General features: G+C 46.4%; 1 protein-coding gene across 1 annotated transcript; it reads left to right on the top strand.

The window, feature by feature from the left end:
• Positions 1-20,036: 20,036 nt before the first annotated feature.
• On the top strand, positions 20,037-33,923 carry GHRHR (growth hormone releasing hormone receptor). Its single transcript, XM_007945379.1, has 13 exons — positions 20,037-20,093; positions 23,296-23,398; positions 23,540-23,647; positions 25,735-25,832; positions 27,533-27,630; positions 28,433-28,565; positions 30,242-30,395; positions 30,658-30,718; positions 31,279-31,348; positions 31,698-31,789; positions 32,394-32,523; positions 33,108-33,149; positions 33,798-33,923. Exons 1-13 carry the CDS (start codon positions 20,037-20,039, stop codon positions 33,921-33,923), a joined length of 1,272 nt encoding a protein of 423 aa, XP_007943570.1.
• Positions 33,924-71,683: the final 37,760 nt, after the last annotated feature.

Genomic DNA, 71,683 nt, shown 5'->3' with positions numbered 1-71,683 from the left:
GTCCTATCCAAACTCACAGGGCAAGTTTATATCAAGCTGAGACTTAGACCTGGGCTTTTGATCCTCTTCCCTTCTCCCTTCACACACACACACACACACACACACACACACGCACACACAAGGTTATATTCAAAACAAGGCCAACCACATTGGGAAATTGAGTGTCTGAGAATGTGGAAGGGGCCATGGGCAGGCTTGTGCCTCCACTGAGGCCTGGTGTCTGAGAGGCTCCGAGAGCCACCAGTCTTCTGGAAATCTTACTAGACCACACAGGCAGGTGTTGCTATGAGTGTGGACTGAACAGAAGAGAGATGTTTGGGAAAATCCTAACCCACTATCCACTAACACTGTTCCTGTTCTGGAGGGCTTGACTGATGGTCATAGGAGTTATCTCATTCCATAAGGGCCCAGCCAGTGTTGGGGATAGAGGCTAGGTTACTCCAGTGAAGTTCCCTCAGTTCTCACTGTGGGTTCTGGCCACCTATCCCAACCCTTGCTCATCTGCCCCTAACCCACCCCACCCTAACCCCATTCCAATGCTTCTAGAATCCTAGTGTCAAGAGGCAGGGTCTGAAGAAGAGGGTAGGAACTCATATTTCTTGAACATCTACTATGTGTGAGGAGCCTACTTGGGACTTTACATATATTCTCTTTAATCTTTTCAGTATCCTTGTAAAGAAAGATGATTGCCCCATTTATGGAGGATGCTGAGGACCCTAAAGATGAAATTATTGGCTCAAGGCCACATAGGAGGTTAGTGACAGGATAGGAGTTTGAACTTATTTCTACTTTGTTTCACAGCTCTTTTCTCTCTGTGGTGTTGGCCTACTGTGACCTGCACTAGCTTAGCTCTGGGCCAGTCTGGCAGCCAGGTTTCCTCTGCCCAGAGTGAGAGGGAGGAGGATAGTAGGAGAATGACCAGTTCAGAAGCTCCCAGCATCAGGAGAAGCTATGTTCATTCCAAGGTCAGCTGGATGTGGTGTCTTCTTGAGACACATTGGCATCACATGGCTCAAGTGCCTAAGCCTACTTCCCTGGTGCTGGTCTTACCTTACCCTCCACAGTGCTCTCCAAAGCCTGGCTACCCCTTCTCTGTGAGGAAAACGTGTGATGAACTTGCTCATCTGGCAGTTGTCCTTTCCTACCAGAAGTGTACGGGAAGGGAAGGGTCAATGCTGCACTTTAAGGAATAGTTATGCACTATATGATACCCAAGGAGTTCTGGTAGCATAGTGCCTGAGGCACTTGACTGCTAACCAGAAGGCTGATGGTTCAAACCCACCAGCCACTCCTCAGAAGGAAGGTTGGACAATCTACTTTCGTAGTGATACCACCTTGGAAACCCAAAGAGTGGTCCCTATGAGTCAGGTCCAACCGACGGCATGTAACAACAACAATATGATACCCACTCAGGTCTTGGGGTAATAGCTTTAAGGCTGGGACTACTCCACACTCTCTCTTGTCTTCCAGCCCCAGGACCATCCCTGTCTCTGTTTTGCTAATGTTCAGACGAGCCTAGTACAGAGAGAAGTTTTGGTAAATAACTGGGACTAAAATGGAGTTCCTTGGACCACAGAAGCTCTTTTCTATTTCATTCATCAAATTTAATGGAGAGAGTAAATTTCCTGAAAACTTCCATGTTTCCCTTGTCTCGGGCTTCTGAGCATTCCAGAGACTGCACATATGAGACCCTTTGGTGGCAAGGGTACATACATCACCCCTCTCAGACTGGGCCCTCTCTGAAACCAGACCACAGCTTGCTTACTCTATCAGACTCCTCTATGTCCCAACCCCAAGACCTGCATATGGGGTAGTTCAGCTGGCCTAGAAGAATTTAATTTGTGCTTGACCTAGAAGGAAGCAGAATGTAATCTAGTAGTCACTGAATCCTAGAATATTTGTCTCTCCATTAATCTCACAAGAGCAAAAATCTGTGGCTCCACAACTGTCCCACTTCTTCTGAGGCCTCCTAGGAACCCTGGCCCAGATTGCACAATTTTCTTTTTTCTTCTTTTTCTTTTTCTTTTTTTCAATTGTGATTTGGGTGAAAATTTACAGAGCAAATTTACTTTCCATACAGCAGTTAACATACACTTTGTCTCATGACGTAGGCTACAATTTACCACAATGCAACAACTCCCCTCCCACTTCCTCCCGATAGTTACCTCTTCCCTGTGTCCATCCGTCCATGCACTCCTGCCCCCTGAGCTGTCTCCCTGCAGATTGCACAATTTTCCAAAACATTTTTCAAACCATATTGGAGGGAGGATTAGCCAGGTCCTGGCAATGAATGTTCATATCAGGCTGAAGTTGAATGTTAGCCACACATATATATGATGTCAAGCATTGCATAAGTCAGTCTCAGGTTTTGAAAGTCCAGGAATCTAGAATCCTTGTAGATACATGTTTCCCTTTTGGTATCTCACTTTCTCCTCCAGGATCAAGAAGTTTCCTCTTTCCAGACCTTAGAGAGGTACTAAGAAGTCTTTAGGGAGGAGAATTGATCTTTGAAACTGTCCTAGAATCAGCCAACTGGTCAAAGACAGATGCAATGAAGCTTTGATGTGTCTCATAATTCTGGCCCTCATCCCAGCATCATGTTGCATCTCAAAAGCTCATGGTGGCTGAAGGGGCTCAAAAGAAAAGATATGGGTGCTTCAAGGAACCCAGAACAATTATCCATCTCAAATGATCATGTAGGCTCAAAGAAAGCCCAAGTAAATTGGTGTGGGTAGCTCAGGCAGCTTCTTGCCACTTGGGTCCAAGAACATGGTGTCTTTGAAGGGTTTCACTGATGCAGGGCTTCTCTTTTGGGTTCGTGGGCTGGTCCTCAGTGTTTCTAGAGCTAAAGCCAGAAGCTAATCTGGAAAAGCACTGGAGCAATTGGTGCCAGGGCCCCGCCCATGGTGTGGTTGGTGCACGTGGTGACCATTAGGATTTTTCCATCATTCCTGTAGGTCATACCTTCACTGCTCAGAGCCTCTCTCAAGGAGGGGGATAGTGATTAATGTTTTATGGATGAGTTGCTGGGCAAGACGCCTTGTTTTCTTTAGGTTTAGAATACAATGAGGACGATGTGTGGAATTTGTTGCTGAATGGGGGCCAAGGACAGGCTGTTTTAGGGGCTTAGGACCAAAAGGTGGGAATGTGTACTGTCTGTCCTTGGTGCAGAAAAGGGGGAACTTCTGTAGGCAGGACAGATAGGTGAGGCCCTTGCTTAGAGAACTGGTCTTCTCCAGCCTTCTAGGGGCAGTTAGTCCCCAGCAGCACCTCAGGCTCTAGGGTGCACTGAGGCCTACAGGGAAGGGTACCCAGCATTTTAATGTGCTCATCCTACTCAGAGGATTCTATTTCATCTCAATAAAGCCATATTCCCTGCATATAGAATGTTGCTTATTTTTCTGTTCTTTCTAGTGTAGTGATGGGGAACAGGGTGAGGACACAACCGACCTTCACTTAATGGGCAAGTATGGCTGTCTTGGTCCTTAAAATATTAAAATACTTCCATCTTCTCTGAGCCCTCCAAGCACTCCCCCCACCCTTGTGGTCTCCCCTGTGGCCTCTTCTGGTCCCTCTCCAGTCACCCCTGGACCTTCCCACAATCCAGCACTTAGGGGTTAGCCCCTGACACTCCAGGGGGCTCAAGGACCCTGCCCAGAACTACAGCTGTGGGGTAAGGTCTGATGGATTGGTGCCCTTGTCATACCAAGCTGTTACATATTTTGCACATCACTTCTTGGTGGGAAAGAAAGCATTCAATTCATATAAAGGTGGTGTCAATTCAGTAAGGTGCAAGCTAGAAAAAGTGTACGTATGTAGTTATTGGTGCTACTGCTGTTACTGCTCAATACTATGCATCCTCATAGGATGATAGGTTGAGGACTAGACCATTATGATCCATAGGGGTTTTGCTGGCCGATTTTTGGAAGTAGATTGTCAAGCCTTTCTTCCTAGTCCATCTTAATCTGGAACCTCCACTGAAACCTGTTAAGTATCATAACAACAAGCAAACCTCCACTGACAGGTGATAACAGTATATGAGGTGCATTGACCAAGAATTGAACCCAGGTCTTCTGAATGGAAGGCGAAAATTCTGCTACTGAACCACCACTGCCCCAATGTGTGTATATACGTGTGAGGGGTGACTTATTCCTGATGTACCTTACTTGGATTTGTATTCATATTTGTCCTAGAAATTTCCAAATGATTCTCACTTATAAGATCAGTCCTAGCCCTGGTTTTGCATAAACTCACTTGCCCAGGGACTCTCTTAACTCTTGCAGACTAGCCTAAAATGACCAATTTCTTCCACCTAGTCAAAGGCTACCCTAAAAGATGTCACCACAAGGTACTATACTTAGTTCACTTAAAGCCAGCCTGTCCTTCATGTTGAATATTGGCTTGAGAAGCGTGACCTGGCATGTAACACATTAAGAGGGAATGGCATACATTTTCCATAAGCTACTAAGAAAGCAAATAGATCTATAATTTGGAGTGAGACAAATATCACCAATTGGGAGAAGGAAAAAAGGGAGGGAGAGAGAGCTAGCTTCTCAGTGAATGAGTCCAATCCCAAAATATCAAACCCAAAGGATTAATAAATATAAAAAATTTTCAAAGATGGAAGTCATTAAACAATTTTAATGTGGCCAGTAGATCCTCTGGCACCTTAGATAGCTTGAGCGACCCCTCCTTGGGATTCCGAGGCAGTATCACTATGGAAGTAGATTGCCCCATCTTCCTTCCAAGGAGTGGCTGGTGGTTTTGAACTGCCAGCCTTCTGGTTAGCAGTCAAGTGCCTTAGGCACTAAGCTACCAGAGTTCCTGGTATAATATAATGCAATTTACATATATATATATATATATATATATATATATATATATATATATACACACACACACACACACACACACACACCTTATACCTTTAAGGACCACAAACAGAAAACCAAAAACACATCTATTAAATCAGTACAATTCATATTCCTCTTGTAAGTTTAAAGTTGCTGACTGGATGAGGTGTTCATGTCATGTGGGGTTGTTATATGTTCTGAGTAACACTTTGCAAGTGTGTGGTGGGGGGTGCATTAAATTCAGAGAGGGATGTCAAGCCCATAAGATAGAATTGCTTACACCGAATCTCTGTGTAAGATGATGTGTTGACTGAGGAGCCGACTGCAGGTTTTTCTGTACTGTTCCAAACCTTCAATACTGCTTGCCAGGAATGATGCCATCATCTCACAACTTTGGGGTTGTTTGTTTGGACTCCAAGGAAACCTTCCATAAATCTAGGTTGAGTCTTTGAACAATAAAAAACCAAACCAAACCCATTACTATAGAGTTGATTCCAACTCCTGGCAACCCTTCAGGACAGAGTGGAATGGTCTGGTAGGATTTCCAAGGCTGTGTGGTGTAGTGCCTAAGGCATTTAACTGCTAACCAGAAGGCTAGTGGTTCAAACCCACTAGCCACTCCTTGGAAGGAAGATTGCACAATCTACTTTTGTAATGATACTGCCTTGGAAACCAAAGGAGGGGTCGCTATGAGTTGAATCTGACTTCATGGCTGCGAGTTTGGTTTTTTGGTTTTAATCTTTACAGACACAGACTGCCACATCTTTCTTCTATGGTTGGTGGGTTTGAACTGTTGACCGTTTAGCTAGCAGCTGAATGCTTAATAACTGCTCCGTCAGGGCTCCTCTCTTCAAACAATATGAGGGCACTTTACCAAGACCTGATCACAGAGTGGGCAGAGTTGGAGGATGTCAGTCTTGATCAGCCAATCTGGGCAAAACCAGTCTCTGGGACCAAAGTGGGGGTCTCGGTTCCATCACATTTCGGCCAAGAATACCAATGTCCACCATCAATTGCCTTTGCCAGACCTGGTGTCTAAACTCATGTCCCCTTGTTTGGATTGGTTATATGTGTGTGTGTGTGTGTGTGTATTTGGGTGGTCGGAATTTGTTTTCAATGATAAATGTATAAGACATTTTATATTTGATAAGAGTGGCAGTGTTTCCCTATTTTAATTGATTATGCATCCTTAGCTGACATTTCTTGTGAAGATGACTTCCATGTTTAAGGAGGTGTGGATGGAGTTGGTGATGTCACTGACTGAGAACAAGCAGAGGAAACTTGGAGACTCTGGAGTCCAGTTTCTGAGGCAGCCTTTTCCACTCCTCCACAGCCACAGGGCGTGACTCTTAATTCCAACAGACCACCAGGCATTGCCTACTGCCAAGTATGTAGTGTAATCTGAAACAAGCCTTCATGGTTTCCTTTTCTAGCATTTTGCCTCTCTGTGCATTCACCTCCATTTCTGGGTCTCAGCTGCAAAGACACGGACACATGGCATTTCTCGGTCCTCCTCACCCCTGTATCTTTTTGTCTCCTGCTTCACTTTACCCCCTTCTTCTATCTACTCCCCTGCAGACCTGAAGAGGTGCCTCTGCTCCACACCCTGTGAGAGGATTCCTGGGCCCTGAGGTGAGATGATCCGTTAAACTGTTCCTGAACTTCCCCAGAGGTGTTGATGTGCCTGGATCATGATGGATGGCCTAGTAGCACCTTCCATCCGAGACGAACTCCAAGAATTTCTGTTGCTGCCAGTGACCTCCTGGGCTGGGTGGAGCAGTTGCATCTGCCTCCAGGAATGTGGAACCTAAAGACTCCAAGGACAGGAATCCTTCCATGGGCCACCGGTAGAAGATTCCCAGCTCCCTGTCCATTTCCCTTCTTTTCCTTAATTGTGATGCCACCTCGGGCAGCCCTGGGGGAGATTTTCTGGATGAAGAAATCCTAGAGAGTTAGACATGAAATGGAGGTTAGCAGCCATAGGGATTTACTTAAACATGCCTTCTACTTGCTTGGCCCAGGACTGAGTGAATGGGCTCAGATAGCTCCCCTGCCCACTGTGTTGTTGTTGTTGTTATGTGCCATCGAGTCGTCTCCGACTCATAGTGACCCCTCCTTGGGTTTCCGAGGCAGTATCACCACAGAAGTAGATTGCTCGGCTTTCCTTCTGAGAAGTGGCTGGTGGGTTTGAACTGCCAACCTTCTGGTTAACAGTCAAGTGCCTTAGGCACTATGCCATCAGAGCCCACTGTGGTCCTCCCCAAATGAGAACGCCATCTCCTCAGGCTGTTAATAGGTTTTCATAGCAAGGTGGCCAGTGATGAGGTCAGTTTAGAAACCATATCACACTCTTGCAGATTCACCATTCAAGTTATATAGTAGAGGTTCTGACACATCCTGCAACCAAAAAACAAACCTTACTTTATTCAAGCCAGTGATCATTAAACTTATTTGCCCATAAAACCCACCTTCGGAACTAAGTCTTATTAGCTCTTCAGAGAAATGGTTTCCTATAAAACACATGTTGGAAATGTAGACCTGGGCATTGTCTCTGAGGGACCCTCAGATTTTCAGATTCTGCTATTTAAAACCTTAGGGTAGCTTAGTTTATCAAAACCTCTCTTGAGGGCAGGTGTGAGGGAAGAGGAGGATGGAGAGAGAGGTTCAGAGTTTAGAGTGAGGGCTGTGAAGGCAGGTGAGATAGGGAGGCAGGTAAGAGGGTTTGTGTGTGTGTGTGTGTGTGTGTGTGCAAGGAACTCTGGTGCGGTGGCTAAAGCATTTGGCTGCTAACCAAAATATCAGTGGTTCAAACCCATCAGTTGCTTCATGGGAGAAAGATGAGGTAGTCTGCTTCTGTAAAGATTTATAGCCTTGAAAACCCTATGAGGTCTCTATGAGTTGAAATCGACTCGTCAGTGGGTTTGGTTTGAATTTGGGTGCATGTGTGCATGATAGAGAAAGAGCGAGTGAGAGAATAAAAACAGGGATTTGGGGTGGGGTGGGTATGTGTAATTTCAGAGATGGAGGCACAAGCCCCTCCTCCTGGGAGTGACTAGTTCTCTGGGCCCATCACTGATTAATCCCTGCCCTGCCCTTCTCTGCCATGCTGGGGCGCTTGTCTGGGAGCCAGCAGCAGGTACACGGGTGCTCCCAGAAAAGGGCCCCCAGGAAGAACCTCCATGAATCATTGACTGTCCTTCCTTTGTGCTGGAGCCAGCTGGGGTGGGGCTGGTGTCTGCACCTAGCTCCTGGGGCTGGGGGCAAAGGTGGTGTATGCTGGGGGTGGGGCCGGGGGGCAGAGTTCCCAATAAGTAAGGTTAGCACAGGTTTACTTGTGCTTACTTACTAATCTGTTTTTCATCACATTTCATGTGAAACTGTTCACTACAGATTAGTAAATATGCAAAAGTAAGCCCCTGCTTACCTTGCTTATTGGGTAATCCAATACCTGGGAGGGCCCCAAGGTTGGCCAGAGCCTGTTCCCCGTGCTTCCTGAGACAGGCTCATGAAGGGTCATGGGTATGGGCCGCAGTGTGACGAGTCCCTTGCAGGAGCAGGACAATGCTGGTGCATGTGGAAGGAACCCTCTTTAGGAGTTGGGGCCCAGAGTTCTCCATCTATCTCTGCCACTAACTTACTGGTAGGACTTTGGATGAAGTCCTCCTCCTCTCTGGGCCTCAGTTTCCCCATATGGACAATGAGAATCAACCTGAGAGTTCTAAAAGACCCTCCCAGGTCTAGGATTCTGCCCCAAAGACTTTCTCAAACTCATGCCTAGGAGCCTCTCTTGGTGTGTTGGCCTTGGGGTGGTGGTGGTGGGTCTTCCCATCCAAGTCCAAGCTCATATTTGTGCAGCTCTGTCTCAATACCCACAAACCCCATACTTGCTCAGCTCACTTGGGGGAGGTGCACTCATAGGGATGAGGTATTCAGGCATGTCCTTGGGAACTCTAAGATGCCTGGGCCACCTGACACCCTCTAGGGCCCCTGCTGTCAGTCCAACTCTGAAAGGTACAGGACTCCACTGAGGTTGAGAGGCTGATGCACTGGTTGCCATATACCTCCCATCTTGTCTCTGCCCCTTGCCATCTTGCTGTGCAATGCTTGGCAGCCTCCCTACATCTCCTTTGATTTGCCCAGAAAAAGTACTTGGCAGGGCAGCTGGTACTGCATCACTGTGAGAACTCTGATGGTGGCAGGGCTCTGGGTCTCCATCACTCCCTCTCTCTGCCCTGGCTGCAGAGCCACAACCCAGCACTAACAGGCTTGGCCTTCATTCCACATGCCCTGGGGCTTATCCTGTGGAAACACCATCCAGACGCCTTGGCCCAACTCTTTGGGAAGCCGCCAGAGAGGCCCCTTTACAGGGATTAGCACTTCCAGGGGACCATTTCCAAAGCTCTGTCCACGTGCCTGTGTCACCTCTACCCTCCTCCTGCTAGACACTAATCCCTGTGGATCCTGCAGTGCAGGCTCTGGGCTTACTGGCTGAGAAGGGAGTCAGGAAGAGGTAGTGAGGTGCCTTAATGGGTGGGGCTGGGAGTCAAGGCTGCCTGCCTGTCTTTGGTGTCCTGGGGGTGTCTGCATGTGGGGGCTGCAGACACCTGGGGGATGATGATAGTAGGAAGCTGATAATGGCTGGAAGTGATAGGGGGCTTACCAAAGACCCCACACCTACATCACCCATTGTAGAGCTAGAAAACTGAGGCTAGAGGGAAGGGACCTGCCCTAAGCAGCTTAGTCATTGAGTTTGGTCAAAAGCTTTTTTGGCTGCCTTTAACCTCTTTTGGCCTTCATCTCTGGATGCCTTTTCCTGTGGTTATTTCTTGCCTGTCCCCATGGGGCAGCCTTAGTCCATCTCTGCAAAAGCTTTTATAGCCCCCCAGAACAGCTCAGATCACAGAAGTTTCCCAGATAAAAGTGCCATACTCTCTTCATTCCAAGTTTCATCACAGTCCCTTTCTGTTTGTCTGCTCCTATACCACCCACCACAAAGTCTCAGGGACCCAATGACAGAGGCGAGGAAAGCATTTGATGAACAAAGGAGATGAAATGAGAAAAGAGGAGAAGACAGGACAGGAGAGAGGTGTCCACAGGAGCCAGGTACTGCAGGCTGGGCCTAGAGGGGAAGCCAGGGTGCAGTTTCCCTAGGCGATAAGCACAGGCTCCATGGTGTAGATAGAGAAGTGGGGAGCAGGGACCGAGAAGCAGCTGGGGTGGGGTTGGCCTGGAGGTCCTTTGAGTGCCTTACTAGGCTCCAGGCTCATGGTCCTTATGAGTTTTGAGATGGAGTCTAGATCTTGAAGCTTGCGGACCCTGGGTTGGGATCAGAAGGGAGGGTAGAGACCCCAGAGTGGTCAGGAAGGGGCAAGAATGATCCCAATTACAACATTCTTGCCCCATGTCTGGTACTATATAGGAATGTCATACATATTACCTTGTTTGATACTCATAAATGAACTGAAGCTAGGAATTCACTCATTCCTTCACCTGAGAAATATTTCTCGAGCTTCTACCACGTGCTAAGCATTGTTCTAAGATCTGAGTATTGAACAAGACAGACAATGCTTACATTTTATAGACGAAGAAAGTACAGATCAGAGAGATTAGGCAACCAGCTGAAGGCTGCACAGTTAGAGAGGGACAGAACTAAGATTCAGAGCCAAAGCTTCCATAATCCAGGGCCATATTATTTCCATTTCCCTATAATGGTTGGGCAAGTAGGATGGTAGAGTGGAGAGAATTTCAAATTGACATGCTGTGTAAGTGAAGTCAACTCACTTCCCCTCTCTGGGCCTAAATTCCTTTAGATGACCTCAGGGGCCTTGGCCAAGAAGTCTAGAATTGCTCCTGGGAGCAACAACAATAATTAACACTCTAAACGGAAACAGATGATGATTGTGCATAGGGAGCCATTGAAAGTTACTAAGCTGGGGAGGGATACACTAGAGCATCCCTGAAGTCAGCTTGCACCCAGGCGCCTCCCAATTCCCCAGGGCCTCTGGTCCTCCAGTTATCAGGGGAAGCAGCTGAAGCTTTGGACAAACATCAGGGCCAGGCAGGGACATGGAGACATATGGTTTACAAATAAGGGGGCTGAGTGAGGCAGGGCTGGGTGGGGAGGGCCAATATTGAGCTGGGGGGAGAAGCAGGAGGAGATTTCAAAGGACATTCATCCCCCTTGCACTCAACACCCCTTGCCACACCAAGGGGAAGCTCTTCCTGAGATCAGAGCCGCTTACTTTCACCCCTTGTGCCCAGCCCCAACCTCAGCGACTCTGGGAAGGAGTTCCAAAGAGCAAGAGATCTGGCGTCCCACCTCCAGGTCCTCCCAGTGGGGACTGGGCTACTGCTTCCCCGAAGTCTTCCTGCGAAGTCCAGACACTTGATCACTGCAGCAGGCCACCCCAATTGCAAAGGAAAGTACTAGACCATCAGTGCTGGTCACCCGGTGGAAACAGGGTAGACCATGAGGGAGGGCAGCTAGGGAGGAAGGGAGCCCTCCTGGCTTTGACAAAGGGTAGGATTTGGAGATGGGGAGGGAGGGGAGAAAAAGGAGAGGGGAAGAGGAGACAGGATTGGAAAGGAGAGGAAGGAAGAGGACTTTATATGGGGAAGGGGAAACCAAAGCAGGTTATCCATCCTTAGTTTCCTCTCCATGTTAGGCGCTGCCTTCCTTGTCAGACCTGCGGCAGCCTCTTTCATGTCTCTCCCAGTGGACTTTATTTATTTACATTACATTACAAGGAAAAGTATTTGTTCCTTATAAAATAATACATGTAGATGGTGGAGTGGATTAGAGCATGGGCTCTGGAATCAGGTTGCCTTGGTTAGAAGTTGGGTCTGATACCAGCTGTGTGATCTGTGGACAAAACAAGTGGACAAATCACTTGTGCCTCAGTTTCCCCATCTAGAAAATGTGGACCCACATCTCAGGGCTGTTGTGAGGATTAACTGAGTTCATGTATGTGGAGTGGCTATTATAGGGTCTGGCACACAGTGAGCTCTACATAAGTATTAATTGTTATAGATGCAAATAATAAAATTTCATAATATAAGAAACATCTATGAACTCACCCCTCAACCCAAGAACTAGGGCATGTCCATAATTTGCATCTAGCTATGTGGACCTTGGAGCTTTGGTGGCACAGTGGTTAAAACATTCACCTGCTAAACGAAAGGTCAGTCACTTGAACCCACCAACTGCTCGGTAGGAGAAAGGTGAAGCAGTCTGTTTCTATATAGATTTATAGCCTTGGAAATACTATGGGGTGAATTCTACTCTGTCCTATAGGGTTGCTATGAGTTGGAATCGACTTGTTAGCAGTGTATTTGTTTTTTTTGGTTTGTGTGCACCTCTGCTATTCCTTCCCTTCCAGCCCCTTAGAGGTACTCACTACTCTGAATTTTGTCTTTATAATTCCTTTGCTTTAATAGAAAGGATTTTTTATCATGCATGGGTATATAACTAATCAACATATTTTTAGCTTTCTTTATTTTTGAGCTTTATAAAAATGGTAGCATATTATATGCAATCTTCTTGGGCTTTCCTTCAGTCTTAAGTTTCTGAGATTCACCTATGTTGTTGCAAGTAGCAGTAATTTTTTAATTTTAACTGCTGAGAACTATTCCATTGTGGGTAACTGACCACCCTTGATTTCTCCCCAGCCACTCTTGCTCTCTCCTAACCACTCATCACACTGCAGCCAGGGGGAACTCTGGGAAGCACAAATCCAATGGCATTATCACCCCAGTCTCAGAGACTCTGACCCTCACTCCTGCCCCTACCAGTGCTCCTCAGCTCCCAAGCTCTGAGTGACCAGCTCTGTCCCACCACGGACCCAAGGCCATCCTTTCCCATCTGGACACTTCCCTGAGTTGGAAGGGGTGGCTGGCTAGGAAGGCACAGGCCTGGTTCTTAGTCCTGGCAATGTGTCTGCTGTGTGACCCTGAGTGAGTCTCCTGCTCTCGCTAGGCCTCCGTTTCCCCATTGGTGAGGTGAGTGGGCTCCAGCCCACTTTAGTGGGTAAACTCTCCTGAGCAATGGTGCAGTCCTTCTCCCTAGGATGGTGCTGGTATTCTCTGGAGTGTTTAGGAGTGAGGACAGTACACACATGGGGTGCAGCCCTACTCAGTTGGGTCCTGCAATGATGTTCCCATAGTGCTCTTGGTTCTTCTCACCTGTACCTTCAACACCAAAATGAGGCCTTTACCATTTTGAACTAAAGTGAATAACAGCATGCATCTTGGGCCATGGACGGCACCAGGGGCGGGGAACCTGGAGGCCTGGGGTCCCTGTCCCAGCTCAGAGAACAATCTCTCATGCAACCTTGGGCACCTTGATTTCTCTTTCTGCAGAATATTCATGCTGGGCACATGTGAGGAAGAACTGGCTCTGTATTCCTCACAGATACCCCTCACCAGGACTGGCCTGAGAAAGCTTGCTCCAGGGGAAGAGGGCAAAGTCTTCAGCCGTGTTCAAAGTTTATGAAGAAATTAGTGATCCAAGTGCAAAGCAAAGCACCTTCTTCAGTTGGAGGAAAACAAAGTGTCACATTGTTCTCAGGTTGCCTGGCTGAAGGCCAGAGTTCCTCCCACACCCTTGCCTGCCCACACCTCAGTCCGCCCTTGCCACCCCTCACCCCTACTCAGCACATGTTCTGGAGGTGCTATCTGGGAGGGTCACTGGGAGGAGAGGATGCATCCAAGGAGTGACACAGGCCAGGAGGTGTGGTGGAACAGCCTTGAGTGGAAGAGGCAGGCCTGAAAGTAAGGCATTCTCTACCTCAGTTCCATAATTTCTGTTCAGCAAAAAAGTACTTTGGAACCGGGAGAGTGACCTAACAGCCTTAATCAGTCAGACTTATTTGTCATTCTGAGACAAAAGAAATCTAAGCATCACTATTAGGGTATCACAAGGGTCCCCAGTCCTCATCCTGACCCTGGCCAGACTAAGCCCTGACCCAGTCATAGACTGATATAACCCAGGTCCCACACAAAGCCCTGAACTTGACCTCAGTCTAAGCCACCACACTGGACTGTTGGAGACTTGAAATAGACCCCGTATAGAGCTCTGATGTAGGACAGAGCTGGAGCCCTGATCCTGGGCACCAGACAGAGCCCTGACCCAGGTCCCAGTCAGAGCACTGACCCCTGGTCTATACTGCTTTATGTCTCCCATCAGCCTCCCAGAGCTGGGTGTCAGGTGGTGTGAGGATGAGGGAAAGGCTCCTGCAGAGCTCAGCTAAGGGAGTTCTTCTCTCAGAGGGCTGAGAAGGGGGGTTCTGTCTGTAGGGCATCTGGGTTCCATTCTGAGGTCACACTCAATCCCAGGGCCTGTCCAAGAACCTCTGATTCATTCTTCTCTAGACTGTTCCCTGCCCTGTAGGGAAGGGCAAGGAAAGAGGCTAAAACTCAGCCAAGGATAGGGGTCGCTCTGGCCTTGGCCTGATTACCTCTGCCTCTAGCTCAACCCAGCCAGTCACATCTAGGCCAAATATTCGGACGCAGCTGTTTCCCAAAGCCTATCCTTCAGCTCTGATGACCCCAGACCTGCTCTGGGTGTAGCTTAAACCTGGCATGTCTGGAACAGCCCTGAGACAGGGCCTTCAGGCTTTCATCAAGAAGAGGCAGCAGTTGCTCACTATCGCCACCAGGGAGCATCAGACAGCCAGGAAGGACAAAGCTCTGGGGTTCTGAGCTGTAGTTCTTGATGCCCACTGGCAGGCAAAGCTCTCTCAGAGGAGCAGCTGCCTCTGCCCTCAAGGAGCCCACTTGCTTGTGGGGCAGACAGACTGGACACCTTTATCTCCAGTAACTGCTGGGTGACAGGGAAAAACCATGAGTTGCCACTATAATATTTTAATTTTAATTATACAAGTAGTGCATGAATAATTTGTTTTTCACATGGAATATTGGCATTAAAGTTAACTTTCCATTAAACTATTACCCCTATCTCATCCTCTGTCTCTTCCTCTTTCCTCAATTTTTATGATTTTGATGTGGGATCTTCTAGACATAAAAAAATACTCTCTGGTGGCATAGTGCCTAAGGCATTTGACTGCTCACCAGAAGGCTGGTGGTTCAAACCCACCAACCATTCCTTGGAAGGAAGGTTGGACAATCTATCTCCATAGAGATACTGCCTTGGAAATCCAAGGAGGGGTTTCTATGAGTCAGATCCGACTCAATGGCAGTGAGTTTGGGTTTTTTTTTACACAAATATAGATTAAAATAAAATAAAATAAATTGTACAACTTGCATATCTATCTATCTATCTATCTATCTATCTATCTATCTATCTATGTATCTATTTAAAATCAGCTTTACTGGGAATCATTTGCATGTAATGATTAAGTTTAAGTGTGCAATTGGATGAATTTTTACATGCTCAGCTGCTAAAAGAAAGGTTCAAGTCCACCCAGAGGCACCTTGGAAGAAAGGCCTGGTGATCTACTTCCCAAAATTCAGCCATTGAAAATCCTATGGAGCACAGTTCTACTCTGACACACATGGGTTCTCCGTGAGTCAGAGGTGACTCGACGGCGTCTGAGTTAGTAATGCACCCACCATGGCCATTATATAGAACGTTTCTGTCATTCCCCAAAAGTTCTCTCTTACTGCTTTGCAGTTAATTCACAACCCTCACTCTTGGGCCCTGACAACCCTGGATCTACTTTCCTTTGCTATAGTTTCCTATCTAGAATTTCATATAAATGTATTCATATGGTGTGGAATTTTTTTAGTCTGACTTCCTTCATGTAGCAAAATGCTTTTTGAGACTCATCCATGTTGTTGTATGTGTTAGTAGTTTATTCATTTTTATTAATAAGTAATATTTCATTGTTTGAGGAGTTCTGGTGGTACAGTGATTAAGTGCTTGGCTGCTAATTGTAAGGGTAGTAGTTTGAACCCACGAGCTGCTCCATGGGAAATAGATGTGGCAGTCTGCTTCTGTAAAGATTTATAGTCTTGGAGACCCTGTGGGGCAGTTCTACTCTGTCCTATGGGGTCACTGTGAGTCAGAATGGTATTGAATTTTGAGGGTTTTTTTTTAATGTAAAGGTTCACTCTTTGAGCTACAGAGTCCTGTGGGTTCTGACACGTGTGTAATGCCATGTGTCCACCACTACAGCATCATACAGAATAGTTTCACTGCTCCAAAATGCCCTGTGCTCCCCATCCCTCCCCACTCCCACTGAACTTCTGCCAACCACTGATCTTTTCATTGTTGCTATAATTTTGCTGTTTCAAGAATGTTCTATAGTTGAAATCATACTCATCTCTATTTTTTCAAATGGGGAAGCTGAGACTCAAAACAGTTAAGTAATTTGCCTGAGATCATATAGCTAGCAAGTCATGAAGGCTGAAGTTGAACCCCGAATACATCTAGAGAGCTAGGGATGGGAGTCTTGTGAACTTTAGCTTTTCCAAAAGAAAATGGACTTTGAGATAGAGTAGAGGACATCAACATTTAGATTAGAATTTCTCAAGCTTGGTGCTATTTACATTTTGGACCAGATAACTCTTTATCCAGTTATATATGTCTCTGTGTGTGTGTGTGTGTGAGAGAGAGAGAGGACCATTCTATACATTGTAGAATTTAGCAGCATCCCTGACCTCTACCTACTACATACCAGGAGAACTTGCCACTCTCCTCAGCCTTCCTTCTCTTGGTCTTGACAATGAAAAATGTCTCCATATATTGTTGAAGTTCCCCCGCAGGGCAAAATTATCCCCAGTCAAGAACTTTGGGTAGTGCTAACTATTACTCAATATAACTATCAATATCAGTTATTAATCATCATTAGTGGTAATGACATTGATACTCATTATCCATTGTGATTTATATAATATGTATCCTTGGGCTCTTGTCTTTTTGCAGCTGAGGATCAGAAGGTTCAACAGTTCCCTTTACACTAACCTTCTCAGTCTTCTGCTTTTCCAGCTCAGGAGTCCTCCTTCTGCCAGCCAGTCGAGGTGCTTGGCTTCATCCTGAAAACATGCAGAGCTGGTTACATGTGCTGCCTGCCTTGTTTTTGTAGCAAACACATGGAGCTACCTGGGCAAGGGTACAGAGTCAGGGGCTGGGGGCAGCTCTTCTTTTCAAAATATTTTCCTTTAACATTTCTCTGGCAGTGAATAAAAACAGTGAAAGAAAGCCCTGCTGATGTAAAAGGATGTCTAGATCCAGATGTGCACCCTGCATCATTTATGATGCTCGTCAGGCTGTAAACAGGTCTGCTGTCACGAGCATCCAGCCCCACCACCTGTGAACGGAGGTGTGTACGCAGACACCAGGACTTCTCAGGCACAGGGATGATCCGAGACCTCAAATATACCTGTTTTCAAATTCCAAAATGTTTGCTAGACTGAGGGGGAACTTAGAACGCTGTTGGTAGCCAGGTCATTTGGGAGCCTGCATTTTAAAGTCTATAACTGTAATAAAAATGATCAGGCACTAAAAAGAAATGAAGTCCTGATACATGTTACAACATCATTGAACCTGGAGAGATTATAGTGAATGTAGTAAGTCCATTACAAAAGGATAAATATTGGCATGAATGCCCATGGAAGCAACAGTCAAGAAATGAGACAGAAGACTGAGAAGGACAGAAGCAGAAGACTGAGAAGCTTAGTGTAAAGGGAACGGTCAAACCTCCTGATCCTCAACTGCAATGTATTACACTGGGCAAATCTCCTGCAAAAGACCTCTTTAAAGTGTTGAAGAGCAAAGATGTCACCTTGAAGACTAAGGTGTGCCTAACCCAAGCCATGGTATTTTCAATCGCCTCATATGCATGTGAAAGCTAGACAATGAATAAGGAAGACTGAAGAAGAATTGATGCATTTGAGTTATGGTGTTGGTGAAGAATGCTGAAAGCACCATGGACTGCCAGAAGAACAAACAAATCTGTCTTGGAAGAATACGGCCAGAATGTTCCTTAGAAATGAGAATGGCCAGATTTCCTCTCATGTGCTTTGGTTATATTGTCAGAATGGCAGTCCCTGGAGAAGGATATCGTGCTTGGTGAAGTAGAGGGTCAGCGAAATTGGGGAAGATCCTCAGTGAGATGAATGGCACAGTGGCTGCCAGCATGGGCTCAAGCTTAACAAAGATTGCGAGGACGGTGCAAGACCAGGCAGTGTTTTGTTCTGTTGTCCATAGAAATGGGGTCCTGCTGCTCTTATTCTTGGCCAGCCTGTGCTGGTGTGATCTATCACGGCCTTTCTTCAGTTTATTCTTACCTTACAGTCCCCACCAGCTCTCCCCCTGCTCCTACCTTTGTCTGGTCTCCACAGCTCTGAGCTTTCTCCGGGGCTGAGCCAATCAACCAATTAACCTGAAGGCTCCCTGAAGGCAGACACCTGCCTCCTTCCTCTCCTCAGAGACCCTTTCATTTTGGGGGCAGTCTCTCCACTGTGTGAGGTTATTAGTGGTTCAATGGTGGGATTCTCACTTTCCACGTAGGAAACCTGGGTTTGATTCTCAGCCAATGCAGCTCATGTGCAGTCACTACCCCTCTGTCAGTGGAGGCTTGCAAGTTGCTATGATGCTGCACAACTTCCAGCAGAGCTTCCAGACTAAGATAGACAAGGAGGAAAAGCCTGGCGATCTACTCCCCAAAATTGTTGTTATCATTGTTGTCAGGAGCTCTTGAATTGGTTCCAACGGATAGTAAAACAGAACACAACGCTGCCCGGCCCTGCACCATCCTCACAATCCTTGCCATGCTTGAGCCCATTGTTGCAGCCACTGTGTCATCCATTTCCTTGGCCGTCTTCCCCTTTTTCGCTGATCCTCTACTTTACCAAGCATGTTATCCTTCTTCAGGAATTACTCCCTTCTGATAACATGACCAAAGTACAAGAGATAAAATCTGGTCATTCTGGCTTCTAAGGAGGATTTCTGTTGTACTTCCCTCAAGACAGATTTGTTCGTTCTTCTAGCAGTCCCAGGTACATTAAAAATTTCTTCACTATTACCACAATTCAAATGCATCGGTTCTTCTGTGCCTTTCTTTTTTTATTCATTGTCCAGCTCTCACATGCTTATGAGGCAACTGAAAATACCATGGTCAGGTGAACCTTAGTCTTCATAGTGACATCTTTGCTCTTTAGAAAAAGGCCTTTTGCAGTAGATTTACCCAATGCAAACATCTTTTGATTTCTTGACTGCAGCTTCTGTGGGCATTGATTGTATATCCAAGTACAATAACAATTGGATTGTTATTAGCCACTTTTGGCTAACCAAAAGTTTGAAGGTTCAAACCCACCAGCTGTTCTGTGGGAGAAAGATGAGGCAGTCTGCTTCTATAAAAGATTTACAGAAAAGATTGACTTTTCAATCTTTTCTCTGTTTATCATGATGTTGCTTATTGGTCCAGTTGTGAGGATTTTTGTTTTCTTTGTGTTGAAATTAAAAATCAGCCAGTAACAATGCTATGGATCATGATGGTTGGATCCTAAACTGATCATGCAGGTGATGCAGGAGTGGGCAGGGTATTGTGCCACTGCACATGGGGTCACCGTTAACTGGGGACCAACTCCATGGCAGCCAGCAACAGCAACAACATTGTGTAGACAAACAGGGGGTTGGGCTTAGAAGGAAAATGGTTAAGAATATTGACTGACTGGGGCAAGGAAAAGGAGTTCTGGTGGTGTAATTGTTAAAGTATTGGACTGCTAACCAAAACTTTGAAGGTTCAAACCCAAAGATGAGGCAGTCTGCGTCTGTACAAGTTTTACAGACTTGGAAACCCATAGGGCACTTCTACTCTGCCCATAGGGTCACGATGAGTCAGAATGCACTCAAAGGCAGTGGGTTTGGTTTTGGCTTTGGGGAAAGGAAGGTTTCTGTGGATGTCACCTCTCTGGTCCTTGCATCAGGACAAACACATAGACAGACTTGCAGATAGGGTGAAAGCGGGTGAAGGGTTCAGCCCCTCCTTGCTGGGCATCTGTTGTCCCAGTCCCAGGGCCAGGGTTGAGTTGGACAAGGTGCCCTGCAACCTGGTGAATATTCAGCCAGTTCTGTTCTCTCTGATGGCTCTTGACTATGCAATAGCCACATGAGAAGGGAGGCAGAGGGTGGCAGCAGCAGTTGCAGCAGCAGAGGACAGAAGGTGGCAGAGGAGAGAAGGCAAAGGCTCCCCTGCTGACGGAGTTGTGGCTGAGCCCACTATGCACAGGCAACCGTGGGCAACCTCTATCCTTTGCTTGCTGAGTCTCTTACCAACCGTGAGTAGCCGGCTCAGGCCATCCTGCCTCTCCCACTGAGCTCCTGAACTGGGAGCCTCATGACCAGATAGAGGCTCAGCTGGAGTCTGCCCAGCACAGGGGTCCCTACCATGCAAGCTCAGGCCCTGGCTAGAACTCCTGACACAGGGGCTTCCTCCTTCCCTCGACCAGGTAGTCTGTACCACTTCTGGGGAGTCTTTACCATAACAACGCCCTTTTTAGTGTTGAGCTGAGTGGTTCTCCTTGCTGTTCCCTTCAGAACCTGCCTGTGCCCTCTGGGGGTCACCCAGATCTGTCCTTCCCAAGGTGTACCTCAGAATTAGGGGGACAATGTCAGCCCCAACCTCTCACATCTCAAGCTTCCTCTTTCTCTCAGATTCCTATTGCCTTTGAGTCAAATCCAACTCATGGTGACCACATGTGTGTTTGAGGAGAACTGTGCTCCATAGGGTTTTCAGTGGCTGACTTTTTGGAAGTAGATCACCAGGCCTTTCTTCCAAGGCACCTCTGGGTACACTCAAACCTCCAACCTTTTGGTTAGCAGCTCCGTGTGTCACTATTTGAACCATTCAGGGACTCCCACTCTCAGCTGCTGTTGTTGTTGTTATGTGCCATCGGGTCGTCTCCACCTCATAGCGACCCCTCCTTGGGTTTCTGAGGCAGTATCACTACGGAAGTAGATTGCTCAATCTTCCTTCCGAGGAGTGGCTGGTGGGTTCGAACCACCAACCTTCTGGTTAGCATTCTAGTGCCTTAGGCACTACGCCACCAGAGCTCCCTACTCGCAGCTATGCATCTCTAATTCTTACACACACTCCCCTTCTGATAAGATTTCCAGGGCCCTCTGTCTTTCCATGACTTCAACACACTCTAATTCTGATGTTTCCTTCTAAAAGTATGTGACCAGAGCTGGCCCTGGGACCAAGTAGGACCCAAATAGTATTTGGAGAACCAGCTGCTCCACTCCAGCACCTGGGGGACTCTTTCTTTCACAATATGCCCTAAAGAAATTTTTTTTTTTTTTGGACCAGATATTTCTCTGAGGCCTAGAATGCTGGAAAATGTGTACCCAGACAGAGTCCTGCTGTATGTACTGTGACTATCCAGCATATTTTCCAGAATGTTCCATCCAGGATGTGGCAGCAGGGACAAGGAGGGGAGCCCCAAGGTACAGGGTGGGGCAGCCTCAGTTCCCAGGAGCTCCTTGGAGCCTCACGGACTGAGGTCTCCTTCTCCCGTGTTGCCTCAGCTCCACTGGCTTGCTGGGGGCGGGAGGACGGAGAGCTGACACCCTCAGCCCACTTGCTGTACCTGATCCCAGGGACACAGGCCTTGGTTTGAATCCTGGCTCCATGAAACTCTCTGTGTGGCCCAGGGCAAGTTCCTCACCCTTCCTGAGCTTCACTTGCTGCCTTGATACTGAGGAGAAGTACTACCAGCTCACAGGGTTGTTGTGCTTTGAGTGTGAGCTGGTTTAAGGCTCACACTCATTGTTCCCTGGGCATGGAGAACCTTGCATGGACCTTCTATGCCCTCTTCATCACCATGAGGGAAGCCTCATCCCTCTCAACTGTGTGCAGCCCGCACTAACAGCTTTCCGTTTAGAGGGGAACTGAGGCCCTCTGGTGGTTACTCAGTAGCAAAACACTGGTGCCTCCCAGTGTGGGCTCCACGAGGACAGGAGAGGCCAGTGTCCAGGAGATGGAGTCTGCCCTCAGGGCAGAGTGGGATTCAGTATGTGAGCTGGGGTGAGCCGGGAGCAGCATTACGGTCAATCCTGGAAAGGGTCACCTTTCTAGTCCCACCTCTGTCAACAGTGGGCACCTTTTAGCTGGCCCTGAGACTCCACATCTTGGGTTGCTACTTGGGTTTCCCTGTATTTTCCTCTTTCTCTGAGGAAGTGGGGGGGGGGGCTGTCTGTCCATCCTCTCGGTGGGAGGCTGCCCACCAATGCCGTAGCCACTCTGGCCTTAGTGGTTCCTCAGAAAGTCTCTGACATGTCCCAGAAGGGCCGGGGCTCACCTGATAGTGGACAAAGAGGAAGGGCAGGTGGAGACAGCAACTCTCTAAACATCCCAGGGGTACAATTAAGCTGCTGGGTAAGAATGTCCCCACGAGGCTTTTCTGCCACCCTACCTTCTTTCATTCCTATGTATCATATGTTGTGGGCAGATGAGATGGGGGCCCATGTAGGCCTGAGGTCACTGAGTCTATGTGGGGACCCAACAGCAGAGTATAAGAAACTCAGAACTTGGGTGGTGATTGGCATCTGCAGCCTGAGACCCCACAGGGCCATGCAGGAGATGGCAGAGCCATGAGCAGTTGAGCCCCAGCTGCAATTTGGGGAGTGGGTTCTGCAGGTCAGGGACTAGAGTGGCCCCCCCCTTCAGGGGCAGGGCTAGTAGGGGTGGCCCCACTTGCTGGGCTTTGTGTCTTCCTTTTCTCCTAGGCCACTGGTCTGCAGGAAGGTCTGTGGGTCCCTCCTGGATGGTCATCCACTGTCTACTGTCTCCACTCCAGTGTTCTAAGTCCCCACTTTGATTCTAGCCCCATTGTCATGTTCCTTGCATTCTTCACGGGGCTAGTATTTCAAACTAGACTGTTGTTAGTTGCTGTTGAGTCAGATCTGATTCATGGTGACCCCATGAATGACAGAATGAAACATTTGATGGCCCTGTGCCATCCTCATGATTATGGGTATGCTAGAGTCCATTGCTGTGGTCACTGTGTATTTTAATGTCTTCCAACATAGGACACTCATCTTCCCCCAGCGTATTAGACAATATTCTGTTCGAATCTACAGGTATTTAATTGGCTAATTTTTGGAAGTAGATCACCAGGCCTTTTTTCCTAGTCTGTCTTAGTCTGCAAACTCTGCTGAGGCTTGTCCAACATGGATGCCCTCACAGATTATTGGACATGGCAGCAGTTGCCGTAGTAGACGGGGAGCTCCAGAAAATTTTGAAGAATTCAATACACTTACTAATATTCCTAAGTTTCTATTCACTTATCTAGCCATCCATCTATCCACTTATCCAAACATCCATCCAACACATTTTATGAGCTGTGAGCCAGGCCATGTGATTAAGATTAGGGGCACAGAAAGAAATTGGACTTTGTCTCTGCACTCTGGTCATTTGGACAAGAAGGCATAAAAGGAGCACCCAATGGGCTTGGCTCATCCCATAACTCTTCCCTGCAGGTACTGGCCCTTGTGCCCCCAGAATGTGACTTCATCACACAGTTGAGAGAGGATGAGCAAGCATGTCTGCAAGCAGCAGAGAGGATGCCCAACACCACCCAGGGTATAGGGCTTGGGGAGGAAGTGGGGGCTGAAGGGTGGGAGGAAGCTTCTCTGATCCCTTGATCCCCTGCAGCCTCAGCTCAGAGTGCTGGGTGACCCTGCCCTGGGCTGAGTTGACACTGCATTGTCTCTCTCCATTTAGGCTGCTCTAGCACCTGGGATGGGCTGCTGTGCTGGCCGAAGGCAGGCTCTGGGGAGTGGGTCACGCTTCCCTGCCCAGATTTCTTCTCTCACTTCAGCTCAGAGCCAGGTAAGGGGTCCTGGGCATGGTGTGGGTTGGGGGCAGAGTAGGGAGGTGGCTTCATCTGGTCCAACATGGTGGACACATCTCTGACTTGGGAAGCTGACCATCTGGATTTAAATACCAATCTCTCCTCTTTTAGTGTGACCTTGGGCCAGTCAGTCAACCTTCCTACCCTCAGCTTCCTTACCTTTAAACCAGGGAGAATAAGAACATTGAACATCCACGACATGAGAATTAGTGGGTGGAGAGTGCAGGTATTGGGCCCAGTGCCCCGCTTGGGGCCAATGTTCTCCCAATATTAACAGAAGGGCTGGCTGCCAGGGTGGATGATGGCAGGGCCCCTCTGCCTGACCGCTCAGATGATACCAGCCGCCTAGGATGGATGCACTGCTCTGCCTCGCCTCCCTGGCCAGGTGTGTGTAGTGTTCAGCCCCATCAAGGGCCAAGGGCCTCCTTTCTTCACCCTGCCCTTAGGACCCCAGGGACTAGCCTCACTCCTTTCTGGTCCCCACTAACTCTTCTGCATTTTGTTTTCAAGGGAAGGATTTCAAGCTGGTGGCTCTGAGGCCACTAAGGCAAGGGTCCAGAGTGTGCTGCAGGCAGGACTCTCTCTCTGCTACCAAGAGGATCTGTGTGTGCACATGCTGCCAGGGTCACTCAATGGTATCCTGGGCAGAGAGGAGGCATCACAATCTGAGACTCTCTTTTTCCACTTTTTTTTTTTTTTTAACATTTTATTGTGATTTGGGTGAAAGTTTACAGAGTTCATTAGTTTCCCATTCAAAAATTTACACACATTTTATTTTGGGACAATAACTGCAACCTCCTCTATGTAACAGCACTTTCCCCTTCCTCAGAGCTTTCTCCTGAGTCCCACCATTTCTGTTCGTCTTTTTTCCCCGCGTCTTCCAGCCTTTTGAACTTTGTTTTTGGGCAAATGCTGCCCTTTTGGTCTTGTGTGGTTGATAATTCTGAGGACCACTTTTCTCACAGGTGTTACTGTTCACTTCTTTGGCTTACTTTTTGGCTAAAAGGTGATCTCTGGGAGTGAGTTCAGTTTTAGGACTGAAAGGTGCCTAAGGGCCATAATCTTTGGGTGTTCCACTAGTCTCTATCAGATTAGTAAGCCTGGTCTTTTTTATGATTTTGAATTTTGCTCTACATTTTTTCTCCCACTCTTCCCAGGACCTCCTATTATGATCCTGAGCAGAGTGGTCAGTAGTGGTAGCTGGGCACCGTCTAATTCTTCGGGGCTCAGGCTAGTGGAGGCTGTGGTTCATGCGGTCTTTGGACTAATTGTTTCCTTGATTCTTGGATTTTCTTCACTCTTCTTTGCTTGAGAAGAGAGAAGACAAATAGTTATATCTTAGATGGCCCCTCACAAGCTCTCAAGATTCCAGTTGCTACTCACCATTGTCTTTGTGAACTATGTTATATCAATTGACCTAGATGTCTCCTGAGACTGTGGTCCTAAGCCCTCAAGCCTAGTGAATCAGTTCCTCAAGGTGTTTGGTTATGGCTAAGAAGTTTGCATAACTTTTTCCCTTGTACGCTCTACTATATTATGTGGATATATTTGCAGCACATACAAATATGTATGTAGAAATATCCTCTGCCAGACCCATACATGCTTATGGATGGACTCCCACATGCCATCTCACACCTGTTCACTTTACATGTCTACCTCCGTATCCACTTGTAACTTATTGTTTGTGATGGCAGTGGGTTTGATTTGGTTTTATTACTGTTATTGCAGGACTGTGTATGTCATAGTATTTATATCGCTGTCTTTTACTCTTGCATACCTCCCAGTCTTCCTTTGCCTTAATCATGTTATGTTCACCTCCCTTTACTGTGTATTGCTTTTCCCTTCACCCAAATTAATACATATCTACTGTCTAGTTAGTGATTTTCCCTCCCTCCTCCTTCTATCCCTGGTAACTATAAATACTTTTCTTCTAGCATGCAAACCTTTTCTTGACTTTTTATAATAGATGTCTCACACAATATTTGTCCTTTTGTGATTGACTTATTTCACTCAGCATAATGTCTCCAAGTTCACCCGTACTGTGACAACTCTCCTTTCTTCCCAGGGGCTGTGAAGCGGGATTGCACCATTATGGGCTGGTCCGAGCCCTTCCCGCCTTACCCTGTGGCCTGCCCTGTGCCCCTGGAGCTATTGGCCGAGGAGGTAAGAGGTTCCTGGCTTCTTGGACCCTTCCTTGAGGGAGTTTGCATGGGTGGTGGGTGGACTGCGAACTGTGAGTGTCGCTATGCTCCCTGTAGACATCATCAGATTGGAATATTAATTACAGCAGTCTTCCAGCAGATGACAGTAAAGTGCCAGGAGTAGAGGGGCCCTTACTCTCATTTGCTCTAGGGTAACCCTGTGGGCCACTTACTGTTAGCTTGGAGATGGGGGAAGGCAGAGAACAGGTAGGAAATGTACTGGTCACCATCTTCTTGATGCACCCTTTCTGACTCCAGGCCTTTGTTGTGGGTTTTTTTTTTTTTTTTTTTTTCCCCACCCTGAGTAAGTTCCTTCCCCTCTCCGGTCACTGTGCATTGCTGTGGTTTGGGTTAAGTAGATGAAATTCAAGTCCAGAAGTACATCCAGAGATCCTCTAATTCCAGCTGGCACTTGTATGCCCATAATCTCATGTTTCTCTCCCCTCAGCCCCTAAAGGTAAGCATAGTCTGACCATTTTCCAGATGAAAGAACTGAGTCAGAAGGAGGCTGTTGTTGTTAGGTGCTGTCAAGTCAGCTCCACCCCAGAGTGATCGTATGTACAACAGAATGAAACGCTGCTCAGTCCCGCTCGCCAGCCTCACAATCCTTACTATGTTTGAGCCTATCATTGCAGCCACTGTGTCAACCCATCTCGTTGGGGGTCTTCCCCTTTTACACTGACCCTCTACTTTATCATGCATACTATCCTTCTCCAGGGATGGGTCCCTTCTGACAACATGATCAAAGTACATAAGATGAAGTCTGGCCATTCTCACTTCTAAGGAGAATTCTGGTTGCCTTAATTCCACAGGGGAACTGGGATGGGAGGCAGTGTCAGGCACTACTCCTTCCTTTAGGCTATATCCTCAGTTTCCTGTCTCTGAGGCCAGGATGGACTTCGATTGATCCACATAGGCAAGAAAGGCAAGAGTTTTCCTTGTCTGCCTGCCTGCTTCCCTGTGGCTGTCCCCAGCTGTTCCCTATATTTGAGGACGCTGTGTTCCCAAACCTGTGAGCAAAATGCATGTCAATAAACAAGCCCCATTTCCTCTCGAGCTTTTGTCATTTCCCAGAGACATGCATAGGTTTTTCTGCTGCCTCTCCTTGCCCCTAGAGCAGCAGTGAGCATGAACAGTGTTGGATTTTTTAAAACCACATCAAAGATACTGCTTCTAGGGCTAGCTGGCATCTGTTTCTCTCCCAACCCCACAGCACCTTCCTACACAATCACAACCTCTTGTTAAATTTACAGTCCTTGACAGGGTTGAAGTGCTCAGTAAACAAAGTAAGCCTGGGCTTACTTGTGCTTACTTACTAATCTGTAGTGAACAATTTCACGTGGGATGTGGTTAAAAACCTGTGAAACTGTTCAATATCTATTAGTAAGTAAGCACAGGAGGCCATACTTATTTTGCTTATCATGTAATCCCCCTGTGAGGAAGACAAAGCTTGGGTCCCCCTCCCCTGCCCTGCCCTGACCATGGGTCATGTGGAAGCCAGGCTGGAAACAAGAGCTTCAATGCATAGAGGGGTTTTCTGTGGTAAGGACTTCCCTGCCCCCAGGTGTCAAGTTGAAAATGCTTCATTTGCCTGAGCCCAGAGCCTCCCTTTTTTTCCAAAGGCCCAGGAGCTAAGATCTGTTCTGTTTCCACCCTCCCCAGAAATCTTACTTCTCCACGGTGAAGATCATCTATACCATGGGCCACAGCATCTCTGTGGTAACCCTCTTCGTGGCCGTCACCATCCTGGTTGCTCTCAGGTTTGCTATCCTCAGCACCTGCTCAAGAAACTTCAATGACTCCCTATCATCATCCAGAAGACCAAGTCTGATTCTCTGCTGGTTTCCCCAGATCTAGGCTCCCTGTCCATTTCTGGGTTCCCTCCCCTTCCCCCAGCATATAGATCCATCTTTTCACACACAAGAACTCATTCCCAAGTCCACACTTGCTCATGCTGTTTCTATTTCCTGGGAATGCCTGCCTCCTTCTTTCTCAATGTTTCTATATCTGTCAAAATTCAAAGCCCAAATCCATCTGCTTCTCAGAATACTCTGCCTCCTCTAGAGGCATGCAACAGCACATCTTGATGCTCCAATCCTCTGACCATCACCTCCTTTAAAGGCCCTCCCCCTAGTCTTCAAATCTGAACCCCTTACTCTGCCCCTGATCATAGCAAGTTGTGCTGTTCTCTGTCTTATGGAGGTGAGTCTTGTCTCTCTGATGGTCCAGGAGACTGCCACAGACCAGGCCCTTATTTTTACCTCTGAAGCTCCCTGATTCTGAGCTCCTGAAGACAAAGTCTGGTTTCTTCCTCAGTTCCCTCAATGAGACTGAGCTGTCCTGCAAAGCTAAAACTGAGGGCTCCAGTTCACTTCACTTCAAGTCAATTCAAGTCAACTCACTCAACTCAACTCAATTCACTCAACTCAACTCAACTCAACTCACTCAACTCAATTCACTTCCCAGCCCTGCTCAGCCCACTCAGCCAGACCCTTGTTGTAAACACACCAGAGCCCTTCTCCCACCTGGCCTCCTGTTTCTCATCTCCCCCACCCCCTCCAGGAGGCTCCACTGCCCCCGGAACTACATCCACACCCAGCTGTTTGCCACCTTCATCCTCAAGGCGGGAGCTGTGTTCCTGAAGGATGCTGCTCTCTTCCATGGCAACAACACTGACCACTGCAGCTTCTCCACTGTAACGGCCATGGTGGGGGGTGGGGTGGGGAGAAGAGGATGGATTAAAGACCTAGATGAGTCTGCCCAATACTGCCCTGTCTATTGGCTGACCCTGGGACTGTGTTATTGCCAGTTCCCAAAGAAGGAAACACCCAACTTAGTCAATCCTAAGTTACTGTGTCTAGACCACCATGCTAATCCATGCCACACTCCATAGTCAACTGTTCACTCCGTATTCTGTAGTCTACTTTCTGCTCTGCATTCTGCATTCCAGTCTAGACCTTGTTTCATTCCACAAGTTTTTTCATTTCATCCCTGTGTCTGTGGCTGGGGATGGGGATAGGGGTGGAGGACAGAGAGCTGGGTCCCTCCCTCAGGAAACACACAGGGCTCCTAGGGGACAAAATGCATACAAAAAGCAGAGAGCTAGGTGAGGACAGAGAAGGCTTCAGGGATGAGGTGGCTTTGGAGCTAGGTCTGCAGCAATGACAGGGAGATGGGGAGGGAGGACACATCACAGGGAGGGAGCAGTGTGAACAAACTCTAGAAGGTCAAAAGGCATACGGCATGTCTGAGAAAGTGACAAGTCAGTATGGGAAAGGGGGTTGGGGAGGATAAGAGAAGACTGGGGGAAAAAAAAAAAGGAAGTTAGGCTGGGCGTTGAAGCCCAGCACAAGGCACATGCTCTAAAAATGTTCTGGAAGTAGACAGATAAATGACTGAACATACCAACCAATGACCTTAATTAATGAATGAAAGAAGTAGCAATTATATCTATATTGAGCCTGTATTATGTGCCAGACATTGCCCTCAATACTTTCCACATATCATCCCCTTTCATCTTCAAAATGACCTGAAGAAGAAGGTCTGACTTGAATCCAGCGTTGTAGAGGACAGGCCTGGAGTGCAGAGAGCCTGGTCATAGGCAGGGTCACCCCAGTGTGAAGTGTGGTGCAGGGGCCAGATGGGGACCGTTTGTACTCAGAGCTTCCCTCTCAGAACTGCTGGGTTCACAGAGTGAAGCCATAGGTGAAGGCAGAGTCTACACGAAAGAACTTGAGGGACGGAGCTGTGCTTGATACAGTGCTCTTCCACATTCCCAGTTCTGGAGGTGGATTGGAGGCTCTGAGTGTTGCAAACCATTAACATGCTTGGCTGTTAACTGAGAGGTTGGTGGTTCGAATCCACCCAGAGAAGCCTTGGAAGAAAGGCTTTGGTGATTTACTTCTGAAAATCTGGCATTTGAAACCCTATGGAGCACAGTTCCACTGTGATACACCTGGGGTTGCCGTGAGTCTGAAGCAACTCGACAGCCATTGGTTTATTTATTTATGTATTGGTTTAGAGGGATAGACTTGAGCTCAGGAAGGATGGGGTGAAAGGGAAAGTAATAGCAACTCTTACGTGGAGTTGCCATTTACTCTTCATGACAAAGGTATGAGATAGGTGTCGTTTTTTCCTTCTGCGGATGGAAAGCTCTGCCATAGGGAGTGTCACACTGCTAATGAGTGTTGGGATTTGAATCTAGGTTGTTTGGATCCCAAATCCATGCTTCTATACACCACACTATACTACCGCACCCCTCTGAGGCTGCCCGAGGGGTGGAACCCTGGAGGTTCATGGTCTGAGTGAAGTATCTTGGGCGGGGGCCCAGTGGGTGTCTCGGCCCTGAAGCACCCAGGCCCCCACCCTCAGGCACTGTGCAAGGTCTCCGTCGCCACCTCCCATTTTGCCACCATGACCAACTTCAGTTGGCTACTAGCCGAAGCTGTCTACCTGACCTGTCTGTTGGCTTCCACATCACCCAGTGTGAAGTGCCCCTTCTGGTGGCTGGTTCTTGCTGGCTGGGGTGAGCACCAAGGGCTAAGTTTGGATGTAATGGGGGAGGCAGAGGGTGAGGAAGGCCAGGAGCTCATACAGAAGTACCTTCACCTCACTGATGATGACCCTGAGGCCCAGAGAGGGGAGGTGGCAGACCACAGTCACACTGCAGTGTTTTGGGGAGAGGATCAGGCCTCAGGCTTTTCCCTGGCATATGGGTGGGAGGAGGGTGGGCCTTGGCATCTTGGATGTAGACATCTCACTCAGTATCCCCTCTGTGGTCCCCACAGGGTTTCCTGCGCTCTTCACAGGCAGCTGGGTGGGCTGCAAGTGGGCCTTTGAGGACACTGCGTGAGTCTGACCTGGAGAGGGTCACATGGTGCATGGAGGGGACAACTGGAAACCTTTCCAAGTTGGGAAGAGGAGGAAGAGACCTGGATCCTACCCTCAGTGAATTCTCAGGCTGAGCCTGGAGTGGGAAGTGGGGAGATGAAGAGGGGCAGTTTTTGTAAACTGTGGCAAGAAAGGGGTGCTAAGGTTTTCAGAGCTGAGGGCATAGAGCTAGCAAAGGGTCTGGGTCATCAGTGGGGCCTTCAGGAAGAAGGCAAGTGTAGAGGCCAGCAAAGAAGCAGCAAACACAAGTCTTCATCGAGGTGGAAAGAAAAGGTAAGCCCAGCAAGAATAGGTGTCCCTTTGGAAGTGAGGTGGCTAATTGGCTGAGAGAGGAGATAAGGCTAACGGGGGTGGGGTGAGACCAGAAGGCTTGAGAGCTAGAGAGAGGAGAGACAACCTGGAGACCAGCAGGGACAGAGATGAGAGGAGGACAAGGCATGTGTTACCACCAAAAAGAGGACTTTGCATTACTGCATTCTGGCATCCCTGGCATCATTCCTGGCTTGTTCTTTCTCTAGGTGCTGGGATCTGGATGACAGCTCCCCCTACTGGTGGATCATCAAGGGGCCCATCATCCTCTCGGTTGGGGTCAGTCTCTGGGGCCACTGCCCTTCGTTTTATTCAATCAATCTTCCTGGTCCACCAAGGGGTCATCCACAGCAGGACACGAATCTGGGCTGGAAGTCTGGAAGCCCGGGTTCCAGCCCAGTTCTGCTTCTAATTCTCAGTGACACCCTCTTTGGGCCTTAATATCCCAGGCCCAGGTAAAACCAAGGCAGTGGTCTCAATCAGGGCCCAGCCTTCGCCAGATCAGAGTTTTGATGAGTGTGGTGCCTTGGTGGCTGGTCAGACACTACTGCAGTGAAAGACTGGGTGGGAGACTGGAGAGGTCATCCCCTGATAATTGTCCTCCATCTTCCTGCACCTCTATTTTCAGGTGAACTTTGGGCTTTTTCTCAATATTATTCGCATCCTGTTGAGGAAACTGGAACCGGCTCAGGGCAGCCTCCACACCCCATCTCAGTACTGGTACTGTGTGATGTGGTGCGGGGTATGTGTGTGTGTGTGTGTGTGTGTGTGTGTGTCTTGGGGTGGGGTTGGGGAAGAGCAGCTGGGGAAGTGGGAGCCTGTGTGATCTGTTTCATCTGGCAGATGTGCATAGCCCCATGCAGCTCCTTATATTTTCATATCTGGTCCTTGACCTCTAGGAGACCATAGTATGGGAAGGATGGAGACTTTGCACAGCCGGTTACCATGCCAAATAGGCTGATGAGGACTAGGACTGATTTCTGTGGCAGCCTGGTGTGTGTGTGTGTGTGTGTGTGTGTTGGGGGGAGAGCAAATTAGGGAAGTCTTCCTGGAAGGAGTGGTCTTTGAGTTGGACTTGGAAAGATGCATAAGACCTTGACTGGAATAAACTGGGCAACAGCATTTGGGATAGGAAACAGAGGGATCCAGGGCCGAGAATTAAGGAAACCCAGGGTGTGTATGTGGAAGATGGAGTTCACCAGGGTGGCTGGTGCATAGAGTGGAAAAGAAGAGGTGGTGGGAGGTGAGGGTGAGCAGGGGCCCACAGTAGGAGCGAACCATGAAGAATTTCTACTATGAGCCCAGGGCTTGTCCTCTTCTTCAGGCGTCTCTCCAAGTCAACCCTTCTTCTCATCCCTCTGTTTGGAATTCACTACATCATCTTTAATTTCCTACCTGACCACACCGGCTTGGGCGTCCGCCTGCCCCTTGAGCTTGGGCTGGGCTCCTTCCAGGTGAGGGGCCTCCACAGGCACTCCTTCCCTCAGAGTCCTGGGATAGGAAGGAGGTGCTGTTACTCAAGAAAGAGGTCTTGGTTGACTTTATGGTAGGGTGAGGGTTACTAGGTGATTAATTCTTCCATCTGTCCATCCATCCATCTATTCAACTATTCATCTGTCTGTCCATCTTCTAGCCATCTATTTCTCTATTCATTCAACTACCCATTCACTCATCTGCCCATCCATTCAATCATCCATCCAACCATCCATCCATCCATTCATCTATCTTTCTATCTATTAAATTTTTATCGAGCACCTATTATGTGCCAGGCTCTGTGCTCATTACTGAGAGATGCAGAAATGAAATGTCAGAGAAAATGAGGCCAATAGTAGATCCCTGGCAGGCTTTCTATGATGCTGACATGCGACAATATGTCAGGCACATTGTAAGTGATGGACACTTCTAAATTCCCTTTTTGTATAGGCCTGAATCAAGCCACAGCCTGCATGTGAGTGGGAGACAGGTTGTAGAAAGACTGCAGACAACTCGAAGGCAGGCCAAAGTGTTCTGATGGAGTTTATTCTCTTTTGCCCCATAGGGTTTCATCGTTGCCATCCTGTACTGCTTCCTCAACCAAGAGGTGTGTGACTTTCTAGGTTCTTCCTTACTCATTGAACCCTCCTTTCCCACCAGCCCTAAGGCCCCATCTCTCCTGACCTGTCTCTATAGAGCCAAGACCACACCACACCTTACCCTTGTGATCCATTGTGAAAAATCCTGAGCTCCTGGATCATGCTGAACCTGAATGCTTCTTGTAAACATTTTATCCATCCTCCCTCTGCAAAGGGCCACATTATACTGTTCATTCACCAGGGGGGTTGGAGGAGGCCTTTTAGGGATCAGGAGTTGCTGTCGTTGTTAGGTGTCGTTGAGTCGTCTCAACTCTGGTTTCCTGTGGCCAGAACTGGGATGGTGGAAGTGATTCAAAACAGCCTCAGAGAAATTATCTGGCCAGAAACTCAAGAAATCAACCCATAAATGTCTTAACTATGTCCAGACAAAGAAGGTAGAGAAAAGAGCAGAAAGGAATGACCAGAACTACTCACAGGAAGGAGGAAGTAGTATCCGCCAAAGGTGGTACTTAGTAGTGGCTGTGGCCAACCTTGGCTTCCTCTGCCCATGTCTCTGTTTCTCCTTTATGGTCTCTCCCTACATCCTCAGCCTCACTGGGGCTGAGTAGAGAAACAGCGGTGGGACCTTCCTGACATTCTCTCTCTTGTCCCTGGAGGTGAGGACTGAGATCTCACGAAGGTGGCATGGCCATGACCCTGAGCTTCTGCCAGCCCGGAGGACCCACACCAGGTGGCCGATGCCCACTGGCTCAGAGGTGAAGGTGCTGACATCCGCGTGCTAGGCTAGCCACATGCCACTACTGGAGTCCACACCTGCACTTGGGCAGCTATGGTGGGCCCACCTTTTTTCAGGGGATCGAGAAGGATCAGCACCACTTGAGAGCCCTCAGCACCCTGCACCACCAAGTTGCTGCCCAGCCCTGAGCAGAGGCAGCCTTGAGACATCATTCCTCCTCCTAAAGCCTGGGGCTATAGCCCAAGGCACAGGGGTGCCAGTAACTGTAACTGACAGACACCTGGTTGAGTAAATGAGCGCCTCCCTAACAGGAAGAGGCTTTTTGTCCTCTAATTGAACTTCAAGTGCAGAGAGTCAAGTCCACCGTATGCTTCAGTTCACATCACACCTGCATTGTTTGTGCAAGGACCCTCTCTGGTTTCATTTGAAAAAAGTTATTCTCTTTTAGCCCTACCCTTATTCTCTCCTCCCGCTGGCAACCATTCCAATGTGTTTAATGTGAATATTTGTGTTTGTGTGTGTTTTTGCAAAATATGTAGTGCCTTATGTGGCTATATAGGGAGATCTAATGATGCTGTGGTTAAAGTATTGGACTGCTAACCAAAAGGTCTGTAGTTCAAATCCATAAGCAGCTCCATGGGAGAAAGATGAGATGGGTTGCTTCTGTAAAGATTTATAGCCTATGGAGCAGTTCTACTCTGTCCTTTAGGATTGCTATGAGTTAGAATCAACTCAATGGCAGTGGATTTTTTTTTTGTGTGTGTGTGTGTGTGTGTGTGTGTATGTGTGTTTATATTTTCCATTTATATAAACAGTGTTGGTTATATGCCTCATCCTCTGTCGAATGTTTTTCCCTTGCCTCTCTGTTTTGACACAATCCCCATGTTGCCATGTGGCATCTGGTTCACTGTCACTGACTGTGACAAGGTACTGCATGGTGCCATCACCCACATCTTTCCCATCTGATCTCCCTCCCCCTCCTTCCACCACTGCTGCCATGACCATTCACATGCCTGACCCCTCTTGGACCTGCGGGGTCATTTCTCTGAGAAACCCACCCAGGATAGAAGTACGGTCACCAGTTCTGCTGCTGCTTAATTTGATAAGCAGTGCCAGCCTGTTCTCCAGAAAGACTGCAATATCTACACTCCCACCAGCAGCGCTCAAGCTTCCTCAGTCCTCCCAGCCCCACCAGCACTTGGCATTATCCAGCCTTTAAAAGTTTGCAAGTCTAATGGGTGTCAAGTGACATCTCATTGTTGTTTAAATTTACATTCCTTTCATAACTAATTAGCAAGAGCATTTCTGTATGTGTGCATTAGCCTTTTGGGTTTGCTCTTGGAAACTGCTTGGGTCTGTTTCTTCCCTTTTTCTCTCAGTAGATTCTTCACTTCTAGGTCCTGTTTTTATGTCCTCTTCATATGCACTGTCCTGTGCCCCTCACCTGCTGCCTGCTGCTTCCCACCCAAGTGAAGCTCCATTAATGAACTCCATCACCCTGGTCCATCCCTCCCCCCCCACTCTACTCTGTGGCAGGAGAGAAGAGAGTAAGACCTACATGCTGTCCTTGAGCAACTATTGGCAGATAGGGAAGGAGGGGGTTTGAGTGCAGAGAACAGACAGAAACGGACAATGTACAGATCAGAATTAAACCTTTCCCCATATTTGTCTGGAGTCCCTGGGTGGTGCAAATGGTTAACATGCCTGGCTGCCAGCTGATAAGTTGAAGCCACCCAGAGGTGCCTTGGAAGAAAGGCCTGGCAATCTACTTCTGAAAAATCAGCCATTGAAAATCCTACGGAGCACAGTTCTACTCTGATACACATGGAGTTGCCATGCATAGAGTCTACTCAACAGAAACCGGTTCTTCTCTGGTTCTTTCTCTGTCTATCCACAGTCCTGCATAACTCAGCTCCATTCTCTTGCCTACAAGAAGACTTCCTTCACTAAACCAGCCTTCCTTGACACTCTCTTTCCTCCCCTCCACCCAGAGAGTTTAAATCTTCTCTACAGCCGTGACCCATCCAGATTGATTACTAGGTACCATTTCTTTGTCCTATCCTTAACCTGGGTTCCTCCCCATCTCATGGCTCCCTGAGTGGCTTTCTTTTCTGCACAAAGAATTCAGTTGTCTCTTCTATGACCCTGGATAAAATCCCCTTCCATATGCACTGGGAAGAGAAGGAATCAGGCAACCCTCACCAAAGCTGGTGTATAAGGCTGCAGGCGTGTACCTGCTGGTGGAGCTGATAGAGTCCATATGGGTTCCAGAGGAAAGACACATAACCATCTAGACCCAAAGTCAAGTTGTTGGCCATGATGCTCAACTGCCCAGAAGAATGTCATGGCCAAATAAATGTGAAAGTGTGGAAAACCCATTATTCACTCTTTTCCTTTAGTTTCAGATCATAAAAGTAATTCATGCTCTGCACGGTATTTAAAAGTTACAAAAGCAAACCCAATGCATTGTCGTTGAATAGATTCCGACTCAGCCAACCCCTTGTATGCATAGCAGAACTGCTCTTGTGCTTCATAGGATATTCAATGACTGTGACCTTTTGGAAGCAGATGGCCTGGTCTATCTTCTGAGGCATTCTGGGTGGATTCGGACCCCCAACCTTTCAGCTAGTAGTTAAGCACAAACCATTTGTACCAGCCAGGTGCCTAATTCATACTCACTGCAGGGCTTTTGAGAGACATAGAAGAACTTAGAAAAATGGAGATCAGTCATAATCTTGTTTCCTAAATAAAGTCACTGTTTTTAAAAATGTGTTTCCTGATTCTTCCTCTGCATTTTTGAAACATGTTGAGACTATACACTATTTATAAATTTGTATATTGTTTTTTAGACTAAAAACTGTAGTCGGTGGTGGTGCCATTGAGTCAATTCTGACTCATAGCGACCCTGCGTATAACTGAATGAGACACTGGCTGGTCCTCCTCGGCATCCTCATAATCTTTGCTCTGCTTGAGCCCATCGTTGCAGCCACTGTGTCAGTCCATCTCATTGAGGATCTTCCCCTTTACCTCTGACCCTTCACTTTGTCAGGCACGAAATCCTTATCCAGGGACTCATCCCTTCTGACCTTATGACTGCTAGGCCAGAGCAAACTCAAGCCACCAACATTTCAGTTAGCAGCTTCCTCCAGGTGTCAGGCCCCGATGAGACAGCGTGATAAGACAACCGAGGTGACAACCCTCCCAGGCTAGAAAGCCCCACGTGATGACAAACTTCCTCCTGTGAAGCCCCCTCATGCTAATTAAGTGCAGACCCGTGCCAACAGCTAATTGGACCCTGCCATTTCTTTAGTGTCCCCAATTAAGTCCTCTCTGTGTCTATAAGAATCTATCCCCCCTGCCCCGGGGGTGCGACTTCTCTGGCCTTGATGCTAGGGCACGAGAGAACCTCGAGAACCTCGCCAGGGAGTGCTAATAAACTACTTCTCTGAAACAACTCCATGTCCTGGTGTCTTGGCAACTCTGCATTACAATGACCAAAGTCAGTGAGATGAAGTCTGGTCATTCTCACATCTAAGGAACATTCTGGCTGCACTTCCTCCAGGATAGATTTGTTCATTCTTCTGACAGTCGTGATATTTTCAGTATTCTTCACCAATACCACAATTTAAAGGTATCAACTCTTGGTACTTCTTTCTTATTCATTATCCAGCTTTCACAAGCATATGAGATGATTGAAAATACCAACAGCTTGGGTTGTTGTTGTTGTTGTTATGTGCCATCAAGTCAGCCCCACTCCTCCTTGGGTTTCCGAGGCAGTATCAATACGGAAGTAGATTGCCCCATCTTCCTTCCGAGGAGTGGCTGGTGGGTTTGAACCGCCAGCCTTCTGGTTAGCAGTCAAGTGCCTTAGCCACTATGCTACCAGAGCTTGGGTTAGGTACACCTTAGTCTTCAAAGTGACCTCTTTACTCTTAACACTTGAAAGAGTTTTTTTGTAGTATATGTACCCAGTGCAATATGGTGACTGATTTCTTGACTGCTGCTTCCATGGGTGTTGATAGTAGATTCAAGGAAAATGAAATCTTTGACAACTTCAGTCTTTTCTCCACTTATCATGATTTGCTCATGTACACGAAATACAATTGGCTTATAAGCTCATGAAGATACTCAACATCATTAGTCATTAGGAAAATTCAAAACCACAATAAGATACACCACTTCACATCTACTATGAGACAATAAAAAATACAGGCAACAATAAGTGATGGTGAGAATGTGGAGAGATTGGAATCCTCTACATCGTTGGAGGGAAAGTAAAGTGGTGAGGCTGCTTTGGCAAACAGTTTGTCAGTTCCTCCAAAAGCTAGGCATAAAGTTACCATACGACCCAACAATTCTACCCCTAGATACTGAGAGAGAATTGAAAAAAGAATTGAATTAAAGAAAATTAAAAATACATGTCTATGCAGAATTAGTACATGTATGTAAATCTATACAAAACTCTAAGCATTACACATAATAGCTAAGAAGTGAGAACAACTTAATGTCCACCAACTGATGAATGGATAAGCAAAATGTGGTATATCTACACAGTGGAATATTGTTCCACAATGAAGAGAAATGAAGTTCTCATCCATACTACAACATGGGTGGTGCTTGAAGACATTATGTAAAGTGAAAGGCCACATATTGCACAATTTCATTTATATGAAGCTTCCAGGTTTAGTAAATCACGGAACATAGTAGGTAAATAGACGGAACATAGATTAGAGGTTCTCAGGGAGTGAGGGTGAGGGAGAAATGGGGAGTGCTAATGGGGATGGGCTTCTTTTGGGGGTAGTAAAACATTCTAAAATTAGTTAGTGATGATGGTGGCAAAACTACAAATATGTAAAAATCACTGTATTATTTAACTTAAAAGGGTGAATTTTATGGTATGTGAATTACACCTCAATGAAGCAATTATTTATAAAAAGGTAAATGGATAGTTGTTGCAAAACCCTTGCAAACATTTTCTTCTGCTACATAAGCTCTGGGGGCATAGTGCCTAAGGCATTTGACTGCTAATCAGAAGGCTGGCGGTTCAAACCCACCAGCCACTCCCCGGAAGGAAGGTTGGGCAATCTACTTCTATAGTGATACTTCCTCAGAAACCCAAGGAGGGGTCGCTATGAGTCAGGTCCGACTCAATGGCAAATAACAACAACAACATGTAATATTCTTCATTTAACTAGTAATTTTAAACAAATCTTCTACTAGTGAATATTTAAGTTGCTACCAACTTAAATAAATAATCATGATGATAAATTTCCTTGTGAACAAACAATTCTTCAGGTATATCTCAAAAATATAATAATAATAAAAGCTCAAGAGAAACCCCTAGACCTATAATGCAATACATGTAGTCTGTCTTTTGATACCTATTGACAAATTGCCTCCTGGAAAAGTTAATCTAGTGTTTTCTTGCAAAGCAGGTGTGATGACTTCTCTGTGTCATTGTTGTCTCTATATATATATACATATATTTGCCAGCCTGATAGTTAAAGAATGGTCTCTTGTAGTTTTAATGTCCATTTTACCAGTTGGAGGTGGACTTAGTGGTGGTTGTTGCTAAGTGCCTATGGCGACCCTATATGAACAGAACAAGACACTACCTGGTCCTGCACCATCCTCACAATTTTTGCTGTGCTTGAGCCCATCATTGCAGCCACTGTGTAAGTACATCTCATTGAAGGTCTTCCTTTTTTGCACTGACCCTCTACTTTACCAACCATGATATTTTTCTGCAGGAACTGGTCCCTTCTGATCACATGACAAAGTAGGTGAGACAAAGTCTGGTTATTCTAATTTCTAAGGAGCATTCCAGCTGTACTTCTCCCAAGTCAGATCTGAATGAACAAACCTGACTTGGACTTAGTGGGCTCAGCTGTTAACCAAAAAAGGTTGGCAGTTCGAATCCACCCAGAGGTGACTCAGAAGAAAGGCCTGACAATTGGCTTCCAAAAGGTCACAGCCTGGAAAACCTTATGGAGCACATTTCTACTCAGGAGCACACGGGGTTGCTGTGAGTTGGAATCAATTCAATGACAATGGGTTTTGTTTTTCTGTCAGGAATGACAGGAGTAGAAACTTGCTTTGTGGATTGTCAATTTACATGTGGAAGTCTCATCCTTGCAACGTTCACTTTCAGCATCATAAAGCAACCCACACCAAACCCAGCCCACTCATTCACTGCCATTGAGTCATTTCTGACTCATAGTGACCCTACAGGACATAGTAGAACTGTCTCATAATGATCCCAAAGCTGTAAATCCTCATGGAAGCAAATAGCTCCATCTTTCTTCCATGAAGCGGCTGGTGGGTTTGAACTATTAACCTTTTGGTTAGCAGCTAAGCATTTTAGCCACTGTGCTACTAGGGATCCTTCTTAAAGCAACAGGAGACTCAAATTCCTTCTCCAGTCTTTTCCACTGTGGGGATCCAGGGACTCCAGGTGCAATGAAGTTTCCAGGGCACATCTCTTGACTGGGAGCTGGCTTGTGTGATTGTGGCAAATCCTTCTCTCAGACCCTCCTTCTAGATGTCACAGCAGGGAGTTGGTCTGCAGGTGATGGCTGAGGACTCTTCAGAAGGGTCATTGGATTGCAGAAAAGTGGGTTGAGATGAGCAGTGTTCATTTTGGCCACCAGGTGGCAGATAAACTGCAGCCAGACAGGGATCTCTGTTGCAGTCAACAGAACCCACTGCCTGGGGTGAGATGGGAATGTTGGAGATGAACACAGGATTTCCAAGGCCTGGCTTGGTGCACAATGAGCATAAGGGGTTGAGGGGGACAAAAGGGGCCTGGAAGTGGGGAAATAACAAGGCAACCCCAAGCCCCTCCAGATCCCAGTCTTTCTATTTTATTTTATTTTTATTGTGCTTTGGGTGAAAGTTTACAGAGCAAATTCATTTTCCATACATCAGTTCACATACACATTTTCTTGTGACATTGACTGCAATTTCCCCACAATGCAATAGCTCCCCTCCCACTTCCTCCCCATAGTTACCTCTTCCCTGTGTCCTTCCCTTCCATGCACTCCTGCCCCCTGAGCTGTCTTCCTGTGCATATACAGCCCTTCTATTCTCCCATGATTGATCTCTCCAAGGAGTGTATCTACCTAATGTAAATGTTCAGTTCAAATACCTGTCTTTTGTTTGGCTGGAAGCCAAAAGAGTAGATTCAATTCCAGACCTGAAGGGCAGCTAGGGGCCATAGACTCAAGGCTTCCGTCAGACTCTATCAGACCCAGACCCCAGTCTTGAGGAATAAGAAGCGAAGGGGCTTGAAGAGACAGGAGAGGAGGCTCTCATTAGAATCTCTATGCAGGATTCAGACCGGAAGAGAGGGGAGGTCCCTGAGCCCCTGGCTTTCTGCATGAAAAGCAGAATTTTCCATCATTCACTCCTATATCTTCCTTCCAGTCAGCATCCCCTCAGGACCTGAAAGGAGAGTTTCCTAAAGGGAAGGAAGAAACGTGACTTCTCTCCTGCTGTGGCCAGCTTGTGGGGAAGGAAGGATACAACTAAGGGAATAATTTCCTGTCTTCAGGGAGCTCCAGGAACATTGGGAAGAACCCTTGGGATAAGCCTGAATTTGTACATAAAGGCTGGAGTGTGGAGGTCAGCTCTCTGGGCAGGGGGAGCTCAGAAAACAGTGTGAGGGTGAGGCAAGGTGCAGTTAGGGAAGGCTTCCTGGACAAGGGTACTTGGGCAGATAGTGTAGACCTTAGAACCCCACAAGGCCATGAAGTACAGTGCACTCTTCTACTATCTGCAGGGCAGGAAGCAAGAAAATGGTTTGTCTCAGCTCTGGGAACAGTGGTTGGCGGAAGGAAGGGTCTGTCCAGTGGGCATCAGACTCAGGCCTTGTTCTCCCATGAACTTACATGGGGCTTCCTGTTAGGGCTCTCTGGCCTCTGCTGGGTCGTATGTTCATTCATTTGGTAAGTCTTTATTGAGTCAGTGGTAGTTTGTTGTTGTTGTTGTTATGTGCCATTGAGTCAGGCCTGACTCATAGCGACCCCTCCTTGGGTTTCCGAGGCAGTATCACTATGGAAGTAGATTGCCCAACCTTCCTTCTGAGGAGTGAGTGGTGGGTTTGAACCACCAGCCTTCTGGTTAGCAGTCAAATGCTTTAGGCATTATGCCATCAGAGCTCCTAGTGGTGGTTTAGTGGTAGAATTTTTGCATTACACGTGGAACACTCAGCTCAATTCCCAGGCAATTACCTTATCCATAGCCACCACCTGTCTCTCAGTGGTGGCTTGCATGTTGCTATGATGCTGAACAGGTTTCAGTGGCGCATCCAGACTAAGATGACAAGAAAGAAAGGCCTGGCAATCAAGTTCTGAATATTAGCCAATGAAAATGCTATGGATCACAATGATTTGATTCTTCACCTATCATGGGGATGGTGCAAGACTGGACAGCATTTTGTTCCATTGTGCATGGGGTCTTATGAGTGGAAAACTACATTGATGGTAGCCAACAACAGCAACAAATATTTATTAAGCAGAACTGCTAGACCCTGGAAATACAGCTGTGAACAACTGAGAAATATTTTCCCTCAAGGGAGATCCAGAATAGTTGGGGAATATACCATTCAGGGCTCTCTGTTGCAGTCAACAGAACCCACTCAGGCTGGGCCGAGCAGATATCACAAGGCAGTAAAGGATATTAGGAATCTCACAGGTCTCTAGGAGGACCAGAGCTCATGCCCAGAGCAGCACCCACACCTCAGCATGGGGTCTGTATGATGAGTTCCTCGTTCCCCTTCTTTTGGTTCCAGAAATACCTTCTCATACCAATAACTCTGGAGACAGAATACCAGAAATGACACATGGTTGTCCTGAAAAGACAAATTCCACTGCCATACTTGCCAAAACCTCACTTCCACCTGGCACCGGCTTTCTCTTATGCTGTCTTCCAAGGCTGGGTCCCACGGGGCTGCAACTAATAGGCACAGCCTTGGGCATCAGTCTGCTCCTTAGTGGCAAAGGGGAGTGCTGGGAAAACAAGTTCTGATTCTACCTAGGAGAGGGGGCTCATAACTGTGGCAAGTCCTTTAACATGTCCAAAATATGCTGGTTGGCCACAGCATGACAGATGCGTGGGACAGAGAGCCAAAGGTGCCACTTGAGTGGCACGACTGCATGCTCATAATAGAGACAGTTATACAAAGGAGTGGTGTGGTACTGAGGGAACAAATATCTGGAGGAGTAAACCTAGTCTGGAGGTACTAAAAAACTAAAGCTTTCTGGAGGAAGTGACATTTAAACTGAGATTAGAGCTGTGCATATGAATTGGCCAAATGAAGAGGTGGACAACTATTCAAGGTAGAGGAAACAGTATGTGCAAAGGTCGTGGGGTTGAAAGGAGCTTGGCGCTTGGGGGAAACAGACAGTAAGCTACCTATGGCTAGACTCCAGTGTTGTAAAGGGAGGGTAGCCCACAATGCCACCTGAGTCTGGGCCACAGGGTTAAGAAAGTTATTTTCAGCAGTTTAAGTTTTATCCCAAGAGCAGTTGGACTTATGCTTTAAATATTCTGGCTGGTATGTGAAGACTCGACTGGAGGCATGGAAGCTGAAGATGGAGGCTTGGACTAGGGTGATGGTGGTAGACAAGGCAAGGACAGATTCCAAGGATGTCTAAGAGAGGCATCTATGGAACTCAATGACAAATTAATGTATGAGATAAAGACAATGGAGGCTTCTTGGAAGATTTCCAGGCTTCTGGGATAGGCAGAGTGGAGAGATGAGAAGTTCAGGGAAAGGAACAAGTTGTCTTTTTTTGGGGGAAGGAACATATGCTTAGTGTGGACGTATTTGGTGTGAGATGCTCATGAGATCTCCCTCGTGTGCCATGGAGCAGGCTGGTGCCCAGAAGAGAGGCCTAGGTGGAAGTGGGATCTGTGGATTGTTGGAATATTGATTGAGTTCAGTACCCTGTTCATGGAGAAGAACACCCAGGAGTGCATGGGAGGAGCAAGAGGAGGAGAGGGCCCAGAAAGGAGCTCTGTGGGGTTCAAAACTCAAAGTCAAGTGGGGGCAGGAGGCCCCAAAGGTAACTGAGAAGGAGCAGCCAAAGAGGTGGGAGAAAAACCAGATGCATGTGGGCTCATCAGGGCCAAACAAAGAGAACGTTTCAAGAAGGAAGGATTTGGTGAATGGTTTGAATGCCTTTTAAGATGAGACTTGGAAAGTGTCCACTGGATCTGGCAACACAGCTCATGCAAGAGTAGTTTTGGCAAAGGATGGGTGTGAAGGCATACAGGAGGGTGCTGAGAGTTGGATGAGATGAGAACGTGGAGCAGAGGTGAGAGGGGAGGGAGAGTAATGGGTGTGGGGCCCAAGGAGGGGGATGTTGTTTTGTTTTATTTTAAGAGGAGCATGGGTAAATGTTAACCAGATGGGTGTGGAAGCCACGGAAGGACCTGGAATGGGAAGGGCAGGTCATGGAGCAAGGTGCCTGAGGAGGAAAGATAAGCCAGGCTCCAGAACCTTGGCCAGGAGAAGGGCAGAGGATGGTGATTGCAAAGAGTGAGTAACTTACCAGTGAGTGACGAAGACACACTGGAGGAACATGCAAGATGAGGCGAGGGTAGAGAGGACCCGACACAGGCAATAGGAGAGCACGTAAAGACCCAGACAGTTGTCTTCTGCCTTTTGGGCCCCATGCCTCCACCCCAGCAACTCTGCAGTGGCCTCACCCTCTGAGCTTCCGGGCTGTGAGAGGCCCAGGAACCATCAGGAACCAACCAAGCTGCCTTGTAAGGCAGATCCAGGCTTTGGGAACCAGCAAGAAGCCCCAGATGTTTGTTTTTGTCTGACAACGGGCTGTCCCTCTCATCTGTGCTGTGCTGTTCTGTTTGCGTGGATATTTCTCCTCTGGCTGGCCAGCTTCCTCCTCCTCTCTCTTGCACACTCTCCCCATCCCTTTCTCTTTATGAGGCCCCAGCTTCCAGCTGCAGGAAAGTGACACAGCAGTCCATCAGGCAGCCATCTCATCTCTATACAACCAGACATCTGGGTCCTGGAGCTGGCTGGAGGGGACCAGAACTCTTCACTTGCACTCATAGGGCAAATGCCCCCACCCTTCCCAGCATCCTCTCTCAATCCTCTTCCTACTGTGGTTCCCATCCCTCAAACTGTATGTCTCGCTCTCTCCTTCCCAGTATGCCCCTCCCAGACACATCAGGCTATTCTAACTTGAATGAATCTTTTCTGGAGATGGTGTGCCAACTTGGGTCCCAAAATCAAGCTCTGCCACTGAGGAAGGGCTGTACGACCTTTGACCTACCACTGCCCTCTCTGGGGAGTGACAGGTGGGACTTCATGACCCAAGTTCACAGCCCTTCTTGGACTCTGTTTTCTTGTGGGTACGCCTCAGAGTGGGCCAGGGCCGTGCTCAGGCAGCAGCAGGCAGAGGGATGGGGAGATTGGTGCCTGGTCTCCCTCAGAGGCATTGCATAAGCAGCTGTAGCCCTGCACACATTCCCATGGTTACAGGCTGGGGAGGCTGGCAGTGGTGGCATCGCCATGGCACCAGATGGGCCTCAGTGAGGGATGGGCGTGGCTGGGCTGGATGTGACTGGCATGGCCAGCGCTTGGAGCTCACTGGACAGAAGGCTGAGGGAGGCACCTTCTGCAGTTCCAACCAGCGCCTGTGGCTCAGAGCAGAGACGTTACCCCTTGACCAGACTCTGAGAAGGTCTGAGGGGACTGCCTCTATGCTTCCCTGCTTCTTCATGAAGGATTTGCTCAGCCTCTCAGCCTAAGGGCCAGAGCAGGCAAAACCCTCCAACACCAGCTGGCTCACCACTCACCAGACTCTAGTTTAGGCCTTGGCCTCAGGCGGCACCCTGATTCTACTCACAGCTCAAGTCCTTTTTCTAAACCATAAAAAAAAAAAAAAAAAAAATCTCACTACCATTGAGGGATCCAATTCATAGCAATCCCTCCTTGAGTTTCTGAGGCAGTATCACTACAGAAGTAGATTGTTGAGGAGTGGCTGGTGGGGTTGAACTGCCAGCCTTCTGGTTAGTAGTCAAATGTCTTAGGCACTACAAGCCCCTCATTCAGTTCTAAGTTGGGCTTAATTGGAACCCTAGTTGAGCCCAGCTTCAGCCCCCAACCTAGGCCCAGCAAGAACCTTGACCTTGACCCTGGCCTCAGTGTTACTCTGCTGATCTCCTGCATACCTGTCCAATTAGAGCTGGGTACTCAAGTCTTCACTGTGTGTGTGTGTGTGTGGGGGGGGGGCAGGTAGGAGACCCAAGCCCTGCCTTTGGGAAGTATGTGGATGCAGAGAACAGAGGTGCAGAGAACAGAGGTGTGTGAGACTCAGAGTACCAGAGCTGTGGAGTTCAAAGGTCAGAGGTCAGTTGGAGTCAGAACAGTCAGGAGAGTAGCCCCCCTCCCAAGGAAGTAGTGTGTTGGGCCAGAGAGAATGGATAGGATTTGAAGAAACAAAGCTTCAGGGATGAGGAACAGCTTGCATGTAGGTAAGGAGGCCAGAGCACCTTGCCTGTGTGGTTGAATGAGATCTTTAAACACAGGCTATCCATGTGTGAAGAGTTTCTTCAGCTCCAGCCCTGCCTTACTCAAGTCAGGAACATCGTGGTGATGGGGTGGGGTGGGTCAGTGGAACCCTTTAGGGGCATGTGTGGGGAACTGAGGGAGCCTTACCACACCCTGGTGCAGCTGCAGCAGGAAATCCTCACACAGGGCATGCATTATGCCCCCACAAACCCCAGATCCCTATGCCTAGCTGCCTTCTCCCTAACTCCATGGGTTGCCCAGCAGTCACATCCCACTTGAGGACCACAGGCCTGCTCCTCCAGTGGTCTTCCCAGATCTGTGACCGTCAAACCCATCTGCCCAGCAGTTCCCACTCAAGTCCTAAGAGTAATTTTTCAACCTCCTCTTTTCCTCCCAGGCTGCAACCAATCTATCAGCAAGTTCTGAAGGTTCAATTTCCATAATGTGTCGTGAATCCACTTCTGGTCACCACCTCCCTTGCTATAATTCAGCATCCCCTTTCACCTGGGCTCCTCGCTGCTGCCCACTTGCTCCATACAGGATACTGCTCATACCATAGACAAAGTGATGCTGGCACTTGCCTGCTTTCACATTTGGCTAGGAAAAAACCAAACCAAATCAAATCCAAGTTCCCTTCTGTAGCCTGCTACGCCATGTATTCTGAATTAGCCCATCTCCCCAGCTCATCTTTTCCTCTTCTTTCTTGTACTCTGCTTTGACCTCACTCATTATCCTTGGAACCTTGAGCTTGTGCTAATTTTAGCTTAACTGCTGCTTGGAACACTCTCTCTATAGCACCTTCAATGGCTATCACCTTCCACGTAATCCTGACTTAGAGGGAATGCTGTCTTCTCAGAAAGACCTATTCCAACCACTTAGTGACACTGCTCATGGTCACTATAGCATTTTCTTTTTTGATATTCTTCAGTATCAACCACATGCTTTTGTATTTATTATCTGTCTCCCTTTTGTCTTATTCACTGCTGTATCACCAGCACCTAAACAAGTTATAGTCACATGGTAGGTGCTCAATCAATATGACTGTCTCATCCCACTGCTTCTCCCAACACACACACCACAGTTTGTTTCAAAGCAGAAAAGATGGGACATCTTTTCCTTTGTATCCAGTGTCTGATGTGCCTCTGTTGGGGATAAAGGGAAGATTCTGGAAGGAGAGGAAAGATAGATGAGAATCCTTATCCTAAAACCGTTCTTTTCCCCATCTTCCCCTCCTTGCTGTCAGACCTGCTCACCACTACAGAGGAAGGTGTGTGCACACATATGGCTGTTTAAACCCCCACTATAAGAATCAGCATGAGCACACACAGGTATGTATACAGCCCAACTGAGGCCCTGGGTCCTGGTCCTTGAAGGAAGTTGTGTGTGTGTGTGTGTGTGTGTGTGTGGTATGTCCTCTCGTGTGCAGACATGTGTGTGAGCATGTGCCAAGCCTGCCCTGATGAGGCCTGCTGGCTTCCTAGCAGCTGGTGTGCTTGCTGCACTGACAGGGCCTGTAATCACGGGAAATTACTGAGCCCAGAACTAAAATTAAGACTGCTGTTGCTGCCACAAGACCTGTTTACAAAGCCAAACGCCCGGAAGTGGCTTCGGGAGGAGGCTGTGCTAGGAGCTGGGACTTCTGGGGTGGGGGTGGGGGGATGATGGAGCAGGCAGGGAGGCAACAGAAAGAGTAAATGGACCGTCTGCTATTCTCAGGCACTTTGTTAGGTACTTTCCATGCTTTACTTCACTTATTCTTCAGAACAGCTCTGCTGGGTGGGAATGGTCCTGATTTTACAGATGAGAAGGAGTTCTGGTGGAGCAACGGTTAAGCGCTCAGCTGCTAACCACAAGGTCAGTGGTTCAAACCTACCAGCTGCTCCACAGGACAAAGATGCAGCAGTCTGCTTCCACAAAGATTTACAACCTTGGAAACCCTATGGGGCAGTTGTACTCTGTTCTAAAGGGTGGCTATGAGTCAGAATCAGCTCAATGGCAGCTGGTCGTTACAGATAAGGGAAGCGAGTCTCACAGAAGTTAGGTGATTTGATTCAAGTCATAAAGCTTATAACTGGTGGAACTGGGGCTTTAATGCAAGGATGTGTGACTGCAGGGCTGGGGCTGTGGGATGGGGAAGAAGGAGGATCGCAGGACCCTGTGGGGTTAAATGGGAACCAAACCTGTTGCCATGGAGTTGATTCTGTCTGACTATTATTACCTTAGGAGCTCTGGTGGCCTAGTGCCTAAGGCATTTGACTAGTAACCAGAAGGCTGTTGGTTCAAACCCACTAGCCACTCCTGGGAAGGAAGGTTGGGCAATCGACTTCTGTAGTGATACTGCCTCAGAAACCCAAGGAGGGGTCGCATCACTATGAGTTGGATCTGACTCAATGGCTGTGAGGTTTTTTTTTTTTTTTTTTTGGTGTTATTACCTTATAGGACAGAGTATAACTGCCCCATAGGGTTTCCAAAGTTGTAATATTTTTTTGAAAAAAATTTTTATTGTGATTTGCATGCAAATTTACAAAGCAGATTCATTTTACACTCAACAGTTCATACACATTTTGTTTCTCAGCACAGATTAGAATCCCCACAATGGAACAGTTCTCCTCCCACCTCCTCCCTATGGTTACCCCTACCCTCTGTCCTTCTTACCTATGCATTCCTGTCTGTGTAACTTCCCCTCCTATGCAAATGCTGCCCTTCTGATCTCTCATCGTTGACCATTCTAAGGGATGCATCTCCCTGAGGTAGGTGTTCAGCTCATAGGTCTTTCTATTGTTTGGATGAGAGCTAACCCACTGGAGTGGGTCCAATTCCAGGCCCAAAGAGTTACCTGGGGCCATAGTTTTAGAGGTTTCACTGTCTTGATTCAACCAGTAATTCTGGTCATTTTTGTGTTTTAGAATTTTGTTCCACATTTTTCCTCCCCCTCTATCCAGGAACTCCAATTTTGATTCCATTCCTGGTGGTTGGCATTAGTAGCTGGGCACCATCTAGTTCTTTTGGTCTCAGGGTCATGTAGGCTGAGGTTCCCATAGTCCATTAGTCCCTTGGACTAATTGTTTTCTTATGTTTTTGATTTTCTTCATTTTTCTTTGTTCCATATGAGGAGACACCAATAGTTGCATCTTAGATTGTAGCTTGCAAGCTTTTAAGACTCTTGTTGGTACTCACCAAGATAGGATACAGAACTATATATATATAGTTAATTAAATTTAATTTTTTTTTATTTATTGTGATTTGGGTGAAGATTTACAGAGGAAATTCACTTTCCATACAGCAGCAGAACAATATTTTTGTGTACCATGTTGTGCCAATTAAGTTTGATGCCCCTGAGATAATGGTCCCGAGCTCATAGGCTTTGTGATTTACTCCCTCAATGAGCTTGGTTGTGATTAAGAAGCTACCCCAACCTTATCCCCTGTTAGTTCTGTAATGAATATGGATAACTTTGTAGCACATACAAATATGCATGGAGGAATATCATCAGCCAAATCTATCTATGGTCATGAGTATATTCCTATTCACTAAGACTGTAATCTTTATGGAAGAAGACTGCCACGTCTTTCTCCTGTGGAGCGGCTGGTGGGTTTGAACCGCCAACTTTTCAGTAAGGAGGTATTCTGGTTACCTAGTGCCGCTCTGACAAAAGAAAATACCACAAAGGGGATGGCCTTAATAAACAAGAGTTTTTACAGTTTGGAGGCTTTAAGTCCAAGTTCAAAGTGCCAGGCTCTAGGGGCTGGGTGAAAGCCCCTCAACCTTGGGGTCCAGCTCTGCCTCCTGCTCCTGGCTCATTGGAGCTAGAGGCGTTTCTTCCCTCAGACAGCTGCTGGCTGCTGAGGCTGAGAAGCCCACGGTTGACAAGTAAAAAGGCACAGTCCTGATGTTACAAAACCACACAGTAGGCCATTAATTTAAGTCCATTTTAAGTCCCAAGATCGACAGAGCATGGCAGGCTGCTGAACAATCACACAGCTACATGCAGGGTCCAAGTGTGCCATAAGCTAGAAACCATTCCCAAAGGCTTCTGCTTACATACAGGAAGCAGACCACATCCCCTAAGGCAGCTACTCAGCTGCTCACAGTAGATTTCACCATGGAGTTGATTACCAGTCTCATCATGGGGAATACTACATCCAGCTGCCCAGCCACTCAAACAGGCCTAGCCAAGTTGACACACAAACTGAACTACCACAGCAGCTGAACTCTTCACCATTGTGCCACCAGAACTCCTTTTAAATGGGAACAAGTCCTGCCAAAAGTTTGACTCTCTGTTTTTTGGTATTTGATGTCTGGTGTAAGGAACATGAGAAAGAAGCTTCTGCTTCCATAAATGACCCCCAACCGCTGCCTGTCACATGGTCTATAGCAGGACTATTAAAACTTTAGGGCTAATACTTCTCCCTGGGAAGAAGCATAAGTGATCTAAACAGTGTTTGCACTAAATCTATGGGATCCTGCCCCTGGTGCAGAACCACCTCTCCTCCAAGCACTGTCTACCTGGACATCATGGACCCAAATCTTCTCTTGTTCCCATGGGAGCTGAAGTAGACAGTACAAAGCTGTGCCTGGATGTAAGCTTGGGTTCCCAGCTAAGGAGCCTTTCCCAGCACCTGTGGCCCCATGCAGACACCTGGTCCTGGAAGGTCTTGAAAACAAGCAAGGGCCGTCAAGCAAGTTATCAATGAGTGGGATAGAGGCGTATCTATTGAGGGCTTTCTGTGATATGGTCTGGTTGAGTTTTGTGTCAGGACTACCTCTCCAGTGGGTGATAGTGCAACCACGCCACCTGATCTGGCCTCTCCAGGCAAGCAGCCCCTCTTCACCCCACCAATCTTCAAGGAGAATTTGTTCTCAAGTGTGGGGTCTGGAGAGAGAAAGACCTAACCAGAGGTCCCATATGGCATATTTTGGCACACAGCCTGCCTGGCTTCCAGCCAGTAAGCTCCTTCATCTGACTATTTGAGTAATAAAAATAATAATAGTGCCAGGCACAGTTCTAGGTGATTGACATATAGATGTATGTACATACACATATGTATATTCCAGATACACATATATTACATATAACATATATGCACACACACATATATATGTATATAAAAACTCACAGAGATAAACATATATAATGTATACTACATACACAATATATAATGTATGTACACATATATATTTACATATGCACATACATACACACAAGGACAATATAATATATATGCACACGCATACACAATGATATGCATATATATGTGCACACACATATGCACAGATATACACACACACATATATATACCTACATAATATGTATCCACACACATACATGTATACATACATACACTTATATGTATATGTACATACACACAAACATATGTATTTACACACACATATATACACACATATATATACAACATGTAGCTTTGGTGGTGCAATGGTTAAGTGCTGGGCTGTTAACCGAAAGGTCAGTGGTTTGAAACCAACTAGCACTCCACAAGAGAAAGACCGGGCGATCTACTCCCATACAGATTCAAAAACAAAAGAACAAAAAAAACCCCACCCACAGCCATCTAGTTGATTCTGACTCATAGTGACCCCCATTGGGTTTCTAAGGTGGTAAATCTTTACTGAAGTAGATTGCCCATCTTCCTTCTGCAGAGCAGCTGATGGGTTTGAACTGCCAACCCTGGTTAGGAGTCGAATGCCTCAGGCACTACACCACCAGAGTTCCCTCCCATACAGAATGCAGCCTTGGAAACCTTATGGAGCAGTTCTACTTTGTCCTATAGCATCACTTTAAGTCATAATCAACTCTATAGTACACAAGAATAGATACAGATGTGCACATACACACATACATATATGTATACACACAACTTATTAACTCCTCAAAAAATTCTTGGAGGAATTATTATCATCCTCATTTTACAAATGAGGAAATGGAACCTCAGAGAGATCAAGTGATCTTGATCACTTGGTCACATCATATTATCTGGGAGGAATGGAGCCAAGATTTGGAATCAGGAAGTCTGGCAACAAAAGCCTTGTGCTGACCAGCACACTATATTGTCCCTCTCAGGTCCCCATTCACTTCACCCTTCCCAGGCCAGATACACACTGCAGAATTCCTGGAGGGTGGCCATCTGGCCTTTGGCTGAATCCTTCCTTGGCAGGCTCCCACCCCACACAGCCCCTGTGAGAAGACCCGGAGCCCCTGCTCAGGTGCATCTGCCTATGGTCCCCCCACTGACACTGGGTTCTGCTCACCACCCCTTGTGGTGGCCCTGCAGAAGCTGAAGAGGACAGTCAGGGTGACCACGGATGTACTCACCCAGCAGACCCACACAACCCTGAACCAGGCTAAGAAGGGCCAGAAGGAACCTTATCCTATTAATCTTTTTTTTTTTTGCTTTGCTTGTTACCAGCATTTAAAATTTTTAATGAACTAGAAGAGAATAGAAAATGTCAGACTGTATTATACATACTGAGGACAAGCATTGGTAAGTATAATTTCATAAAACTTGTATTTTAATTTTACATATATGCTGGGTCATATTGCATTTCTCGCTGGGAATGAAGTCAAAACAAAGGTTTGAAATATGGACTTCTATAGCTTGGTCATGTTGTCAGAAGGAACCATTCCCTGGAGAAGGATATCATGCTTGGTAAAGTGGAGGGTCAGTGAAAAAGGGGAAGATCCTTAATGAGACGGATTGACACAGTGACTGCAACAATGGGCTCAGCTATAGCAAGGATTGTGAGGATGGCACGTGACTGGGCCGTGTTTTGTTCTGGTGTGTACATAGGGTTGCTATGAGTTAGAGCTGACTCCAGGACACCTAACAACAACAGTAGTTTGCCTTCTCTTCTGTGTCTTATTTGGGTTCATGCATGGACCTCCAGGCAGCCCATGATCTCCCATCAGGCTGAGTCCAGAGGTCCCCCTGTCCTCTCACTGCAGAGCTATGCACAGATGCAGATACAGATGCAGGGAGATGGTCAGCTTCATTGATTGGGTGATAAGGAAAGGGACCACAGTGTGCCAGGCCCCTGCTATGTACTTTACGTCTATCTTCTTTCAAGCTTCATGAAGTCCCAGATTCTCTTCATTTGACAGTTGAAGAAACTGATGCTTAGTGAGCTAATTCAGCTTGTTCAAAGTCATAGTCTTGTACAATCACAACTTGGTTCAAATCTGGATCTGAATGACTCCAGGATCACTGTCTCTAGACCTGTCTGTGACCTTGTCACTGAGTACAAGGTACCCAGGTGGACAGTGATCAGAAAGCTCCCTCCACTCTCAGCCCACATCTGTCATTAATTCCTTCATCCTCCTATATATACCCCAGCTGGTGGTTCCGTCCAAGTTCCTCTGAGGCCCCACTCCCTCCAGGGCCTGAGTGAGTCTGTGGACCTAATTGGAAGCAGCTTCCCATTTCAGTGACCCCAGGGCAGGGAGGCTGGCTGGGGGTTTGGGAGAGGACCAGATGGAAGAGAGCCTGGACCTGATGCTGGTAGAGCCTATTGAGCAATCTCTGGGCGCCACTCCAGAGTGTCATTTCTCCTCTTTCCATTACCCCCACTCAATCCACAGCTGACAGCAGCTGCCATGTTCCTTGTGCTGTAGAAGGCAAATTACCACGAGGAAGCCATGCTTATTCACAGAGTTGCTCAGAGCCCAGCAAGGCTGCCCTCAGGCTCCAGCTTTGCCCTGGCCCATGGCCTAGGCCCAAGGCTCAGTAGTCAGAGCTACCAGGTCCCTTCCACTCCAGCTACTCTCCTCCCAGAGGCCTGTGGGGACTGAGGTTGGGGTTAGTTGGACCTGAGTTCAAGCCAGGGCTGAATTCAGAAGTTGTGTGGTCCAAAGTTCTGAGAAATATGGTGGCTTTGCCTCTTCCTGCAACATTGTAACTCAAAATAAACCCTATTATTTTCCAAACCCTCTCGAGTGGTTCCCCACCTTACTTGGAGTGAAATGTAAGAGGCCGTTCACACGCTACACAGAGCTACAAGGTTGTACATGTTCTGCCTTTCTGGGCTCTACTCCTTTCCTTTTTCCTTCACTTGGTTGGCTCCACCCATGCTGGCCTCTTGTTTCTGCTTCAGGACCTTGGCATTTGTTATTCCCTCTGCCTGGACGTACTACACAGAGCTACAAGGTTGCACATGTTCTGCCTTTCTGGGCTCAACTCCTTTCCTTTTTTCCTTCACTTACTTGGCTCCAGCCTTGCTGGCCCCTACTTCAGGACCTTGGCGTTTGTTGTCCCCTCTGCCTGGAGCACTCTCCCTCAGACACCAACATGGGTCCCATGTCCCCTCAGTGAGGCCCCCTGACCAAATGGCACCTTCAACCCCAGCCTGCTGCACACATCTAATGCCTCTTCCTTGCTTTATACTTTTTCTTGATGGCACTCACTACTCAAATACTGTAACATTTATTTATTTGTCTGTCTTTCTCTATTAGAATGTACACCCCACGGGTTTTTTTTTTTTTTTTTGTCTAGTTTGTTCAACAGTGTCTGGCATGAGAGAGGCAATCAAAAATTATAAATCAGAAAGAATTGAAGTTGAATTAAAATATGTATGAGGACATCTAGAATTCTGATTTCTCCCGTGACTTCCCTGAAGCTTCTGTAACAAATTCTTTGAAACCAAAGTCATGTAAAGAAATCTTTAATTTTGTGGCTTTGCTCTGGGTATTTCTTTGGGTTTGGTCCAGCTCTGATTCAGGTTTGGGTCTGCTACACCATCACCTATTGCCCTCCTGATACAACAAGCATGGTTGGAGCTCTCCTGGGGCCAGACCCTGCGCAGACACTGTTAAGTACAGACCTGACAAGAGAGCCAACACCCTGCCCTCCTGGAGCTCATAGCCTGGTGGGAAAGCCAAGGCAGCAATGACACTTGTGGGGTGGGGGTGGGGGATTGCTAAGGGCTGTGGGAGTCCACAGGAAAGGGGAGAGCTCCAGTTAGAGGGCAGCCTGTGGGGGTCATTTCACTCCTCCCAGACTTTTCTTCTTGGTGACTAATTTCTGGGCCAACTTGTGGATTATACGAGATGATAAACTTGAAGACACCTTGCATACTGAAAAACGATATCCAAACACTGGCTTTCATATTTTCACAGACCCAAGAAGATAAGGCAGAGATCAGTCAGCCCATTTTACAGATTTTGCTGTACTTTGTACTCCTATATTTAGCTCCTCCTGTATGTCGCTTCCTCCTTTAACCCCAAATTTCAGTGACGTTGCAAGCTCTTGAAGGGCTGGAACCCTGTCTGTTTCATCTTGCCTCCTTCCTATCCCCATCTCAGCTGAGCCCAGCCTCAGGTTTGGTAAATTAGGACATTGAGACTCAGAGAGGGCAAGTGGCATGCCCAGAGTCACACACAGAAACAGAATTTGACCAGAGTGTGGAACCAGACCTGCCTTCTAACCGAGGCTCTCCTAGTGTCACACATGTGCTGTGGAACTCCTGCCTTTACCCTGGGTTCCCCTGGAGGACACCATGGCCCTTGACCTGGCTAAGCCTTGTCCATTCCTCCAGCATCCCTGGGGCCCCTAACTCAGTACTGAGGGTTGTGGGGGCTGATTGGAGGCGTGGGAGTCAGGGCAAAGCCAGTTCTCACTGAGGCTTTGCACGCCTCCACCCACACTCTCCACCACTCTCCTTCCCTTTCCCTCTAAGATGGAGAGTTCACTCTAAGCAGCTCAGAGAAGGACAACAGCCCACCCTTTTGGGACAGACCCTTCCAAAGCTCAAGAATATTGACCTGTAGGGTCAAAGGGGCTGTCATGAAATTCAAGGTCATACCTCTTCCCACCACCCTAGAAATGAGAAAACTGGGGCCTACAGAAGGCGAAATGCCTGCCCAGTCCCAGGAGACCAGAGGCAGAGCCAGGCCCCGAGGCAGAGCTCGGTGTCACCATCCAGCCTGAGAATATCTGATCTCTCAGGGCATCTAGTATGTTCCCTCTGAGTAGCATTTGGGACTCCTGGTGTCCAGCTAAACTTATATACCTCCAGTGATGGGGGACTCACTACCAGTGTGTGCTTTCTTTTGGCATCTCTTCATTTCTGTTGTCCTGACTTCTGGATGCAGGCCTTAGCAGACAAGGTCATTACTTCTGGCCCTCTCTGATTTCTCACTTGCCACCCCAAGGTCCTCATCTGCTTCATGTCTATTCATGTTTACAGAAGGGGCCTTTTGTCCTCCGGTCATTACTTCTCTGTTTCTACACAGCATATCAGAGGCCTAGAACAAGGTCTGCTCATCTTTGTCATTCAGTTATTCACTTATAAATTTTTACTGAACATCTACTGTGTACCAGGCACTGTTGTAGGGACTACAGACACACTAATGAAAACAAACAAAAATGTCAGACAAAAAGGATTTGAACAGTCTCTGACTTCAATCCCTCAGTGCTGATTACAGGGCCTTTTGGAGCTGTGAGACCAATAGCCAGAAGGGCAGACTATCAGGGCAATAAAGAGACACAAGAGAAAAAATATATATTTTAAAATGGAAGAGATGAGGCACATGGGAAATTTCACACACCACTGGCCCTGTGGTTAGCTATGGTTCCTCTCCACCAGGAAATGACAAGGCTGCCCTTTAACCCTCCTCAGGACTTGGAGGTCGAGGAGCTCTTGGGAACATCTGGAACATTTGTTAGCCATCTTTTCTCACTGAAGAAGACTGAGCCAGGGCTCATTTGGCAGGGTGTGGGGATGAGAGGATGAATCCATCCAGCGGGAGGGCTCATAAACCTCTTCCTACTAAAAAATCTCAAACTTCACTTCAAGCACTGGCCAGCCTGTCGTTTCCAGGTTTCACTGCTGAGCCCTTCTCATCTTGCTTCTGCTTCTGGCCACACCTTCTTCAGAGTTGGTAGGGATATAAGTTCTCCTTAAGGACCCCCAGGCTGTGAAGTAGAGGGGCATGGAGCTGGCCCAAGCCCTTGAAAGCTCTCTGGAGACAGTCCAAGAACAGGGCTGTGAGGGATGAGAGGCAGGAAGGTGAGTGTGGGTTGAGCAGAGGGCAGTCTTCCTGAAAGAAAGGTCAGGGCTGGGAGGAGCTAAAACAGTAGGAGGCAGTAGAGGAGGAGAGAAGAGGTAGGAAAAAACATGGTGGGCAGCTCATATTACAGAGTTACAGTGAGGAGAATTGAAGCTTGTTCCCACTCTTGCTTTGGGAGTGGAAACTTGAGGATTGGAGAAGCTGTTTGAGGATGGCACTGCTCTCGTCTTAACCACTTGCTATTGAGTTGATTCCAAGTCATGGTGACCTCACATGTGTCAGAGTAGAACTGTGCTCCATGGAGTTTTCAATGGCTGATTTTTTGGAAGTAGATCACCAGGCCTTTCTTCCCAGGCACGTCTACATAGACTGAAACCTTCAGCCTTTCAGTTAGCAGCCAAGCGCATTAGCCATTTGCACTGCCAGGGACGCCACTCTCCAACTTATGCATGGGCATTTCAGCTCATGTCAAGGCTCTGTTATTTGGATGCTCAGGCCAGGAAAGAGACAAATAAATCTTTAGGATCATAACCAAAAATCCAAATCAGTTGCCAAATCGATTCTGACTCATGATGACCCCATGTGACCTTTTGGAAGCAGATCCTAGGCTTGTCTTCTGGGTAGGTTTGGACTGTCAAACCAAGAATTCCTTTAGTATAATAAACTTGGCTTATTATATCCCATGGATTGGGGTCAAGTTGAAGGAGCCTTGATGGTGCAGTGGCTAAAACCCTTGGCTGCTAACCAAAAGGTTAGTGGTTTGAACCCTCCAGCCATTCTGTGGGAGAAAAATGAGGCAATCTGCTTCTGTAAAGATTACAGCTTTAGAAACTCTATGGGGCAGTTCTACTCTGTTCTATAGGATCACTATGAGTCAGAACCAACTCAACAGTGGATTGGGTTTGGCCTTGGTAGGGTCAAACTGGTACAATTGGAGAAGTTGCTATTCTTCGTATAGACTAGACATGACCTTTGAAAGAAATCTGTCCTCTCAGCTCAGTGGTGAGCTGTATTTGCTTCCAGAATTTTAGGAGCTAACCAGACATAACGTTTCCAGCATAGAGAAACTAACCAGCAATGGAGTACTCACTGTCTTCTTCATGGCCATTTCTGGACAGAGGTGCCCTCTGCGGTCTTAAGTCAGCAGAAAGTCTACAAAGAGGAAAACTTCATTAATATCCATCAAATGCCTGAGACAGCACAAAATTTAAAACTCTAGGATGTAGTAGGGTGCTGAAACTTCTTAATTTTGAGCAGGAAGAGTTGCATGTCTGTAGAATAATTATACAGATAGCTAGCCCTTTCCTATCACTTACTATATGCCTCCACCACCCATCTGCCAGTTTGTCAGACTATGGTGATTTGCATGTTGTTTTGATACTGGAAGCTATGCCATCGGTATTTCAAATTCCATAGTGGACAGGAATCAGCAGAGCTTCCAGAGTAGGTTACACTAGGAAGAAAGATCTAGCAATCTCCTTCCAAAAATTAGCCAATGAAAACCTGTGGATCACACCAAGATAGTGCTGGAAGACAAGCCTGCCTAAGTTGAAAGGCACTCAAAATACACAGTGGCTTCAACAATGGACTCAAGCATACCAATGATCATGAAGATGACACAGCAGTGGACAACATTACACTCTGTTGTACATGAGGGCATTGTGAATTGGAAATGATTCAATGAATACCAACAGCAGCAGCAACTGCATGCCTGTCACGGTTCTACCCATGTTACATATCTTATTTAATCCTCACCACAACCCTATGAGGTAGGTACTCCTATCATCCCATTTTTCAGATGAGGAAATTGAAGCATAGGGAGATTAAGTGACTTGTCAAAGGTGATACAGCTGGCAAGAGGGAAGAGTAATGACATCAGTATTTTAGCATGGTCTGTCCTCATATCACAGTTGGCAACAATTCTCTTAAGTTTCTTGCTCTCATTGTGGAGTATCCAAGGAACTCAGCCCTTATTCACGACATTGCCTCTATGGTAAATGTGGAATGCCAAAGAGACACCCAATGTACACGTATGAGGAAGCACCCTGAGAGCATGGAGGACCAACCAGAGCATGCTGAGGATGGGAACAATGCCTGATTTGAGTCCAGCTTTGAGTGAAAACTTTTAGACAAAGGTTAGGACATAGACAGCCACATGTGCTATTCTCCAAAGTACCCCCCACACTGAAATTTGGAGAGGCTCTAGAACACTTATTTGAACCTTTCAGGAAAGATCTATTTACATCTTATTTGGGGTCCAGGGAGTATTTAGCCTAGGGAAGATAAGTCCTACAAGACTAGCCGTTATTCCAAGAATAATTTAAAAAAGACATTTGAAGTGGGAAATTCCATTTTTTTAAAAATGACACAGACACATGCCTTAAGTATTTTCATATAACATTAAAATGTGTAAATTTATTAACATTCTTGATGTATGGTCAAGGCCTCATCTATAAGGAGTCTGCTGATTGGAGCTCTATGCTATTGTTTTTTTTTCTTTGTTTCTCATCAGCCACACCCATAGCGCCTCATACCTGATTTTCTATACTGATTTCTTTGAGAGTGTCGAAAGCACAGAAACCCTTTCTGAGCTGTCATAAGGACTAGGTGCATACACTCCAGCTCACCCTCTTTCTGGGCACAGGGTAGGACCGTCCTTCGCTGCCCACTTATAGTTGTGGCCAGCCATGTAACTTGCTTTGGTTAGCAGAATGTAAGTGGAAGTGACAGGTGTCACTTCAGGATGGAAGTTTTAAGAGACTGTACAGGCTTCTCTGCACATCGTTTTCCTTCAGCCTCAGTTATTGACAAATTTGTATATTCATCAGTCTGGGGCCTAAAGCAGAGCCCCAGTTAAGCCATGATGGACCTGTAGCATGAGTAAGAAAATAACCTGAGTACTATTAAATCTCTGAGATTGACGGAGTATTTGTTATGCTAATCTATTCCATCCTGACTGACACATTGATGAATAATGCACATATAGTGTTATTCTGGGCTTTTAGATATATTTCTCCAGTATTTTAGTGTGGTCTGTCCTCATATCTGTTTGCAGTAGTTCTTTTAAGTTTCTTGCTTTCACAATGGAGTACCCAGGGAACTCAGCCTTTATTCATGATGTTGCCTCTGTGGTAAATGTGGAATGTCAAAGAGATGCCCAATGTACATGTATGAGGAAGCACCTGTGCACATGGTAGACCAACTGGAGCACTCCGAGGGTAGGACTAATCCCTGACTCTTCTCTTAGACTTTTCCCCTATTGGGAAAGCAGTATCCCATGGGCCCTGAGCATCCCTGCTCATTCTTACTGGATCAGCCTAGAATGCAAGGCCTTCATCACTGTTTCTCTGGGTCATTTCTCAGGATTGTATTTGCTGTGAGTGACCTTGAGGGATGAGGTAATGTCTCTTGCTGGACAAAGAGTAGACTTTATTCCACTTGCTAAAAAAAAAAAAATGGTGAATCTCCCAGGTTCAGTGTTTCTTTCCTGAGTTTCTTTCCTGCACACTGAGTGTGCAGGCACTGATTCTGGGCCCTTTTCATTGCCCCCTATGGGACTTGGGTAGCCTGGGAGAGATTAAACAAACCAACATGAAGCTTTGGTTATTGCTTTTGCTGTGAGTAATAACATCCTTTGTCTTTGACACATGAGTCTTCTGTCTTCTTCCACATCCATGAAATAGTAATAGCCTAACTTGTTAGCTTATAAGATAAAATGTCAGATTTGTACTATTCTTGACACTCCCAACCCCAGTTCATGACACGATTGGCACAGAGTGGGCCAACAATAAGTAAGCATGTGTGCATTTCACTCATTGATCTTGGGATCAAGGAGTTTCCAAACTTCCTGACCAGGAACACCATACCGCATTCTCTGGTCAGCATTTTACTTCCTGGGGCCTCTGTTTTACCCTTTGCAATGGGGATAACAATTTGGGATCTTCAGCTAACACTCAGGGCTGTTGGTTTTGGGCATTTGGGGGAGGATGGCTGGTGTTCTCTGGTAATCACCAGCTGATTTCTGTCTTCCTTTGAGATACTGCCAGCAAACTTGGACTCCTCCCAGAGAGACTTAGGTAAGAGGAGGGAAGAACTTGCTATCAGTGAGAGGAGGAACAGGGCCAGAAAAGACCCAGCTGGCTGTGGAGCTTTTCTTTCTGGAGGCCTTCACAGACAGGACGGGAGCATGCAGGTTTGTGAAAGGCAGGGCTGGACTGATTGCCTTCTGGGGCTGTCTTCCAAATGGAAGGCATGACACCATCTCCAGGGAGCTGACAGGAAGGACTTGCCTTAATTTCCAGACAAAGATTTGTTTGTTAGATTTCTTTGTTAGAGCAGCAGCAATGGCCTCATGTATGTAAGTGGTAGCCAGAAGCAATGTAATATGCACAGGTGTGCCCTCTCTCCCCAGGCAGTGCTGGAAATTGTCTCCAAATAAATAAACACCAAGTAAAGCTAAGGTGCATTTATGCATTTCATATTTAGTAAATAAAGAAAATAACTCACTGCAAAATTAATACTAAAAAGCAAAGCAAAACAAAAAGAACGGGTAATTGTTTGATTGGCAGTTTGGCTGTGGTCTTAACCACTGCCACTTGGGGCCATATGTGTCCTCTGCATCCCTTTGCTACACAATAGGGCAGGAGGCTGGCTTTGGAAAGACTGCTTTGTCTGTGTTTACAGGTTGAGTTGGAAGGGGAGAAGAGAGACAGAAAAGGTAGCTGCAGTAGCCCTAGCAGAAGGTGATGAGGACTGCACCAGGGAAGTGGTAGGAGACAGGAAGGCATGGATGACGGGATGTGGATGAAGTCTAATTTTCCATTGGGGATGCAGTGACTGACTGACTGAAGGGCTCCAGGGTAGCATTCATGAGGACCCTTGTGTCCACTCATCCACCATCCCTTGTCAAGGTCTTCCTCTTCTGCAGAGGATTCTGGGAATGGTTGCCCATCCTAGTCCTTGGTACTTAGGGAGAGAGATCAGGCCAATCTCAAGAACCCAGCTTGTCCCTTATATCCCAGACCCTCCTTGCCTCCCACAGAAGGCTTGTCACCAGGGAGAAGGATAACCCTCACATGTCCAAGTCCCCATTTCACTTGCAGCTCGGCACTAATCCAATTGCTGGCTCTAACCTAATTCTCTATTGTTGCTAGAGTCCTTTGCCTGCCGATATTAAAACTCTTTTCATTTAATTGTGCAGAAGATAGATCCTCCTCAGCCGTCAGGTGGTAAATATAGAATAGCTGATGTGTAGCTCTAATTTCTTCCCTGGCAGACCTCCTGCAGCTCTGTGTAATTGGGGACCAGGACGCTCTGGAAGGAGAGAGCCAGGAAGGATAGAGAACGGGAGGCCTTCCACTGAGGGAATGGGAGCAGGCAGGGAGCCTGACCTTCCATGGTCAGAAGGTCACAGATCAGAGGAAGTGGGACTGCACTCTTGACCTAGTTGGTACGTCCATTCTTTTAACTCCTCAATCTCTCACTTTATCTATGACTGGAGTCCTGGGATGTTGCATAAAAATCACAAGGATGGCCAAGGAGCATTATGTTAAAGAATGTGAAGGGTCATGGAATCCTGCAGAGTTGGAGAAAGGGAGTGATAACCTGGATAAGCCCTTTCCACGTCATCACAAAGAGGATTTCTTGGGTCTCTATAAAAAGTCCCAAAGGAGTCTTGTGGAATCACAGCATTTGGATACAAGCAGAGCCTTTGAGACGATTGATTGCAACCCCTTGGAGAACACTGCATCATAGTACTTCAGGAGTGTAAAAATTAGAATGGGATAAGTTAGCTTGCAGGAACAAAGAACCCTTATTTATTTGTTTCAGGGACCAGTCACATCAAGTCACTAGCAAGGCAATGAAAATGTTGGTGACAGAGGGCAGGCCTCTAGAATTCCAGTCCAGGTGGAAAAATACATGGAACTTGGTGGTCTCTGTGTATTCTCATCAGAAGGGAGAGGCAGTGCTCTGATCAGACATTGGCAGGTTCATGATCCTCTTCCATGGCAAGCAAAGGTCACCTGAAGTCACCCCTTCCATTTCTCTCCCATGTGCAGCACATAGGGAGTGGCAGGGCAGAGAGTGACTGCACAGGGGAGATGGTAGTCAAGAGCAGGCCAGCAGCCTAAGTTACTGACCTCACTCCTAGTCACAAAGGGGAAGGACACATCCTACAGAGGGCCACTGGTCTCCAGACCTTAACTGCCTCTGTGGTCTCCACTGTGGTTTCTAGAGCTCACTACTTCCTAGGATGCTCTCAGACTCAGGAGAATGTGGCGGCCTACCCACTCTCTTCAGCCTACTCTTTGCCTCCATGTTTGGCCCCCAGATAGAACCTTCTGGCTCCTCATTCTGCATCATTGGTGGGCCTGAGCTTTCTGAGACTGGTCCTGCTTCCCTTGTAAGAAGTTTCACTGCACTTTAGTTCCCCAAATCATTCCCACTCCTCCTGACAGGCTGAGCTCTCTCACAGGGCCATTTCTCTTCTCAGACAGTGGCTCTCAGGGAGTCATTTCCTCTCCTTTTTCTTCTGCCTCAGAGTGAGGCACAGACTCAGTATTTCTGAGGGCTTTTCTCTTCTGAGCACTTTAGGGATTCTTGGGGCTCCTCCCTTCCAGGCCCATGTACCGAGGCTTCTCACTCTCCAACAACCTCTCATCTTCTCAAAGCCTATTTTGTTCCTCTGCCTCTACCCTTTGCCCCTTCTACTTACTGGGCCAGGAGAGGGGCCTCGCAGGACTTGGAGTAGCTACTGACCCCTCTGGAGTCTGTCCCACCCAGGAGGACCTGAAGAATGCAGAAGATGATCTGTGGTGCCCAAGGCTCCATCCCAGAATGCCATCACTGCCCCTTCCTCCAGCATTTTGAGCCATACCTTCTGAACTTCTGTTTCATTATTCTCCTCCATGGCTTGTGCATTTCAGAAAAAAACAACTGCAGGATGGCAGTGCCCATGACTGCTGGGAACATGAAAGCACAGATGTTTCCAGTCACAGAATTCCTGCATGTCAGGGCCAGAGCAGGGCAGCACAGTTCTAATTCTCTCTGTTTAGATGAAGACCTTAAAGCCCAGGATGGTGGATGGGAGGGATTGTTTACTAACGTCAGGTGGTAGGTGATGTGGGCTTGGACCCTGGCTTCCTGCCTCCAGTTTAGATTCTAGATTTTTCTGCTCATATAGTCAAAATGTGGGTCAGGAGGACAGGGAGTCAATTCCAGCTCTGCTCTTTGTCAGCTGTGTGAACTTTGTGGGTGTCAATTTCCCCATCTGTAAAACGGGGATGACAAGTATATCATAAGGTGGTATGAGAATCACTGAGACAATTTGTCTAAAGCTCTAGCGCATAGCCTGGAATGTGGTAGGTGATAATTAGCTGTCGTACAAAATTCAGCTCCACTGGATCTCCAACTTCCCCTAAAACCAATGTAAACCATAATGAGCATTAGCTGCTCAGGCAATGAGCAGGCATTTAATTTACTCCCTCAGAAAATTGAAGGGTTCTGTGTCAGGGGACTATTTGGATGGCTTTTTCGGAAAGAGAAGGTTGCACAGATGTCTTTTTCTCCCTCTGCAGAAGTTTCCCAGCACAGAGCAGGAGCAATAGAGTCATTCCATTAGTCTAGGAAGCAGAGGGAGCCTCCAAAGTCAAGGTCTCCTCTGGAAAGCCTCCAGGAAACTTACGACTGCCCTGGTCTAGAGCCTACCCTCATCTCCCACCACGCAGGGTCTCCAGTGCTGTGGGGCCTGCTGTTCTGTAGCCTTCAGAGCAATGGTTATCCAGACCCGGCAGGGTTTTAAACAAAATCACTGATTCTCCACAGGGCCAATATGAGGTGAGGCAAGTTTCTGCTGAGGTGCAAAATGTAGGGGGCACCCAACACTCAATAATCAAGATGAATACTGTTATAGTGGAATATTTTAGGAAACAAAAATTTAAAAAAATTATGATGAACAAAAAAAATCACATTTTTGAATAAAGATAGGCTCTGACCCTGAGCTTGCAGGACTCTGAGAGTGAGGGCCTCACTCACCTTCCCCCAGTCCCAGCCCTCATGCCCTGGCCTCATCCCAGACCATGTAATCAGACTTGCTGGGAGCGGGGCCCAGACAGAGGTGATGTTTGTACAAAGCTCCTCAGGTAATTCCACTGTGCAGAATGAATTCTTGAATGAAGTAACACATGGACATGGATTGTCTGATGGTTGCAGAGGGAAAGGGGTGGGGGTTGCTTTGTGATCTCTTAACAAGGGACAGCAGCTGTGTAAGAGTTACATGTAAGTAGACAAGGAAGGCCTCCCATCTGCCAACGTGATTAAAATTCTGTTCTTCCACCTGCATTCCTTTGGGGCTTTCTCTGTGGGCTGTCTTTTAAAATTTAGAAACTCCTAGAATGCTTAACCAATGCAATAAATTAACTTGTTCCGTTTTGAGGACTCTGTGTTCCACAGCACTCGAGGTGAACAGTTATCTTTCCTGCTTATTCAAACCCCATACAGACTTCTGGGCCCCCCTCATGCCTCCTTCTCTTCTAGGAAGCCCTTTCAACCCCTTCTGCTGTAGGCATCTCTCCCTCCATTCATTCCATCCACAAACATTTGAGAACCTTCTATGTGCCTGGCTGTTGGCTGCATTCTGGACATAGAGATTGAATTTTTTTTTTTAATTCAATTTTAAAATTCCAATAGAATTTTTCAATTCAAGTTTTAAAAAATTGTACTTGGGGAAGTCAGCACTCTAGTTTAAATTGTACTAGAATGTTTATAATAAAAAGAAATGATCTCTGGTCTGTCTCTGCCAAGTTCCGTCCTACCTCTAGGCTCTGTTTCTCTTAATATTATTGTTAGTCGCTACCCCATGCACAACAGAACAAAATGTTGTCCAGTCCTGTGCCACCTTCATCATCACGGGCATATATGAGTTTATTGTCACAGCTATTGTGCGTGTCTTCCAACCTAGGGCACTCATCTTCCAGCACAATATTCTGTTGTGACCCATAGGGTCTTCATTAGTTAATTTCTGGAACTAGATTCCCACACTTTTCTTCCTTGGCTTAGGCTAAAAGCTCTGCTGAAACCTGGCCGCCCTGGGTGGCCCTGTTGGTCTTTGAAATACTGGTGGCATAACTTCCAGCACCATAGCAACATGAAAACCAACACAGTACAAGGATAGTCTAGTACAGAGTTGTAGGCTCTAATCACCCTTAATTCTTCTAGGTGTTTCTTCTAGTATTCAGCTCCATTCTTCTAAATATATGCTGACACAGTATTTTTTGGTTTATCAGTTTTAATCATTAGCTTTCAACTTCCTGCCGTGGTAAACAGAGACTGAGATCTCCCATCTCCTGCCTGCTTCCTCTCTCTTCAACCTCCCAACATCATTATTTTCCAACTTTTCATTCAACAAAGCACAGTTGAGCTCCGTTGTACACTATGACTGTGCTTTCTTTGCTATGTTGTTGTTGGTTGCTGGCAAGTTGATTCTGACTCATAGCAACCCCATATGACACAGCAGAACTGCTCCATAAGGACTTTTTGATGGAAGCAGATTGGCAGGTCTTTCTCCCAAAGAGCTGCTGGTTGCGTTCAAACTCCAACTTTTTTATTAACAGTCAAGCACTTACCTGTAAGCCAGCACAACTCCTTACAACTCTTTCCTATACAACTTACTAGAGTTAATGACTGCCTATTTTATTTGTTTGCTGTCTAGTATCTATTGTTACTTTTTTCAATATCTCAGCCACTCACCTATCAATGACATTTTCTATTCAAACACATCAGTTTCATGTTGTCTCTGTTTTCTTGTTTAAATCTGGACATGTTGCTATCTGGCTGATACTCAACTGTCCTCTTAGGGCTTTCTGCATCTTCATCTTGAGACATACCTTCCCTGTTCTGCTCTGTTAAATTCCTCGTTTCCTGAATCTCTTTTATTTCTTTTCCTTTGTTTGTTTCCCTGTTTTGGTGGTGCATGCCCTCCAATAGCTTCCTGGGAAAGGGGGCACAGAGGCAAAATTTTCAGTCCTTTTGTGTCTGAAAATGTTTTTATCTTAGCCTCACACTTGATTGATGTTTTCTCAGAGAAAAGATTTCTAGGATGGAAATATTTTTCTTCCAGAGTTTTAAGAGTATTTCCCTTGTCTTCTAACTTCCAAAGTTTCTAGTCAGTAAGCAAAATCTACAATGAATAAGTTGTTGGTGTAAATTCTGTCATGCATCTCCAGTGTCATTTCTACCACCAAGGTCATATTTTCCAACTACTAATACTTCTTTGTTTCAAACTTTCACATTCCAATCACCAGTAATAATCAATACATCTTGATTGCATGTTTGGTTAATTTTAGACTGCCAAAGTTGGTAAAAACTTTAATTTCTTCATCTTTTGTTTTGGTGATTCATGCATGAAATTGAATAATAGGAGTATTAACTGGTCTTCCTTAGAGGTGTATAGATATTATCCTATCACTGACAGCACAGTACTTCAGGATAGATCTTGAAATGTTATTTTTGTTGATGAATGCGACACCACTCCTCACTTGTCATTCAGGGCCTAGTTTGTTGTTGTTAGGTGCCATTGAGTCGTCTCCGACTCATAGTGACCCTATGCACAGCAGAGCTAAACACCGCCTGGTCCCGCACCAGCTCCACAATCCTTGCTATACTTGAGCCCATCACCACAGCCACTGTGTCAATCCATATCATTGAGGGCCTTTTCTTCTTTCATCGACCCTCCACCTTACCAAGCATGACATCCTTCTCCAGGGAATGGTCCCTTCTGATAACATGACCAAAGGAGGTGAGACAAAATCTGGCCATTCTCTCTTCCAAGGAACATTCCAGCTGCACTTCCTCTAGGACAGATTTGTTAGTTCTTTTAGCAGTCCATGCACTTTCAGCATTCTTCGCCAGCACCGCAACTCAAAAGTATCAATTTTTCTTTGGTCTTCCTTATTCATTGTCCAGCTCTCACATGTATATAAGACAATTGAAAATATCATGGCTCGTGCCAGGCACACCTTAGTCCTCAAGAGGTATCTTTGCTCCTCAGCACTTAAAAGAGGTCCTTTGTAGCTGACTTGCCCAGTGCTACATGTGGTCTGATGTCCTGACTGCTGCTTCCATTGGCATCAATTGTGGAACCAAGCAATGTGAAGTCTTTGACAACTTCAATCTTTTCCTCATTTATCATGATGCTGCTTATAGGTCCAGTTGTGAGGAATTTTGTTTTCTTTATATTGAGATGTAATCCCTACTGCACACTGTATTTTTCAATCTTTATCAGTAAGTGCTTCAAGTCATCCTCACTTTCAGCAAGCAAAGTTGTGTCATCAGCATATTGCTGGTTGTTAATGATTCTTCCTCCAATCTTGATGCCATGTTCTTCTTCATATAGTCCAGTTTCTTGAATTATTTGCTCAGCATATAGATTGAATAAGTATGGTGAAAGCATACAACCCTGGCACACTCCCTTCTTGATTTTAAACCATGCAGTGTCCCCTTGTTCTTTTTGAACAGCTTCCTGGTCTATGTACAGGTTCCTCATGAGTACAATTAAGTGTTCTGGAATTCCCATTCTTCTCAATGTTATCCACAGTTTGTTATGATCCACACAATCAAAAAAAAAAAAAAAAAATGATTGACACAGTGGCTACAATGATGGGTTTAAGCATAGCAAGTATTAAGGATGTCGCAGGCCCAGGCAGGGTTTCATTCTGTTGTACATAGGGTCACTATGACTTGGAATTGACTTGAGAGCACCAAACAATAACAACAACAACTTAATTCTGATTCCTGGTTGCATATAACCTGCTTTGTCTCTTTGGAAACTCCTAAGATCTTTTCACTACCTTCATATTCTTGTCTGTGCCTGTTTTTTCACCCATTGTGCTGAGCACTAGGTGGGACGTTTTATTCTGGAAACTCATGTCCTTCAGTTCTGGAAACTTTTTGTGTGTAATTTCTTGGATAATTTTTTCTTTGCTCTTTCCTCTGTCCACATTTTCTGGAATTCTCTTTAGCCAGATGTTGGCTTTTCTAGACTAGAGCTTTTCTTTGTTGTTGTTGTTATATTTCTTCACTATATTCCATTTTTTTAAAGTTTTTTTTAATCTGCTACATCCCTTATATGTTGTCTTCTATTCTTCTACTGAATTCTCAGTTTATTACTCTTTTTTTTTTTAAGTTTCCAAGAGCTCACTTTTTGTTCCCTTTTCAAAGCTTCCTTGTGATATTTTTACTTTTTTCTCATTAAGAATGTTAATCATAGTTTGTTTATCTTTTGTTTATTTTGGTTATTTATTTTTATTTATTTATTTTTTCCATTCTCTGCACTATTTCCTTTTGTTTTTCAGTTTCTTTCTTTGGACTTCTATATTTAATGTTGTACATTAATGTTAGATTTTTCTCAGCTTTCTAGTGATTCTTGCCCCCCCACTCATATTCAAGAGAGAGACCCTTGGGTACTGATTGGGAGGCCTGTGTGCCTGGGCAAGGCTTGGTTGATAAGGTGGTCAGATGACAAGCATGCCTTTTTGTCTGAGGACACTCAAATCAGATTTTGCTTATTTTTCTTTATGGGCCTGTTTGGATCTCCTGAGAAGATTCAAACATTCTGTCTCTATGTGGGCTATTGTCCTGCCTTTCTGGGATCCAGAAAAAGTGGAAGAGAAGAACTTGAGAGAAACCTCAAAAGTATAATCCTCAGGACTTGATTTTTCCCTTAAGTTACTAATTTTTTTTGTTGCTGCTTGCTTCCTATTCTGACTCATGGTGACCCCATATGTTACAGAGTAGAACTCCGCTATAGGGTTTTCTTGGCTGTAATCCTTATGGAAGTAGATTGCTAGATTTTTCTTCCATGGCACTGCTAGGTGGGCTTGAACCATCAACTTTGGGTTAATAGATGAATGCAAAATATTTGTACCACCCAAACAAAAAAAAACCCCAAACTCATTGCCATTGAGTCAGAACCAACTCATAGTGACCCTTCCTTGGCTTTCCAAGACAGTATCACTACAGAAATAGATTACTCAGCCTTCCTTCTGAGGAGTGGTTGGTGGGTTTGAACCTCCAGCCTTCTGGCTAGCAGTCACATGCCTTATGCACTACGCCACCAGAGTTCCTTTGTACCACCCAGGGACCTTAATTTTCTATGTACTAACCATGAATTCTGCTCAAACTCCCAAGCAAAACTTAAAACTACTCTGAAGTCCATCAGTCTCCTCAGTTAATCTAGCTGTTCAAATTTATTATTTTCTTTTTTGGAGATATGCCTCTTGGAGATTCCTGTTCCCTCCTGAAGGGACTGCTCTCCAGATCTACTCCCCAGCTATCAGTCTAGGACTAGTCTTCCCTATCTTCCTTCTCTTTTATTAGTTGGCTTCACTTTGTTCTGGATTCAGTGCCATACTGTTTCTTTGATAATTTCCTTGTTTTAGTATAGAGCATTCTCCATCAACTTCCTAGGAAAAGTAAATAGGAGGTGACTTTTGTTAATACTTGCATGTCTGGAACTGTATTTATTTTGTTCACTTGATGGATAGTTTGACTAGCTATGGAACTGTAGGTCACAAATAAATTTCCCTCAAAGATTTTGAAGGTATTGCTCTGTTGTCTTTTAGTTTTCAGTGTTGCTATTGGAAGGTATGAAACCATTCTATTCCTTATACTTTGTATGTGACCTGTTCCCCCTCCTTTGAACTTTCCAAGTGTTTTGGCCCTAGTTTTATGAATTTAATGATAATGAGCTTTGATATGGATCTTCTGTGAGTTATTACTAATGGGTACTCACAGATCTTTTCAATATAGGGACTCATGTTCATTTCTAGAAAATCTTCTGTTATCATTTCTTTGTAAAATGTTTCTCCTCTATTCTGTCTGTTCTCAATTTTTGGAGCTCTTATTAGTAAGATATAAGAGTTTATGATTTGAACTTTCAATCTCTTATTTTTTCTTTCTAATTCTCTAGCATGTCATTTTTTTCTGTTTTCCAAAACAAAAAGTTTTCAACTTAACCTTTCAAATTTTCAACTGAATTTTTAATTTCAGCTACAATGTCTTTCTATTTACTTTCCAAGAGTTTTTTTTTCTTATTTTCTGAATGTTTCTTTTAAAAGTTTCATTCTGATCTTTTTTTTTTTTTTTAAGTATGCAGTATCTTTTCATAATTCCCCGAGGATATTATCTCTGTGCTTAGTTTTTTCCTCCCTACTTGTCTCTATTTCCTCTGAGTTTTTATCTCTTC

The sequence above is a fragment of the Orycteropus afer genome, unplaced genomic scaffold (genome assembly GCF_000298275.1).
Source record: "Orycteropus afer afer isolate SDZICR_OR568_19922 unplaced genomic scaffold, OryAfe1.0 scaffold00008, whole genome shotgun sequence".
Classification (NCBI taxonomy): domain Eukaryota; kingdom Metazoa; phylum Chordata; class Mammalia; order Tubulidentata; family Orycteropodidae; genus Orycteropus; species Orycteropus afer.
Note: the sequence above shows the minus strand (reverse complement) of the source record. Positions and strands in the feature narration are given on the sequence as shown.

What these genes read in the sequence shown, in the direction of transcription:
- GHRHR (XM_007945379.1), top strand. Translation starts at nt 20,037, where the DNA reads ATGCACAGGCAACCGTGGGCAACCTCTATCCTTTGCTTGCTGAGTCTC. An exon ending in GCTGGTTCTTGCTGGCTGGG is followed by an intron (nt 30,396 to 30,657) that starts GTGAGCACCAAG and finishes TGGTCCCCACAG; the next exon opens with GGTTTCCTGCGCTCTTCACA. An exon ending in ACTGCTTCCTCAACCAAGAG is followed by an intron (nt 33,150 to 33,797) that starts GTGTGTGACTTT and finishes TTGTCCCTGGAG; the next exon opens with GTGAGGACTGAGATCTCACG.